Source organism: Zingiber officinale, chromosome 8B (assembly GCF_018446385.1).
Source record: "Zingiber officinale cultivar Zhangliang chromosome 8B, Zo_v1.1, whole genome shotgun sequence".
NCBI classification, from domain to species: Eukaryota; Viridiplantae; Streptophyta; class Magnoliopsida; order Zingiberales; family Zingiberaceae; genus Zingiber; species Zingiber officinale.
In genome coordinates this window covers 44455437-44527525 of record NC_056001.1, presented here as the reverse complement: position 1 = coordinate 44527525, position 72089 = coordinate 44455437, and the positions used below count along the sequence as shown (strand labels likewise).

The 72089-nt window shown below is 36.7% G+C and overlaps 3 protein-coding genes across 7 annotated transcripts; 2 read left to right on the top strand and 1 right to left on the bottom strand.

Moving 5' to 3' along the window:
• The first annotated feature begins 19482 nt into the window (after positions 1-19482).
• Positions 19483-23899, top strand: LOC122017123 (ORM1-like protein 2). Its single transcript, XM_042574633.1, has 3 exons — positions 19483-19909; positions 20642-20790; positions 23481-23899. Exons 1-3 carry the CDS (start codon positions 19724-19726, stop codon positions 23611-23613), a joined length of 468 nt encoding a protein of 155 aa, XP_042430567.1. The 5' UTR covers positions 19483-19723; the 3' UTR covers positions 23614-23899.
• A 2546-nt stretch (positions 23900-26445) lies between these two features.
• LOC122013365 (plant UBX domain-containing protein 8-like) lies at positions 26446-44549 on the top strand. 2 transcript variants are annotated; one of them, XM_042569624.1, is made up of 11 exons: positions 26446-26758; positions 29194-29255; positions 29365-29896; positions 29985-30059; positions 30137-30234; positions 33737-33983; positions 34073-34240; positions 34312-34476; positions 35318-35461; positions 35547-35603; positions 44156-44549. In XM_042569624.1, the coding sequence occupies exons 1-11, from the start codon at positions 26675-26677 to the stop codon at positions 44261-44263; spliced, it is 1740 nt and encodes a 579-aa protein (XP_042425558.1). In that variant the 5' UTR covers positions 26446-26674; the 3' UTR covers positions 44264-44549. The 2 variants fall into 2 exon arrangements, with proteins under 2 accessions (XP_042425558.1, XP_042425559.1); XM_042569625.1 differs by lacking the exon at positions 44156-44549 and adding an exon at positions 42160-42555 and having other exon boundaries at positions 26447-26758.
• A 3358-nt stretch (positions 44550-47907) lies between these two features.
• LOC122016501 (probable transcriptional regulator SLK2) lies at positions 47908-65897 on the bottom strand. Of its 4 annotated transcripts, none has more exons than XM_042573822.1 (11): positions 65706-65897; positions 65169-65307; positions 64344-65106; positions 64106-64237; positions 63140-63188; positions 60012-60226; positions 59833-59901; positions 51338-51438; positions 50527-50620; positions 50355-50424; positions 47908-49135 (listed from the first exon to the last, which is right to left on the bottom strand). In XM_042573822.1, the coding sequence occupies exons 3-11, from the start codon at positions 65064-65066 to the stop codon at positions 48195-48197; spliced, it is 2394 nt and encodes a 797-aa protein (XP_042429756.1). In that variant the 5' UTR covers positions 65067-65106; positions 65169-65307; positions 65706-65897; the 3' UTR covers positions 47908-48194. The 4 variants fall into 4 exon arrangements, with proteins under 4 accessions (XP_042429756.1, XP_042429755.1, XP_042429754.1 ...); XM_042573821.1 differs by having other exon boundaries at positions 64344-65089; XM_042573820.1 differs by having other exon boundaries at positions 64344-65360.
• Positions 65898-72089: the final 6192 nt, after the last annotated feature.

Sequence of the window (72089 nt, the reverse complement as noted above, 5' to 3'; positions counted from 1 at the left end):
ACAGAGCAGTTATCCGACCGGTCAAGCGCTGCACTTCCCTTGTATTTTTTGGAAGCGGCATGTCCTGTAGAGCTTTCACCTTGCTGGGATTTGATTCGATGCCCCGCTCGGTCACTATGTACCCCAAGAAACGCCCTCCTTTTGCTCCGAATAGACACTTCTGGGGATTTAGCTTGACTCCATATTTGCGCAGTGTTTGGAAGGTTTCCTCCATGTCTTTGGAGAGATCGGTCGCTCGGACGGATTTGATGAGAATGTCGTCCACATACACTTCCAGATTTCGCCCGATCTGCTCTCTGAATACTTTATTCATCAAGCGTTGATATGTGGCTCCCGCATTCTTCAATCCGAACGGCATCACATTATAGCAATAGGTGCCGTCGGCCGTGACGAAGCTGACTTTTTCTTGATCTTCACGGGCGAGCGGCACTTGATGATAGCCTTGGTAAGCGTCGAGCATACATATTAATTCGCAGCCGGCCGTAGAGTCCACTAGCTGATCTATCCGGGGCAGAGGATAAAAGTCCTTCGGGCAAGCTTTGTTGAGATCCCGGAAATCTATGCATACTCTCCATTTGTTGCCCGGCTTGGAGACTAATACTACGTTCGCCAGCCAGCTCGGGAACTGCACCTCGCGTATATGGCCGGCCTCCAGAAGCTTCTCAACTTCCGCCCGGATGATGGCATTCTGCTCGGTGCTGAAATCTCTTTTTCCCTGCTTCACTGGCCGAGCGTCCGGCCGGACGTGGAGCTCATGCTGCGCTACACTTGGTGAAATTCCGGGCAGCTCATGGGTCGACCAGACAAAGACATCATGGTTTCTTTGGAGGCATTTGATCACTTCCTCCTTCTGGTTGGCCTCCAGATCGGACGCAATAAAGGTAGTGGCCTCCGGTCGGATTGGATGAATCTGCACTTCCTCCTTTTCTTCATAAATTAAAGAGGGTGGCTTTTCAGTTATGGCGTTTACCTCGATCCGGGGTGCCTTCCGAGCGGAGTTGGCTTCTGCTCGGATCATCTCGACGTAGCATCGCCGAGCCGCGAGTTGATCTCCCCGTACTTCACCCACTTTATCCTCCACGGGGAACTTGATCTTCTGATAGAAGGTGGAAACGGCTGCTCTGAACTCGCTGAGCGCCGGTCGTCCCAAAATGACGTTGTAGGACGAAGGAGAATCGACCACCACAAAGTTTGCTGTCCTCGTCCTCCTGAGCGGCTCTTCTCCCAGCGAGATAGCTAGCCGGATCTGTCCGACCGGCTGAACTTCGTTACCCGTAAACCCGTATAGGGGGGTTGTCATGGGTAGCAACTCGGCTTGATCAATTTGTAGATGATCGAACGCCTTCTTGAATATGATGTTGACTGAGCTTCCTGTGTCAACAAATACGCTGTGAATAGTGTAATTGGCTATTACCGCTTTGATGAGGAGAGCGCCGTCGTGGGGTACTTCAACTCCTTCCAAGTCCGAAGGTCCGAAACTGATTTCGGGTCCGCTCGCTCGCTCTTGGCTGCAGCCGACTGCATGGATTTGGAGCTGTCGTACACTCGCCTTTCTTGCTCGGTTGGAGTCTCCTCCAGTCGGCCCGCCAGCAATAATGTTGATCTCGCCTCGGGAAGTATTACTTCTATTCTCTTCTTCCCGAGCGGATGGTCGAGACCTTTCTCGTGACATTCGGCGATTCTCCTGCCTTGGAGAACGATGCCGATCGGGAGTCTGTTGCTGTCGCCTATCGGTTCGCGTCTGATCGGCTTCATGTGCTCTCTGTCGCCTGTCGATTGAGGGAGACCATCGGCCGCCATTCCGGGGCACGGGATGAGCCACGAAGGGAAGACTTCAACAATCCCTGGTGTTGTGCATATCCGTCCGGTGGAAGGAGCAGAACATCGGGGTTCATTTCTTCTTTAGCTTGGGTCGGGCGGCAGCTACCTCTTGCACGTGGGACCTGACATGGGGGGATCGGATTGCTTCGACTCTCGGTCCTCTGGGCGGTTGATGAGCGGCGTGCTGTTTCCGCTCGATAGGAGGAGCCCGCTCGGTTGGAGTTTCTTTTTTCCTGGCCGCTTGCGCTTCTTCCACGTTGATGTATTCGTTGGCCCGGTGTAGCATGTGATCATAGTCTCGGGGCGGCTTTCGGATGAGCGATCGGAAGAAATCTCCATCCACTAGGCCTTGTGTGAAGGCATTCATCATGGTCTCCGAGGTGGCCGTTGGAATGTCCATGGCTACTTTGTTGAACCGCTGGATATAAGCTCGGAGCGATTCACGGGCTTCTTGTTTGATGGCGAACAGGCTCACGCTCGTTTTCTAGTAGCGCCGACTGCTTGCAAAATGATGGAGGAAGGTCGTTCGGAAGTCCTTGAAGCTTGTGATGGATCCGTCCGGCAGCCTCCGAAACCACCGTTGAGCCGATCCCGAGAGAGTGGTAAGAAAAACTCGGCATTTTACTCCATCTGTGTATTGATGGAGCGTAGCTGTGTTATCAAACTTACCCAGATGATCATCTGGGTCGGTTGTCCCATTGTACTCGCCGATCGTCGGAGGTACGTAGTGCTTGGGCATAGGGTCTTGTAGAATAGCCTCTGAAAATTGACGATTAATCCGCTCGGGCGATGAGTCCGTGCGGGGGTTTTTTCCTTTCCTGTCCTCCCGTCTAGGCATTTCATCCGAAGAAGATCCCCGATCTCTATGAGTTGCTACGGCTTCGGGGGTGCGGAATAGGGCTCGATGAAATGCAACGGTAGCCGGTTGTGCTTCCGCTCGACCACCAGACGTTGACGTTGCTTGCTGCTCCGGCCGCTCGGCTGCTGCTTTCTATTTTTGCTCCACAAGCTTGGCAGCCCTCAATTCGACCAAAGCGTCGAGTTCCTCCGTCGAAAGCGTCACCGTGTGTTGTCGTCCAGCCTCGTCCATTGTTTCCGTTCGGATGCAGGAGCGTTCCCACAGACGGCGCCAAATTGATCCTGTCCGAATGCTGAATCAACCGACGCTGGGCACGTGGCGCTCTCCGGGTCGCCGATGTAGATCTTCGACTGGTTGCACGAACCTCCGGCGAACCTGCACAGAAGTCGGGCCGGGAAGGGGTTCCCGGCGGCGACCCTCCGACGCTCAAGTCAGGCAAGCAGATGAAAAAAGTGGCTCTCGAGATGTTAGAATGCGTACCTCCGGCGAAGGATGAGGGCCTTTATATAGGGCAGCGGAGAAGCGAGTGCACACATATCGAGGTGTACACGCGTTCGTGGCCCATACCCCAGTAAGGGCTTGTCAGTGAGCTTACCTGACCCATACTGCTACAGTCCAAGCATGTCCTCGATGGGACAGCGGAACCCCACGTCGCGTGATTTGGAGTATGACCATATCACGAAGCATGCCAGCTGTCAGAAGATGTCCCTTGTCTTTTTCCCCGAACTCCTGCCGTGCGTCCGACCGGCCCACGTCCGCCTTCCGTCCGACCGGTCATGTATGATGGTACACTTAGGAAATTATCGGTAATGTGTTTTGTGGCGACTGTTAGCAGTATGCTTCATGTCTTCGGCCGAGCGTGCTGTCCGCTCGGCCCTACGATCTTGCCCAATGAGCGCCGGAACCCCGACTTCCATAGGGGTGCCTTTTGCCCTCGGCTAAACACCGGGCGGCCGCCCGGTCGGTCAGCCCCATTTCTCCGGTCGGCCCAGCTGGTCCGACCTTCTTTGATGGACCGCCCGGCTCTTTGACTTCCACGTGGCGTTGACCCCTTACAACGAGGGTCTCCTGTTCTTATCGCCGGATCAATATATATAATTAAAAAAATATATTAAACATCTATATAGTCTCATCCTAATATCAAAAAATAGTAAATTGATTTTGAAAAAAAAATTCTTTAATATATGTATATATATTATTTAATCGGATATTCGGATCGAGTATCGGATATTGATAGTCCCTCCATACCCTGCTCCATTCGGATCGGATATCGGATCCTCCATCGGATTTGGGTGCAATTGACATCCCTATGTTAAATGTCTACTATAGCATAGTATTTTAATATTATTAAAATGATTTTGATTAAATTAATAAATAATATTTAGATTTAAAAATGTTTTATGTATATTTTTATCAAGTTGAATAAAAAAAATTATTTTCACGCATGAAAAGTGTTCCACGTTACATCAATTAAAATTTGTTTTTAAATACGATTTCATTCATTTAGGGCCATCTTGATTCTCGCCCTTTCACCAAATTAGTTCACCGACCATTCATGGCAATGAAAAGAATAAATTTTAGCTCACCAACCATGAATCGCAATGAAAATAATAAATTAAGGCTACCAAAGTGACGAGATAATCAATCTATTGATATAATTAAGATTATATTATAATATTAATTTTTTTATCTATATTATAAAAGATAATAAAATTTTATAATATAGATTACAAGGCCAATAATCTAATTATATTTCAAGTTTTAATTAAAATTAAAATGTCAAATATAACTTTAGTTACAAATCGATCGTCGATGTCGCTGCTTCCATCACCACTAATAAGAGATGAGATTCTTTATCCCATTTTCTTTGTGTCTCCGTATCACATTCACTGAACGAACAGATCACATCAGATCATGTCAGATCTTAAGGATACATGATCTGATGTGGTCCGTCCGATAATGAATGAGACATGAGGATGCAAGAAAAGTGGGATAGAGAATCTCATGTCCTTTATAAGACAAGTAATTACTTATCATTCAACGAATTCCAAGAACAAAGTTACTTAATTTATCCGTGGGCTGGCCATGTGGAGCCATTGACGGCGAATTCCATTTCTACTGTAAACATACTTAGATTGTGTTTGATTAAAAGTAATGTAACTAAACTTGTAATGTAATAAAATTTGTAATATTATATTATTACATTTGGTAAAAGAGTTATATACTATGTAATCTTTGATTACAAAAGTAATTATTTTCATTTGTTTGATGTCCATTAGTTTTATATAAGAAATGTAATTTATATTATTATAAAATAATAAAATATCTTGCTATCTTTATTGGCGGAGATGAGATCCTTTGTCCCACTTTTCTCATATCCTTGTGTCTCATTCATTATCGGACGGACCACATCAGATTATGCATCCTTAACATCTGACATGATCTAATGTGATTCGATCAGTGAATGGAATAAGGAGATACGAAGAAAGTAGGACAGGGGATCCATCTCCTTAAGTAAATAAGTATATAAATTTAAACTTAATATCTTTATAAATAACTACAATTATTATAGGTCATTCTTACTTTTATTTTACAGGATTTAATCATCAATATCTATTGGGTAGAACACCTTCTTAATTGTTGTAAGAATTAAATCTTTTGTTGAATTAATGAATAACCTAAGAAAATTGGACGAACCGTTTACTATAAATACTTTCTGATTTGGCCCGATAATGACCGTTGAAAAATTTAGTTGAAACTGAATTTTCATTATTACTCCCGAATTAATATGCATAGATGGAATACATAGCAAGCCAACTAAAATTTTTAAAAAATAACATCTAATATCTTCAATAGTCGTTAAAACCGACAACACCCCATAACAGGACGGATGTGGGGCCCTTTATCGGGGGCTACAGATCCGCGGTCTACTCCTCTGTCTCTCTCGCAAGTCGCAACAAACTCTGCTGGGGCCTTGGTAGATCTAGCCACCCGCCCTCCTTCCAGAGGATAACAGATGATCGAGTCTGTTGTCGTCGTTGGCCGCCAAGTCGATCCTTCTAATCCGGGCCCTTTGGTTAATATAAACAACTAGCATTTTTGCATCCCTTGCATCTCATGCCCCTTGTGGCTCTTTTCGCATTCCGAAGAACAACCCACTCTACCTGCAAAGCTTCACTAAGGTCGACGACATCCTCAAGCTACAGCACATTATTCACTGATCCCTCGATGTCATCAATGAGAGAGGTCTCTTCCCTTTTAGACTTTGTCTTTTTTTTTTGTTATATTGGGACTTGATTCATAGTCAATTATATGGTGATGAAGAAGAGTCCCATCAAAGATAGATCAAATCAAGGAAGACTAACCGACGTGGAAGTTGAAGTCAAGCAAAGTGTCAAAGTCGACCGAGCGGAGCATATGTGTCCGAAAAGATGACATGCCCATTCGAGTAAAGGCAGTCCTTCGACAACGAAGAAAGCCGAGTGGAGTAAGATCGCCCTGAGCATCACGATTAAGCGGGCCGGGGGCGTCCCGGCCGATCGAACACCGATCGGCCTACAGCGAGACTCGCCCCCTTTAGAAGCTTCTAACCTGTTACATCAGAGATTTGCATGCTCGTTTAAGGAAATATATCAGAGACACTTTTTAACTTGTCTTTTTCTAAGGCGCTTGAAAAACATGCATATGCTTTGAGATGTGTGCGTTGACACTGCAATGACACTATAAAAGGGATTCTCATCTACAGGTGGAGGTATGTGCATACTTCGCTATTCTACACGTTCTTTGCTACAACATTTTTGTTATTCTCTACATCACCTAAAACTGACTTGAGCTTCGGAGGGTCAACGTCAGAAACCCCTTACCGGCTCGGTACTGACATTTTTGTGTTGTAGGACTACGTGGAGTCTTGGCCTCGTCAAACTTCTGGCCACATCCCCAGCTTGTCATCTTCTCCACTTTTGGACAGAATCATATTTAGCGTTATTTGTGGGAAGTTCACCTACATCTGAAACGAAAAGATCGAAGACGCCATATGACTTACTACAGTAATGCTAATGCAAGAAGCTTTGGAGATGTTGATATAAGCATGAGCTGTGAAGATGGTGGAGTAGTAGTGGATAATAGTCGACGGCTGAGCAAACAACCCAACGACGTCGGCAACAGGCTAGCAAGCGGATCTTAGAGCCCGAGTAGAAAACCCTGCCGCTCGCAAGCCAAGCAACAGGCTATTCGACGCCTTCCAAGAAGTACTAAACGTGCCAATCCCTTACCACCGTGCATCATTCCGCACGCCATCAGAAGAGCAGAGTCAAGTGGCGGCTATAAACTCTTGTGCAACAAGAAACAGTCGAGCGACAACTATAAATCCTTGTGCAACGAACAACAACCGAGCGACGACTATAAATCCTTGTGCAACGAACAACAACCGACTGACAGCTATAAACTTTGGTGCCATTAACCATGGTAGCCGAACGACGGCTCTAATCCTAGGGCACCCGGTCGAGAAGAAAGAGCCCCAGGACACACTAACTGTCCAATCAGTCGAACTTGTAGTTTCCTTCGACTAGACTTGAGAGGACGACTTGTGATACGGTGATGAAGAGGGGTCCCACCAAAGGTAGGTCAAAGAAAGGAAGACTAGCCAACGTGGAAGTCAAAGTCAAGCAAGCTGTTACAGTCGGCCGAGCGGACCATATGTGGTCGGTTGAGCAGCATGCCCGTCCGGGTAAGGGTAGCCCTCCGACAACGAATAAAGTTGAGCGGAGTAAGACCACCCTGAGCATCACGACCGTGCAAGGGCGTTCTGGTCGATCGAACGACAATCTGCCTACAGTGAGACCCACCCCCATATCTCCTCATACCCTTTTGGATGTTTGTACCACTAACAATAAAGCATGTTCAGCCGACAAATTGTACTTTAGAAGCTTCTAACCTATCACATCAGAGATTTACATGCTCATTTAATGAAAGATGTCAGGGACACTTTTTGACTTGTCTTTTCCTAGGACACTTAGGAAAATGTGCATACGCTTTGAGATAATGACATTATAAAAGAGAGTTCTCATCTACAGGCGGAGGTATGAGCAAACTTCGCTATTCTTTACGTTCTTTGCTACAGTATTTTTGCTATTCTCCACATCACCGGAAATTGACTTGAGCGTCGGAGGGCTAACACTGGAAACCCCTTCCTGGCTCGACACTGACACTTTTGTATTGCAGGACCACATGAAGTCTTCGTCTGGTCAAACTTTTAGCTACATCCCCAACTTACTATCTTCTCTGCTTTCGGACATAATCAGTCAGCATGCTTCCGGATTTGTTAAAGCATGCTGGGATAAATTTAGATGATCTACTTAAAAAAACAAAACTATATCTTAGGATTAAACAACATCTCTATACTCTAACGCATGTTGAAATAAATCCATATGGTCTTACTCTTAAATCTACATTTATACTCACGTTGGAAATTCATATCAAAGTTCAAGCAACATAGCCTTACCATGCGATTTAACTTGTGACTTTGGCACAAATGGTAGTGTACCCTTATGCCTCATCCATTATACCTTTATCAATTTTATTGTTGCCATCTAATATTTAATATTTAATATTTATACCCATGTTTGGTATCCATACTTGAATTCGAGGAACAAAGTCTTAATTGTGGGATTGAACTTGTGACTTGGCACCAATGATAGTTGGTCTTAGGCCTCAACTAATATATCCCTTTCAATCATCTTGTTTGAGAGATTGTAATGAATTGACATTCTTATATGACAAATATCAAGTTTATGAACTTATTTGTTCTTTAAGTTGTATGATACAATATGGTAATTAGGGCAATAATGGTCCTAAAATTTTTTATCATTAACCTAGGGAGATATGTGAAGATTTTAGTCTGTTGGATCGTAAGCGTTCGATACAGGGGGGGTGAATATCGATTAAAAAATCTCGAGTAAGCAGCGGAATAATAAATGCAGAGAGAATTGACACAAGTAATTTTTACTTGGTTCGGAGCCTGTGTCGACTTCTACTCCAAGGCACGTACGCAAGGGTGCTTTCGATGGGCAATTCACTAGCAATTCGAAATAAGTGTATACAACTTAAAGTACACGAAAAGCTAAGAAGAAAAACAATACTGACAAGAAAAAGAAGAATGAAAAGAGTAGAGTGTTTGTCAGACTATCTTCGCAGCATCGCAGGAGCACCAAAGAGCGAATCGTGAGTTGTGTTCTGACTCCAGCCTTGACCCTCCTTATATAGGAGGTTCGGGGCGCCCGGAACCTTCAGGGCACCCTAGTTGTGACGTAGCCGAGTCAATCAGTGAGCTCCACTTGGCGAGGCGACGTTGGGATAAAATTTCACCTCCGAGCGCTCGGATCCCTCCCAAGCGCCCAGACCTCTGGGAGCCCGGAACCATCCCGGGCGCTCGGACCCTCATTTTCCAGCAGATTCCTTCCTGCAAGAAAACGTTAGTACGGAGACAAATATAAGATATATATCCTGCAAAACAGAGTATTAGCACAGTTAAAATCAAACAGAATAGTAATTAGATTCTGTCTCCTCGAGACTGGAATCTAGTCAAGATCTCGACTTAGAGTTCTGAAATGGTTCTAAGTCGGATCGACGCCTAAGTTCCCTTCTCAGGAACGCGCCCTCACAGTCACTCCCCTCCAGTGAATTACCTTCACTTACCTGCCAGACGTCCGGTCAGCCCTTAGACCCGTCTGGGCTTCGTGCCAGCTATCCGGTCAGCCCGTCGACCTAGCTAGACTTAGTGTCAAACGTCCGGTCAACCCGTCGACCCGTTAGACTTCGTGCCAGCTATCCGGTCGGTCCGTCGACCTAGCTGGGCTTCGTGCTAGACATCAGGTCAGCCCGTCGACCTGTCTGGGCTTCTCCTGTACACTCGATCAGAGTGTTAGATAACAACAAGACCAACTTAACCTATTTTGTCATTCATCAAAATTTGAGTTAGACCGTTAGTGCCAACCACACCAAAAATATGTACTCATTTAGAAATTCCATAGTTAACTCATACAAGATTTAGATATTGTTCTAAGCAAAGACATTCGTCCTTGGCTAGAATGGTAGACTTTGTGCTAATTCACTAATTAAGAGAAGGAGCCCTATCGCATTATGTGAAGGGAGGAACAAGGGAGGAAAAATACAAGGCAGAGGGAGGAAGCAGCAACTATGAGAGAAAGGAGTGGCGGAGGGAGGAAGAAGAAGCGAAGAGAGGGAGTAGCATAGAAAGGAATGATGGAGAGAGGCAGTTGGAAGAAGACTAAGATGAAGGAAGCTTATCACTTTTCTCCTTGTGCCTCAATGAAGCAATTGGAATAAGAGAAGGTGGCAGCTACATGTTTTGAAAGGCAGTTAGAACTTAGAAATGACAAGGAATCTTCATGTCTTGACAAAGAAGAGGAAGATGCCACCAAGAGAAGATGTCAGTCCCCACGAGATGGGCAGATGGTTATAACATAGAGCGTTGCTACCAAAAGGTTTAGAGGTCAATTCTTGACAGTGAAATACTTTCTAGGGTCCTACCCTCCAGCATGGTCACTGTTCAAAGACAAAACCACCCATAATTTATTTCTCTACAAATGATTGTAGAACCAGTCGTGTGGGGTGTCCGGTCAACGTATGATCTTTCGCCACCAAAAGAAGAGGAAGATGCCATGGGGTAATCTACTTGTGTGGAAGTAGATGAGTAGAATATGCAGATGCATCTAGTGTCTCATATATGTTGCCTTGTCACCCGGCTAGTGAAAGGAACACTCTCTCTATGCTGATCAACTCAGACTAGTTTTTTAAATGAACTCATTTGACCTCCTTAGCAAGCAAGAACTATGATAGGATTATGTTTTTTTGCTGTCAAATCTATTTGGGGTAAATCTAGGTGACTGTTTGTTAACATTGCTTTAGCGGATCTTTTTCTAGTTTGGTTTTCCTATTTATGTCCATTTGGGTTACTCCCCCCCCTAAAAATTTAAAGATTTTTTTTAACACAATGATTTTTTTAAAATGATTTAATTATAAATTCTAAAAATTTCACAAAATATTCAGTTAAAACTTTTTTTTTCTCTCTCTACCAACCCTTTTTCCCTCTCATGATATTTTTTTTCTCTCTCTTCCATTGTCTGTAACTTTTTTTCCCTTTCTCCTCCCATGTCTTCCTCCTAATCCCCTCTCATTTTTTCTCTCTCGTGGTCTTCTTCCTCTCATAATCCCCTAATTATTCTTTCCCTAACCCTAATTTTATCCTCAAAATCCTCCGTCGCACATTGATATTGTTGTCATCCACGTTGCTATCGCCGCATGCCACTATCACCAGCACCATTGTCATTTGCTGCCAGCGCTCCCATTGTCACTTCGCTGACGCTCCACAACAAACACTTTTTGATTGAGAAAAAATTTTCGTGCTTTATCTCTTTTGATTACATATTTAAGTGTTGGAAACATATATAGTGTTAATTTTTTATATATTTATAGTTTTGTTTGCTAGTCAAGTATATATGTCAAATATCTACAGATATTGAGATCTTCCATGCACTTGATGTTTGATTTGTTATATAAAGATGATCAATTTCATTGATGATCCATCGCAAATTTGATCAAATAAATCATATCATTTATTGAAACTCATCATATAATTCACTATAAGAAAACCCGTAATTAGTGATGGAATTTAATTTTCGTCGATAATTGGCGACCAAAATAAATTATGGTTGATAATTTAGCTACAAAAAATAAATTTCGTTGTCATGTCCATCTCTATACTTATTTAACCAATTTAATTAGCTACGAAAACTTAATTTCGTCCCTATTTTAGCAATGGAATAAGTTTCCGTCGCTATTTTAGTGACTAAATTAAGTTTGCATCACTAATTGACTTTGTAATTAAGGTTTTCATTCTCGATTTTTTCTTCTCAGCATCTTAAATGTTAGATTATATAATTTTATTAGAATTATTTGTTTATAGCCTTTAGGGTAATTTAGTTTTTTACCTTTTTAATTTAGAGTTCAAGTTTTTCTTATAACTAACTATATAAGACTTTGTACTCTTTATTTCTAAATAGCTTTTTAGATTCATCAAATCACGATGTCTACTTTTTCCTTGGTATTAATTTCTACATAGTTTCAGAGCCTTCATCTCTATGTTTTTTGATAATTTGATTGAGGAATTGTTAATTCGATCTACAGTTTTGATTAGGTTTCTTTTGTTTTCACATCAACTTGGTTTTGTTTGTTGTTTGGTTATTCATGAGCACAATTCGTTCTATCAACATGAGTGGTCGCACAGATGATTTGCTTCAATCGATCAGTGTCCGACTGGATGGAAAAAATTATTCGTATTGGGCATATGTTATGAAAAAATTCTTGTGAAGAAAATCTATGTGGGGATATGTTTCAAGTGTGCGAGTTCAATCTATGGATGTCAATGCTAATGATTATGCAAAGTCATTAGATGTTTGTGAGACCAATAATGCTAAGATTATTACGTTGAGTAATAATTCTATTTCACAATCCATTTGTGCTCAGTGACTGCAAGTGATAAGTGAAGGCAAACAACTGAAGGAGAGATCCAGTGAGGACGCGTTCCCCGTTAAGGGAACTGTAGGCGTCGGTCCAGCTTAGGTCCATTTGGAAAATCTAAGCTAAGACCTTGACTAGATCCTGATTTCAGAGAGACAATATCTAATTACTACTCATATTTTATTATATTATGTTAACTCTATTTTGCAGGGTAAATATTTTTCTATTACCTGGACTAACCTTTTTCTACAGGGAAGAAGCTACTGAAGAAAAGGGGTCTGAGCGGCCGAAAGGAATCTAGGAGCTTGGACCAGGCTCACCCGTGCAGGGCCAAGGGCACCCAAGTGCCCGGACCCGAAAAATGATCTAATGTGGAGTGCGCTGGTTGGTCGTGCACGTGGTCCAGGCGCCCGGAGAGGTTTCAGACGTCCAAAATGGACCTATTTAAAAGGCCTTCGACCAGAAGCTTAAAAACAACAACTGCCATGACTTTCTCTTCTGCTCGATGCTCCAAAAAGGCTCCCGTGACGTTAAAAAGCTCCTTCGACAACCAGCGATCAAGATCCTTTTCTTTTGTTGTCAGTAACATTGTTTTATAGTTCTCTTACTTGAAATCTGTAACCATTTCAAACTATTAGTGAATTGTCTAACGAAAGCACTCGACGAGTGTGAGACTTAGAGTAGAAGTCGTTAAAGGCTCCGAACTAAGTAAAAATAACTTGTGTTAGCATTATTTTTTTTGCTTCCATTTTCCTCTGCGTAACTTAGGTTTAAATCAAATTTTCAACGATCGCTATTCACCCCTCCCTCTAGTGAATTTCTGATCCTACACAGTACACTTCCAATATTTTGTCTCATTTACTTGTATCAAAAGATACTATACAACAAACCTCGTGTTGAGAAACACCTGAACAAAATATGGTTGTAGAGAGAAAGCATAGACATCTTGTTGAGACAGCCCGTTCATTCTTATTGTCTACAGATGTTCCTAGTATTTTTTTAAGGATAAGCAGTTCTTATTGCTACTCATGTAATTAATAGGATTCCAACTTCTCACAATTCAGGTTTGTCTCCTTTTCAAAAAATTGTATGGTTGTGCTCCTGATTATTTCTCTTTACGTGTTTTTGGTTGTACCTGTTTTGTTCTCTGACCACATATCGTGCATGATAAGTTGTCCTCTACATCTGCTTTGTGTGTCTTCCTTGATTATGATGCTAGTCAAAAAGGATATCGTTGTTTTGATCCAGTTAGTAAAAAATTGTATGTCTCTTGTCATGTTACATTGCTTGAGCATATTTCTTTCTTCTCCATACCTCTTCTACCACATGACATGACTAATACAGATCTTATTCACATGGATCCCTTCAATACTGACACCGACGAAGCCTCCCCCACGGCTACTCTTCCATATGAATGCTTCATTGATTCTGGTATTCTCGAGACATCTCCTCCACCTCCTGCGACTGTTTCATCACCTTGAGAGATTACGGATAATCTTATTCGTCAGTCTACACATCCTCGTAAGTCTATTAAACTATCTGATTTTGTTTATTCTTGTTATTCTACTTCCTTTGCTTCTTTTGCTACCTCTATTCATCATCTTTCTAAGCCTTTGTCCTATAGAGAAGTTGTTGGCAGAATGTTATGGACGAGAAATTAATTGCTCTACACCATACTTATACTTGGGATTTGGCACCTTTGCCACTAGGCAAACACACCATTGGTTCTTGTTTGGTCCATAAGATCAAAATTAAATCTAATGGTTCTGTTGAACGATACAAAGCTTGTCTTATTGCTAAAGGTTACTCTCACGAGTATGACATGGATTATGAGAAAATTTTTACCTCTGTTGCTAAAATGACCACTGTTTGTATGTTAATTATCGTTGCCTTTGTTCATCAATGGAAAATATCTCAGATGGATATCAAGAATATTTTCTTGAATGGTGATCTTCAAGAAGAAGTATATAGTGCCTCCTCCGGGAGTTGTTCACTGATTTAGTGAAGTTTGTAGGCTCCGCAAAGCTCTCTATGCATGGACTCAAACAAGCACCACGTGCTTAGTTTGCGAAGTTCTCCACGGTGATTACCTCGCTTGGCTTTCACCCCAGTAATCATTATTTAGCTTTATTTGTCAAGTGTACTCGTGTAGGTCATATATTTTTGTCTTTATATGTGGATAATATGATAATTACTGGTGATGATTTTGATGGAATTGAGTCTTTGAAGTTTGAATTAGCTCGTTTCACTATGAAAGACTTGGGTTGACTATGCTATTTTTTGGAGATTGAGATCGCCTCTTCATCTAAAGGTTATCTCTTATCTTAGTCAAAGTACATAGCTGATCTATTTGAGCGTGCATGTCTCACTGACAACAGGGTTGTTGATATTCCCCTTGAGACTAATGCTTGGTACTCTCCATCAGATGGTTCTTCTTTGCCAGATCCTAACCTCTACCGTACAGTTGTGAGAAACTTGGTTTATCTCACTGTGACTCGTTCTGATATTGGGTATGTTGTATATGTGGTTAGTCAGTTTGTCACTACACTAATCACAGTTCATTAGGTTGTTATTCTTCACATTCTTCGGTATTTTCGGAGAATAGTTTCAAAGTCTCTTATTCCCTTCTACTTCCTCGTTAGAGTTCTATGCTTACTCTGATGCTGATTGGGCGGGCGACTTTACGGATTATAAGTCGACCACCGACTTCTGTATTTTTCTTGGAGATTCTCTTATTTCTTGGAAGAGTAAGAAGCAAGATGTTATTTTCAGATCCTTCACAGAAGTTGAGTATCGTGTCATGACTACCACCACTTGTGAGATTGTTTGGCTACGTTAGTTGCTTGTAGATATGAAAATTTTTCTTCAGAAACCTACTACTCTTCATTGTGATAATCGGAATGTCATTTAGATTGCGTGCAATATAGTTTTTCATGAGAGAACAAAGCTTATTGGGATAGATTGTCATTTCACTCGTCATCATCTACAGTTTGACACTATCACACTACTTTTTGTTTCTTCCTTACTGTAGATAGCTGATATGTTTACCAAGGTCCATTCTGCTTCGCGCTTCCAGTTTTTATCTAACAAACTCTCAATGCTTCTGGCTATAACATTGTAAGTTTGAGGGGGATGTTAGATTATATAATTTTATTAGAATTATTTATTTATAGTCTTTAAGACAAATTAGTCTTTTACCTTTTCAATTTAGAGTTTATGTTTTTCTTGTAATTAACTATATAAGGTTTTGTACTCTTTATTTCTATATAACTTTTTGGATTCATCAAATCAAGAAGGCTACTTTTTCCTTGGTGCCAATTTCTACACTAAAATCTTCCTCTCTGATCGACTTCCTCTCCGATCTCTGGCATGCTCCTCTCCTCTCCTCTCCGATCTCCAACACCGGCATGCATCCCGTTGGTATGCTCGATCTTCTCCTCTTCCCTCTCCTCTCTTAGCGATGGCTTGGCGGCAGCCTCGCTGTGAGGTATTGCCTTAGCCGTGGCCTTGCAGTGAAGTGGCGAGGTCAGGTGTGACCTCAACAGCGTGCCATGGTTAGCTTGAATTCACCCCCTGATTATAAATTCTGACTACGCCACTAGTTACTACTTAGTATTATTTTTTGTTTGGTAGTGAATGATCTAAGAGAACTGTGCTTACTCTCAATGAAAGTTTTCATGTTCTTTTTTACCCTACAGAGAGTCACAAAGTGTAACTAGTTTGCATTTCTTTGGTTCAATCTCGATAATGTGTCTGCACATCTATAGATGGCTCTTTGGCAGTTTTTTTTTATATTTGTTGTTGTTGTTTTTTGCAGATACGGGTACTTGACTAACACAAAGGTGAAGTTCCTTATGGTAACAACTGACTTGAATGTTAAAGATGCTGACATTAGGAGTGTAACATACAATATTCCTACCTGGACCTTTTTTGTGTTTTGTTCTTAGTTCTAGGTACAAAATAGCGAGTTGCATCAGTTTTGAAAATGAGAAAAAACCACAATGAGACTCAGAAAGCAAAATGATCCATGTTTTCTTGTGGATTACTACACAGGATGAAAACTTTGTCATATCTGCATTTTTGACAAGTGTCCTATCTTGAGATGAAATCTAGTGTACCTTTCCACCTCATTAAACCCAATTTAAGAGCCATTAGAAACTTTTCACTTAAGATGTAAATGAGGAATGGGATGCAAATGGGAAATGAGAATGTGAATGAAATGGAAAGATATTAGTAGACTTCTTCATTCCATTATTTTCTTTTGTTTGGTTGCATCAATAGCATTATAAAGCTAATGGAGAGAATTCGTTCTATATGCGGCTCATTCATCTGGATTTGATTATATTTCATCCTGTTCATATTGCCTCTCCGGCTCACCTAGTTATATTCACTCTTCTTATTCATCTGTATTTTAGATTAGAAATGATCATAATGTTATATTTAGTAGAGGGGAATGAAACAGTCCACTCCTGTTAAATTATTGAATGAAATGGATCATTCTTTGACTTGATCCTTTCACCTCAAATTGTCTGCCAAGTATTGGGATCGAATCGTGAATGAATTATTCTATTCACCATACCAATAAATATGGCTGTAGATCTAACAGATATAGGAGAATTTCGATGTGCCATTGGGGTTTTGGCTCAGTCGGTAAGTATATAAGCCATAGGATATTTAGAACTAAATTTTAAGTCATTTCTAGTTTTGAGACGCACACAAAGGCATGAATGAATAAAAACTAAAAAAAACTTGAATATATTATTGCAATATGTTGAGACAAATGTAGAATATGGGAATGACATTTGATTTAGAGCAATGATATGCTCAAGGAAAAAAATTAAATGAAAAGCTCAAGGATAGACACATAAATTCATGGTCCATCATTTTATTTTTTGTGGGTTCCATCATTTTATATGTCTATTCTTGAATTTTTCCTTAAATTTTTTTTCCTTGAACATATCATTTTTCTTTAATTTATGTCTCATTACTCTTCCAGTGGTTCAGTTCTTCCGATTTGCGGTGTCCTTTCAGTTCGTTAGGAGATTCCACGCTGCTTATGTTGACGCAGTTTCCAATCCCTTCCATATTCCTGGAAAGAAGATAACTTCATGCTTCAATTCTGTCATTAAATTCATATGCGACTTCTTCCCTTTCGGTCAAAATCCTTGACTAAGTGCCCTCCGGATATAACTGGTTATCGTGTTGCAGGTTTGTAGCTGGTTCACTTAGGGCATTCCGGAGCACTTGGTTAAGAATTTTATGCAAAATATGAAATTAGTCATTTTAACAATCCTCCCATGACTGTTTCATATTATTAGGAGGGAGAAAATCAAAAAATAATAATATTTATCTTTCATTTTATCTGTATTATTATTATTATTTTTTGATATTTTTTAAAAATAGATTGGTCTTTGTTCTGATTCGGCTATCGATATTTTTCACCTGTGTATAGGTGAACTTGTAATGCCAATGTCATGGATAATAATCTCTCTCTCTTTTTATTCTTTAAGATTATTTTATTTTTTATTTTATTTTAGTTTTAAATAGGTGAGATAAATAGGTGACACAATAGAACCAATTTGACTCTCTGCTGTTGTACGCTGTTAAGGGTTTTTTTAATATATATATCTAATTTTTTTAATCGTTTAATTTTGAAGAGGTTGAATTAGGTGTTAATATTTTTTTTTATCAATTATGAGGATAAATCGATGAGCAAATCACTCCACGATTAGTATTCTAGATAATTAATTTTACACTACTGATAACAAAAATTTAATTTGAATATAATAATTGTTATAAAGTTAAATTAATTTATTTTAATGTATTATAATGTTGTTATAGCTTGCTATTACATGATTTTAATACATTATGTTATAATTACTGATCTCGTCCTAAAACGGAGTAGATGTCTAGATTCTGATATTAATTATTTGAAGACTCTCATTTAGTAAAAAGTGGTTTTGAGTGGTCCTGTATATCAAAAGGAGCATCAGTGACGGAGTCAGGTAAGAAATCCTAATATATGTCCTCCGATGTTCAATTCAGTGATCGAGTCGAATAGATTAACAGTATCTATGAGTGTATAAAATTGTATACCATTGTATACTTCAACCTGTAGATGGATAGCCTCTTTTATAGTGTTACTGTTTATTTGTGCATGAATCATAAAATATTTTCAAAAAAAAAAAACAGATCATAATATGCTCTAACACTTTTTCCAAAATAGACCCGCAATCTCTGTGTTTGACAGAGAAAAAATTTCTAATGAACGACTTGCTACATAATATTCATTGTCCTCCGTTGCACAAGAGGACAAAAAAGGAATATAAGACCGTAGAATTGAGTGATTCATCATATGCTTACATGTTAAGTTGACCAAGTTTCTCCCGTGACTCGATCGACAATTACTTTTAAGGGCAAGTCCATCGGATTTATACAATGTTGTTGAGGATTCATCACTCACTGGACTTGTCTATTTAGCCGGTGAGTTTGATCAGACCAAGTGTTCTATTTGCCCGATCGGATCTTAGGCCCGTTCAATTAGACGACTCGATCGGAATAATTGATCATGACAACCTAAGTGATGAAGAGGATTCTACTCGATTCAAAACTCCAACCATTACTCGACTAACCAAAGGGTTAAATCGAATGAACGCTCAATTAAAATAATTATATGTATTAGCCCAGATACTAACTCTTTAACTTTAACTATCATGTCTGTGACCTTCTCCTCGATCTTAGTATCAATTACTGGGCCGGATCTTCTAGTCTATAATTTATGGATCAGGGGATGGTTCACTGCATGAGAACCATTGATTTGGATGGAGTCCACCTTTAAGTTGGTAGGGTCCATTCAAATCAAGGGTCTATAATAGTGGACCATCTCCTGATCTACAAATTACGGACAAAAAAATTTGTCGTCATCAATTACTACAACAAATATACATATTTTTAAGATAGAAGATATATTGAGTATTATTTTTATATTTTTTAAAAAAGACGTGTCGATGAAAATGATAATAAGGCGGACTTTTAATTTTTTTTCCAATGAAAAAATAACTTCAGCCAAGAATATTTTGTTTTGTTTTTTAAAATTATAAAGGTAGTCATATAATTTTATTAAATGAAATATATAAGTAAACTGTCGCGTGTAAAATGAAATGTTCTCATATTGGATTAAAAGTAAAAATGATTGAAAATTTCGGTGGAAAACTAAAACTAAATAAACTTGTGGGGGTGAAATAAAATTTGCACATGTTGGACAGCGAAAGAATTGGCTTCGTCCTTGCCTTGCCGTCTGATCTCTTCCGCAGACGCCGACGGAGAGCCAGCAACGGATTCCACGCCCTGCTCACGCCAAAAGCCAAACGCCTCACTTTTGAACCATCGATCCTTTCTCTATTCCTCCTCCTCCTCTTCCGCTCTGGTATAAATCCTCTCTCTCGCCTCCCCGGAAGCTCCACAGCGACCCACAGAGACGGAGGAGAAGGCGTAAGCGGTGACGCCATGGCGAGGCTCTACGTGCAGACGGTGCCTCCGCCGGATCTGAACAAGAACACCGAGTGGTTCATGTACCCCGGCGTCTGGACCACCTACATATTGATCCTCTTCTTCTCCTGGCTACTCGTCCTCTCCTTCTTCGGATGCTCCGCCGGCATGGCCTGGACAGTCGTCAATCTCTTCCACTTCGCGGTAGGTGACGTCGCTTTCCCTTCCTCGCCCCAAAATTTTGCTCTTTTGCCCCCTTTTTTTCTCATGATCTCGCTTGCTCCCAATGCTAACCAAAGTAGGGTTCTGATTGTTGAGTTTCGAGATGCCGGGTCGGGTTTTTTTTTAGTAGATTACAGAACGGAGAATATGGATCAAAGATGATAGCATTTTAGAAATGATTTCGGAGTTCAGTGTCTCAAATTATTATTATTTTTTTCTTCTCTGAAACTCTTCCCGCAGCACAAAATTCTGATTTGACGGAACTGGTTAGAGATGATTGATTCTATAGAGTGCGGTGGAGGAGTTGGATATTACAATTCGCATCCTCTTTTTGTGAGCGATTTAAGTAATATATTTTTGTTGTTCCGATTGCTTGATGCTTCGATTTGTCCTATGATAATTGTGCTCCAAGAGCTATGCCTTTCTTCTTTATGAAATGATCAGGTATTTTACTAGTTGCAATTCACAAGCACGCTATCCATGGTATAATTCAACACCTTCCATTTTCTTATCTTGATGGTATAATTTAACACCTTCCATTTTCTTATCTTGATTTGGAACAGGTTAATCATCTTAGAATTAACTGATCTTGTGTGTGTGTGCGTGCACACTTTGTTTGTTCACTCATAGATTTCCACATTTACTTGATTGTGGATAATCTAATATGTGGCCTTTGGTTTGTCTAAATGAAATTCTGACCAGATTGTTTTTCAGGTTACATATTACTTCTTCCACTGGAAAAAGGGTACTCCTTTCGCTGAAGATCAGGGCATATATAATAACTTGACTTGGTGGGAGCAGATAGATAATGGCAAGCAATTAACACGTAACAGGAAATTTTTGGCTGTGGTACCTGTTGTCCTGTAAGTATTGTGCTTCTAAATCCTTCCATATAAAAACCTTCCTTGGTTGTCGCTATTTATGTGCAATGCAGCATTAACTGCTAACACTCAGATTGTTATGTTTCTTGTTGCAATTCTTTCAAGTCAAAACTTTGAACCTGTATTTACTTTTGACATCCTGGTTCAGGAAACTCTTTGGCACTACTTAACCAACACACATCAGTAAGATTTTCAGATGATTGTTTAGCAATACTTTGCTATATAGGTGCATTTATTTATCTTCTTTTCTGTTTTTGTTTTAAGTTGAAATCACCTCTCTGCCTTCATCTTTCTAAGTGATCAAATATAGACCCTTCATTTTAGTAAGTGATCTAGAGAACTGGTAATTTTGGAATTGGAATTCGAGGCTAGTCTTGCAAATCAATCTTGGAACTAGCGCAATTTGTGGGGTTGGAAGCCTCTATCTAATTGGATTTTTGAAGCAGGGTAATGGTGGATGAAATTGAAAACTAGATTCACTTAATTCTATCGTGGGCGATTCCTCTATTTCGGAGTAGTTCAATACTAGATTCCTTGATGTCCTGTTTTAGCACTTTGTTTTGAAGAGAATTTCAGAAAGTTTGATCCATATCCCAAATCCTTTAAGAATTAATGCTTGTTTAGTATCTTTTGTATCTGAAATTGTTTGCTTAGATATCAATACTTGTTAGTTTTCTTCATCCATAAGTTGGTGCATGTCACATGATTGTTGGATCAAAAACCTAATGCCCAAGAATATACAAGTGAATTAATACATAAGAGTGGAGAGATCTATCATTGAAGCAAATTAAATTTATGAAGGATATAGTTTGGTAATTGTCATCGAGGATAACTATTATCAATATGTCCTCATAATAGAGTATACAGCAGTTTGACAAGTATGTTGGCATATTTTTGATATAGTATCAACTTGCCAAGTACTAATGCATGAGAATAGAAGTTGCCAGGAAAAAAATCTAATATTTCACTTTTCATCTAACCTCTCCGTGCCCATGTTGAATATTGATGCTAGACACTGACACACTGAATTGGACACCCAATGTTCCTTGTAATCACATCTAAAAACTCTAAAAACCTTTAGAAAGAACCTTATCAAACATTTGGATCCATGCTTGTGTTGGACACTTGTAACTAAGTCCAGTAACATAGCAGAAAATTGTGAGACCCCACTTATTCCCACCAAAGATAGGAGGAGATAAGGTAGGGTTGAAAATTGCAATTTTCAAATTTTTTTGTTTGATAATATAGGAAAAACAGGAGCATTTCATTATAACTATTAGATTCAATCTGATACTCTGGTAAATTTTGGGTCACAATAGGAAATGTTATATTGGAAACAAGGTTTAAGGTTAGGCACTGAGACACCAAGTGGGCATGCAATGTCTCTATTGATCACGGGGAATTTTAAAAATAATTGTAAAGGACACTTGAATTCACCCGTGACAGACACTTGGATCCACCCGTGTCAAATAGTTGGCTAGTAACATAGCTTAACCTGTGCTCGACATAAATCCTGATCCAGCTGCCTATTGCATAGGTTGAAAATGTAGCCTAGGTATTATTTGTTGTTAGCAGTGTGCCTTTTGATCCTCTTCATGTGATTCCAAGTTCTGAACAGATAGAAGCTTGAGGTAGGACATGATCGAAGAAGGTTATGGTGCATTTGGTTCGGGGTTATCCTTGATAATCTTAGTTATCCATCTAAGGTTATCAACGAAAACCTTGTTTGATTTAGGTAATCGATGATTCCCAAATAATGTTCTATGCTCGACACGTTAGCAAAAGGGGCATGCAATCCGGAATCAGAAAACCTCGGAAAACTGAGGTTTTTTTTTATTCCGGAGTTAACGAAATATTTTTACCCAAAATATCCTCGAATAAGAGAAAAATGTGATAAAAAAAAATATAAAATAAAAAAATAAAATAAAAAACTTTTAAAAAATAAAAAAAAATAGAAAAATAGAAAAAACATAAACAAATTTAAAAATAATAAAAAAGGAAAAAAAACATAAAAATAGAAAAATTTTAAAAAATTAAAAAAACATAAAAAATAATTTAAAACGTAAAAAAATTAAAATATATATGTAAAATAGAAAAAACATAAAAAATCAAAAACATAAAAAAAAAATAGACACAAAATAAAAAATAAAAAAATGTAAAAAAATTTAATTTTTTTTAAAAAAAAATGAAAAGAAATAAAAAATTAAAAAACGAAAAAAATATTAAAAAAAAAGTGAAAAATAAAAAATAAAAAAACTTAGAGTTTAAAAGATAATAATAATAATATATGGTTGGTTTTGTAACTAAGGGTAATATAGTAAAATATTAAAGTAGGTTATTCATTAAAACCTTCAAACAAATAAATTTTTTATTGCATTTCCTAAGTTGAACCAAACAACATTTGGTTATGTTTTATTCCCCATGACCTTGATTATGTGATTACCAAGTAATCACATAACTAAGATTATACATGATAACTTAAACCAAACACACCACACCCTGTTAAGCTATATTCATGGTTCTTGATCAATGACTTAATCCTGTAGAACTCCTCTAAATAACTTAAATAACCAAGACAGACTTAAATTACTTGATTGTTTAAACAATTGAGCATAACTATTCTCTGTCTCTTTCTTCTGTTTCCACTCATGTTTGCTCGTCGAATTTGGCAGGTATCTGATAGCCTCACACACAACTGACTACCAACACCCAATGTTGTTCCTGAATACACTTGCAGTGTCTGTTTTGGTGATTGCCAAGTTCCCAAACATGCACAAGGTCCGAATCTTCGGAATCAATGGTTAACTGTTGCCGGCCGCAGCACATCAAAGATGTCGGATCTTTTTCATCGACTGCGAAAGTAGTGCTGAAGTTGCAGCAATGGCCTTTCTTTTTCTCCTCTGATTTAGTTCTCTAAGCCCTCTTTGTATGAGTTAGTCGAATACAATCAGATCATACTTGTGTTTCCTTGGAGATAAATCTTGCTCTTGAGTTTAGTCAGGATTATGTATCTGTGTCTAGTTGTTTTTTCCCTGAAGAAATGGAAACGAAATCATTGAATAAAATGCCAAAAGCATGGAGCTTTGGTAAACTCTGGTTATGGGTGGATTATTTGCATTGCTATCTAATTTTACCATAATCATGATTTGAATCTTGTATTATTTGTATTCTAATAAATTATTAAAAATTATTACTATGTGACATAATATCTCCCATGTGTCTCTTAAGGTATAAGGCAAATATTGATGAATTGAAATAATATTATTTTTTAAAATTGTGATTGTATAAGATAATATTAAAATTAAATAATTTTAAATAGAATTATATAATTCAAATTTAAATATATAGTTATTATATTTTTATTTTTCATCTCGTTTCTTTGTCTACCTCTAATTTATCATAAACACCATACAATAACAAAAATATTAATATATTTTTTTCAAAATAGTATGCAATTGAGATTAATATTTTAACTAAAAATAGAAATATCAAAAGGGATGAAAATATTAAATGCAAAAAGAAAAATCTAAATGTGCAAATTTAAAATAAAATTTTAGGTGAAAATTAAAAATTTATAACTTAAGGGATCAAATTTAGATTTTTGAATAAATTTTTGATGCACTTAAAATTGGATGGACGATTGAAAAATAAAGATGAATCCGTCATCTTAACGGCTTCGGCTTTTTTAGGATGAGTACATATTTTATAGAAGGGAGGCAATTATGAGAGATATTTGTCTAGCATAATAACCTTTGGTGTAAGATAGATTAGACATCCCATAAAAATATTTTGCATAGAATTGACCCTCAAAATCTATTGCTCCAAGTCTCTAACCATTCAAATAAATATCAACTATGTCAATATGTGAGGCCAAAATTCTATAAAATTAAAGTTTTTCAATATAATATAGCACCATTATCGATTCTCATTGTAAAAAGGAGAAAATGTTAGTAAAATTTATTTAATTTTAAATTTATCTGTATGTTTGTAAAATTATGAGATTAATAATAGTTTTATTAAGAAACATGATAATTAAGATCAACATTCGGTTAATTCAATTAATTTGATATTAATTATATATATATATTTATTATTTTTTTAAATAATTTTGATGTTAATTAAAATAATTGATTTTTAATTTGATTCGCTAATTTAATTTTAATAAATTTTGATTCAATTTAGTTAGTAAATATTAAATTAATTTTTAATTAATTCAATTAATTTATATACTGAATTAATATAATTGCTTATCTTTAATCTAAACTATAAGGGCGTGTTTAATTGGGAGTTATCCTTGATAACCTTGGGGCATGCAACCAGGAATCGGAAACCTCAGAAAACTAAGGATGTGCTTGGTTTGTGCATTTTCTATTTTCTTTTTATGGAAAACACGCATTTTTTAGAAAATAAAAAATAACTTTTAAATATTTTTTATTTTTTCAGAAAATACTATTTAGTTTTTTAGAAAAACATATATAGAAAATGCAAATCAAATATCATTTTCAAAAACGTCCATTTTTTTGAAAATGAAAAATGTACAAACTAAACGCAGGTTTTTCTTGATTCCGGGGTTATCGAATTTTTTTTTATCCAAAATACCCTTAGATAAAAGAAAAATATGAAAAAAGTAAAATGTAAAGAAAAAATGGAAAATATAAAAATAAAAAAACATAAAATTTTTTTTTTAAAAAAATCATTAAAAAATAATAAAAAATAAAAAATGGTAAAAAACATTAAAATTTTTTAAAAAATATAAAAAAAAAAAAACATTAAAAATAAAAAAATAGAAAAAAATACAAAAAATACAAAAAAACATTAAAAAATAAAAAAATATAAAAAAATATAAAAAATACAAAAAAAACATTAAAAAATAAAGGAAATACAAAAAAGCATAAAAAAATAAAAAAAGGAAAAACGTAAAAAAATAATAAAAAGTAAAAAATGTTAAACAACATTAAAAAAAAATTAAAAATAGAAAAATGTAAAAAATCCTAAAAAAAAAAAAATAAAAAATAAAAAAACTTAAAAAAATATATTAAAAAATAAAAATTTAAAAACATAAAAAAACAAAATAAAAAAAATATATAAAAATGTGAAATATATTAAAATAGGATAGAATTTAAATAATAATAATAATAATATTATTATTATTATGTATAGTTGGTTTTGTAAATAAGGGTAATCTAGTAAAATACTAAATTAGGTTGTTCATTAAAACCTTCAAATAAACATGTTTTTGTTGTAGTACGAACCAAATAACATTTGGTTATGTTTTATTCCCCATAACCTTAGTTATGTGATTACCTGTTAATCACATAATCAAGATTATACATGATAACTTGAACGCATCCTAATGATTTTAGTCCACTTTTCTTATACAAAAGATATAAATATAAATTATGGGTAATTTTATAATTTCGAAATAGGTCTGCTCTAAATTTATTAAAAACTATTTTATAATTAAAAACTATTTTTTTATTATTTTAAATTTATAATTACAAAATATTTTTAAGGTGTTTTAAAATGATTTTATTTATTGCCTAACTAATTCAATTTGACCATATGGTATTTGATATCACTTAAATCCTAATGAAAATGGGTTACAACATTCGTCAAAACTGCTGTTTGGTATTACCAGTGCCCCACCCACGAGTTTTCACCACGCTATCCTTCTCGCTCTCTCCCCATTCTCAAGTAACCAAGCGTCTATAACTCTCTCGCCGCCGCATCTGCTTCTTCTCCAAGACATCTTCGTTCCGTCTTCCCACCGCTTTGATCGCGTCCTCATCCCTCAACGTCAGATTTCTTCGACCTCATTCTCGACTCTGATCAGCGCGGGATAAAATCCTAGACGGGCGCGTGAGAGATGGCGAGGCCCTCGCGCGAAGCGATCGATACCTTCATCAGCATAACCGGCGCCACCGAGGCCATCGCGTTGCAGAAGCTCGAGGTACGATCTTTTCACGCGACGACTAGGCGATCATCGATTTCTCTTCTCGCTTGGTTTCGGCGCTAGGTCTGTTTTTCCCCTTCTGCAGTTTGCGATACTATTTACGAACTCGATTTTTTTTTTTTCACTAAGCGCATCTACACATTGATTAGGGGGTTAGGAAATGCGTGTCTTTTTGAGTTCCGGCTAAGCCAGGATTGTGGGAGTGCCTTTTTATTCGTGCAGGGGTGATAAATTTGGTTGTACTTTGTTCGTTGTAAGGTGGATTCTGGATTTTCCTTTCTAGTTCATATGAAGGTTTTAAGGTTAATTTTATCTTGGTGGATTAGGAATTCTCAATTAATATTCTATCTATGTTAAAACTTTTCACCATTCCGATAGTGTTTTTTATTCCTTCATTTCTAGAAGTATTTGAGTGTTATCTTACACCTTTTAGAAATTTTGGAGCTATTGACATGAACTTCCACGGCGACATTTAGTGACGATCTATGTCAAGCTTAATGAGAAATTTGGAATAACTCACTGCTTTTCTCAATTTTATTAATAAAAGTATTTTGTGTAATGTGGTTGATAGTGATTTGTTATTTCTATTCTTGGACACAGTTAGGTTCATCGAATAAGGTTTTATATCCATGTTTCCTCTCAGTTACGTTTAAGCTTTATTGAATTCTTGCCTTGCCCCTAAACAGGTCATAAGACAAGCTGCAGTATTGTAAAAGACAATAAGATGACTTTAGAATTTATGATTATGTAGCCTATTGTATGACTAGTTAGATTGCAAAGTTGATTCAGTTAGTCCTTGACTCGAAAGCAAGGGTCTCCACCAGGATTTTTTCATTATTTCTGTTCTTGAACATAGATGGGTTTGTTAAGCAAGGTTTTATTTCACTTAGTTTAAAGCTTTATTGAATTCTTGCTTTACCCCTAATCAGGTTATAAGTCAAAATGCAATTTCTGTACAGTTAATATGACTTTAGGATTTGACTTCACAGCAAGGGGTTGGACCAAATTTTTTGTCCCAGGATGTGATTCCCTTTGATGTACCTTCTGGATGAAAATTGTTTCCAAATCTAATGCCTTCAGTCTAGTAATTATTATAATCTAAAGGTTCTTATTTCATTAAATTGTCTCATAATTCTCTCTTTCATTTTGTCTAAATTTCCAATCAATTTTATGATGTCAGATGAAATTTGATGTCCATGGTTGGAGTTTTGGATTTTGACTGGTATTTTTTTTAATACTAAATCTAGGTTAACTTATGTTGCTACTGAATACCACACTGAGGCTTGTTTAGGGTTTCTCTTTGATTTTATTTGTGGATGTTTCCCACTCTGCCAAGTATTCATCCTTTATGCTTGCCAATGTCTGTCAAAAGCTGAATCAGCGACTTCATGATTGACATAAATCTACCATCTCTTAGGCCTCAAATAATTGGATTTTCTACCAATAGATATTACCATCTCTCTCCAAATATTGTCTTTGGAGATGAAAAAGGTATATATCCTTATGATGTTGGTCTCAATGAATTTCTCTAAATTCTAGTTGAGTTTGGAGTGGAAAAGCAGCAAGCACACAGGATTACACTAGATAGTAAATTTTACAGTGTACTGACTACTGTAAATTGTCACCATTTTTTTTTTCTATTGGAGTTTACCCTTATAATTAGATCTCTCAAATTTGGGGATGAGAATACCACCAGGAAAGTATCATTATTTTTGGGAGATGACTTATGTTAAGGAACTAGTGTAGACTTCAAAGTCTCAACTAAACAGTTTCCTTTTTGATTTGTATAGGGATGCATTCTATTTTCAAGCCTCTTTGTGAAATGATTTCCATGTTTGTTGGTAATACTATTATTGGGGTAGTACCATGTGGTAAAGTAGTTATGTGGCTTAGTTTGTGTGCTTGTTCAAATTTACATTAAAGGGCATTTCAATCGTGTTCTTAGTAATAGTTATACCCTTTATTTTGCCAATTTCATACAGTTACAAAGGTTCAATCAATTTGAGGAACCTGATTGCAGTTGTATTTATTCTATAGAAAACACACATCAGCTCTTCATTATTCGAAGAAATCATGTGCATGCAAGATTGAAAAGTCAAACATCTGTCATTATCATGTTTTGATTCAAATCGAAGGTGCTGATAACTTATATTACATTTACTTCTAAAATGTGTTTAGGTAGTAGAATTCTAGTTTAAACCTGGCCTTTGATATAGCTTTGTTGATGTGTGTGATAAATTGTGTTCTATAGTATTGTAATGCAAGTGTATTTATGCATACTGATTTCTACTGTATATCTTTTGTATGATTGTGAATTCCTGAGGGCATGATGCTTACTGAGGCTTTGAACTTTTATCTTATTCCAATTGCTTAGATGAAATGATCTTTCCTTAATCAGTATGCTAATAACATCTATTTCAAATGGCATTCAGGAACATGATGGGGATCTGAACAGTGCTATTAACGCGCATTTTGGTGAAATAGACAGAGTTGTGTATGTATTACTACGTTTTACCATTTACTCAATACATAGTATTTGTGACTTTAAAAATGCTAGTGTTTATCATTAAATTATTTGCGGCTGATCACCCTCCAATATACAGCACAAATCAAGTGGTCTCTCGTAATGAAGATTTTGTGAACATAGATGATCCTCGTGAGAGTGAGCATCCAAGGTCCTCTCTTCCGTTGTTTCCATCTCGAGATATGAACCGATTCTCTCTTCTTGATCCAACCTTTGGCCACTTTCCTAGCCTTTTTGATGGAAGAGGTGTTTCTGGTTTCCCTACACATGGTCCGCTGGTTTCACATCCAAGGGAAGTGAGGGAATTGCCCATTGAGTTCAAGGATGATGCTAGAGAAGCTGGAGCTTCTGGTGTGGGACCTACGAATAAAGACGTGACTAGAAATGAAACTGCACATTGTCAGGAGACTCGTGGCATTGTTATTATTAATGATGAAGATCTGGACATGGACCATGCTGATCATGGTACTAATGCTTCAGGGCGTACCTCTTTTGACAATCATATTGGACCAACCATTTCTCCAGTGGTTGATATGGACTATAACAATGATATAGAAGAAGAAATGATCAGAGCTGCTATTGAAGCCTCCAAGCGAGAAGCTGAACGACATGTATATGAATAGTTTGATAATATATTAAAATTTAGTTGAAGTTTTATCCTATTTCTCGTTGGTTATTTTATGTATGATGGTGTTGTAGGGCTTGCAAGGTCACCCTAAGTCACCTGCACAAGATGATACTGATCTTGCACGAGCAGTTTCATTGTCTTTGGAGGTATCTAATTTGCTTTCCTACGTTAGTTTAGAGTCATTGTCTGGTCTTTATACTATGTTGATTTTGCTTAAATACAGACAGTAGAGGAAGAAAGAGCATTTTGTGAACAGGATGGGGAGAATCCATCTTTTATGGAAATAGACAATGCTGGATCTGCTGAAGCATTTGATACAAGGTGTATATCTCTTCATTTTTGTCTTCTCATGGGCTTCTCTCATTTTTTCTGTAGTTATTTTCTGATTCACAATAGAAAACAAACATCTTGAGAAAGTGTGAATCAAATGGTATCTTGTTTTTAATAATACATGAAAGATCTTGCCTATAATGTCTTTCAAGTTAAAGACTTGAGTCATGAAAGATATTGCCTATAATTTCTTTCAAGTTAAAGACTTGAGTTATTCAAAGCTTTTTGAAATGAGCTGATGCGCCAGAAGGATACAATGAACGTTCATTTGATGTGGGAAAAACAAGTTCATTTGCAACTCCTCAAAAAAGAGGTCTAATTCATTGGATTGTTGGGAAAAGATATTCATTGCCGTCGCCTTTTCTTTTGTACTGTAGACATTGGAGAGAATGACAAATAACTAGATTTGTTATAGTTCCTGAAATATTTCAAGCACTTAATTAGACTCATGATATATGGGGTGATACTTAGCACGTAGCTAAATATCCTGAAGCAATGCCATCCTTTGTTTTTTTTTTTTGCTTGCAACAATATATTCTTCTTCCTTAATGATTGACAAAACAGAGGAACCCAAAGAATAGACCAAACTAGTTGGTCTTCACTTCAATGGTATTTTCTTTGTTGATGTGGCTGTCTAGGATTTTCTTTCAAAGATTTGTGTGTGTGTGTGTATGTTTTTATGAGATTTAAAATTGGACATTATACACAAAGATTTTCTATTTCCATAAAATTTTTCAAAATGTTAGTAATCAAATATTTTCGTTCTTACGCCAACAAGAAGTTTTGGCTTGTTTTCTAATGATTATGACTTGTTATGTTGATTTGCCAACATAGGCATGATGGTGGTATAGGAATGTAAAGAATGGTGTCTTGAGATTGAGCAGAAGTTGCTACTGTTGGTGTTTCTTATTAGCTTCTCTCTGCATGTAATTTCTGCATTAACTTGTTTGGCATCTCATGGTTGTTAAGCCTTGAATATTTACTTGGATGTATCTTGAACTTCTATATATGTTTATAGATCAGTTTATAACTGAAAAATGGTCAGCTTGAGCCCTTCCTTGAGTTTAAGATCTGTTAGGTTGAAATGACAGATAAATTAGGATGGATGGATGAATTGATGAATGGTGAGAACATCCAGATTGTTTTATCTTTCCATCTGTTTGTTTGGACAGATGGATGGATAAAATGATCCATTCATTCATCCATTTTTTCACTTGTCCCATTGGAAAGATAAACCGAAAGATAAATAATTAACTTTAATAAAATTATAATACCATTTTTATTTATATGTCTTATCCTCTCTTCTCTCTCATGCCATCTAACTAAATTCCGTACAATAATTTATAATCAACAATTCTTAAAAAAAAATTTGTTTATGATTCTTTTTATGAATTTGTTTTTAGATTTTATTGACCATTACTATGAATCAAACTTCAAGTAGGAATCAATTTGACAAAAAAATAAATTTCTAAATACAACAAGTAGGATTTAATAATGAATTGATGAAAATGAAAAAATCAGTGATATGCTTTATTAAATATAGATGGTGATGTGATATCATGATAATAAGCTTTAAAAAATCAATAATATAAAAATTTACTACAATTACTAGAATTTTTTATTTATTAAACAATCTATTAAATTTCTTAATACAACAACAACCAAGTCTTATCTCACTAGGTGATATGGATCCTTTTACGCCATTGGGTTCTATCCCTTATTATATCATCACCTATACTTAAATAATTTTTATCTTGTTTTATTGTTGCTAATCAAGTCTTTTTGGTCTTCCTTGTTTGATGTGTGTATTTGTCATAATTTCATATCGCCTAACCAAAGCATTTATTGACCATCTAAGTACATGTCTATACTATCTTAAATGTCCCTCGGAGTTTTCCCTCAATAGATGTAACTCTGACTTTCTTTCTAATGCTTTTGTTTCATATTCTATCCATCCTCGTATGTTCACACATTCACTTTAATATCTTCATCTCTGCAACTTTCATCTTATGCTTATATGCTCAAATCATTGCTTAACATTCAGCATCATATAACATAACAGGTCTAACAACCGTTTTCTAGAACTTCCCTTTAAGTTTTAGAGGTACTTTACGATCCAATGAAACATCCGACGTTCTTCTCCATTTTAACCATCTTACTTATATTCTATATAAGACATCTCTCTCAATCCTTCTATCGTTTTACATAAATGATCTTAAATACTTAAAACTCTCGGTATCAAACAACTCGTCATCTCTTATCACAATTATCTCATTATGTCTAATATTACTAAATTTCTTAATAGAACTTTGTAATTCATCTAAAAGGGGGCAGCCTGGTGCATGCACCTACCAATGTTGGGTCTTCGCGCGCATGCGTGCACATTTATATATATATTAAAAATGTAAATGCTAGTCGAATGGTGACAAATGTTGATGTTGTGATTGTGTATTCCATGTTAGTGCATAGGTGGCGGTATGAGGAAACTCTTCGCAATTTTGTGGTGTTGGAGAGTGATGAATCCACGAGTAGACAGTACATTAGTCAACACGTGGTTAATATGTTCACAAACATTATAGGGTTAACTTTATAATTTTTATTAATTGTTCTCATTCATTCTTTCCTTAGTTTGCCCAATTTTTAGAAGGCTAAAAATGATGGATTAACTAGAACCTGTTTCCTTTGATTTATTCGTCTTGAAAGATCCATCCTTTCAACTAAACAACCGAATAGATGAATATATGCATCCACTCGTCCATCCATCCTTTGACTTATTTATTCAAATCAATAGACCCTTAAGGATTGGTTTGAGTTTTTGTCAGCGGATGAAGATTGTATGACCAATTGAAATTTACGTGGAGAACATATATTTTCTCTTTTGATCGCATACATGAAGTCAATGTTACCTCAGTTTTCTCTTATATATTTTGATGAATTATTCGGATATTCTTGGATCAACCTGGTTTCTAATTCACGAATATCTTGTATCGGAGTGGCATATGATCAACAACTTAAGTGTGGTAAGTTTTGAGCTTTTAGCTTGAATTAACCAGTGCATTACCATCATTGGCATGAATGGGATTTTCACATAGAGTCGTTCTGGTAATTTTCACACCAAGATTATTATTTCAATTTAATAATTTGAGTGAAGTTGATTAAGTTGCATGTATATATTCATTGATATGTGATAATGTTTGACTTCGTATCTTAGACCAATAATCATGCCATTGCTAAGACAGGTTCACATTTCTGGATCTCTCTTAATGTTGCATTAGCCAGGCAATCTGTTTTAGGTTAGTGAATATAAATATTATTTTAGTGCATCTGCTCAATATCCTGGCCAATAGAATATACACCAATCGGAGCATCATGAATTCATGATGCTTTAGCAGCTTGGATATTTCTTCCTTTTTTCTGTAGAAAACTTTTGATTTATTATATGAACTGCTTAAATAACGGACTCCTTTACTATATGGTTTTTTGGTTTCTGGAGGCATGGGTCTGGTTCAGCTGAAAGTGGAACTTCAAGTCAATTGAAATTAGAAAGAAAAAGTACATTAGTCTTGGAAGAAGCTGAGGATGTGGAGGAGCAACCTTTAGTGAGACACCGTTCCAGACAAATTGCCCCTGTTATTGCAGAACGTACAGACTCTGGAAGTCCAAGCCATAGTGCTTTGGATCCTCCATGGCTTGATGTAGATCGCCCTCAGCTTAACGGCCATGCTTTTGAGAGAGATGAGGTACATATTATGAAGGATTCTATTTATTTTGTTGTATGACCCTTGTCATTTAGACAATTCTCCATTTTTCTTTTCATTTTTGAATTTAGTGGGGTGGAATTTCTTCTCAAGAGCATGATGAAGCTCTCATGCTGGAGGCTGCAATGTTTGGGGGTATTCCTGATGAAAGAAGGTTTCAGTTTGGATACCCGACTCGTCAAATGCCTCGTCCTCCTTCCCCTACACTTATGGCACAACGCTTGTTAAGAGAGCAACAGGTTTGATATGTCCTTTATTTATTCGTTCATTGCTGATGCAGTGAAATAATTTAAGGTTCTCATGGTTACAGGATGATGAGTATCTTGCATCACTTCAAGCAGATAGAGAAAAAGAATTGAAAGCTCAGCAGGAGGCTGAGCTCCGTAGTTTAGAAGAGGCTAATGCCAGGGAAGCTGCTCTTCAAAAGAAGAGACATGAAGAGGCAGAAACTCATAGGAAGCAAATTGAAGAAGAGGCAAGACGTGCTCTAATGTCTCCACTAATACATAACTTGCATATTGTGAATTTATTTTTAATCTGAATTGATTACATTTATTAAATGCAAATGTGTAGTCTCAGTATGCTGAATGTATCTTTGAATATATTTGATAATACTGACATTAATTGAGGACAAATTAGCTTGTTAATGTCCAATATCAATATGCAAATTTTGTCAGCATCTTCTTTTCTTATATTTATGTGCCTTAAGATATACTTGGATGTAGAATATTTTGCATATGGAGTTAGAAGTTTGGTTAGTTATTATTGATTATGTCGCTATGCTTTAATATAACAGGAATTTAAACTGCCACTATATATAAGATGGAGGAGGGAATTTCATTAATTTACTTGGTGAATGGAATAAATTTGTTGACTCTTCCACTCTTATTTGTACTTTCTTGGTTACAATTCAACTGAAGACCATTAGCTATATGATCTTTGTTTGTGACATTTCTAGGACATATTTCTTGAATATAGTGTATGATAAGGAACACAACTATTTTAATTAGTTGATAAACATAGTATGTCGGTGTATCTGCAAACATATTCTGCAGAAGTTAAAGTAGTTGATAGATCAATTATTTTCTGGTGATCTTTTGTTTTCTGATTTCTTCTGGTCATTATTTTGGCCTTGAAATTTTTTTTGCCAGTCTCGAATTCATTCTCCTGTTTATTGGATTGAAGGTAACTTTCTGTAGATTAATGAGTATTCTGTTGACTTTTATTGTGAAGTCCAATCATTGTGATCACAAATACATTTTAGGGTAATGCTCTAATGCCATTTGGTTTTGGTTTTAACATTTTTGTTACCCCAGGAACTTGAGAGGAAGCTTGCTGCTAAAGAATCATCTTTGCCACAAGAGCCTTCTTCAGATGACACAAATGCCGTGACACTTCTTGTGCGTATGCCTGATGGCAGTCGGCGAGGGCGCCGTTTTTTTAAATCTGACAAGCTTCAGGTAGATATCTCTATATCAGTTATTTGCAAAATATGGTGAAATTTCTGTGGGTTACATATTTAATTCCACCCCCGGAAATTTGCAGTTCCTTTATGATTACATTGATATTGGGAAGGTGGTCAAGCCTGGCTCCTACAGATTGGTAATACTCATTTCTCATACTTTGACTTTTATGTTAGGACATTGCATATAGTATTGGATTTTTAGTTATGAGTAGATTTGTTTATTCAGAAATTTTGATCATTTTTTTACATTCTGCATTTCTCCTGCTTTAGGTAGATAATAATTCTGAATCTGACATGAACTGCCTAGAGATCATGTTGGTTCTTGGATTCCATGATACTTATGTTGTTATATCACTGATGTTGTGTGGTGTTTTGGTTGACATTGATGTGTATTTTATCTTTTATATTTTATATTTTATATTCATAATTTATTTTTTTTTGAGGTATTTTATTCGATGATACACTAGTGACAAGACTGTCTGCTTGTGAGATTTTTTTACTTGATGTTCTTTACATTTGAATCATTTGTATGTTCTAAGATCTTCACATTAGGAGGGTATATGCCTAATCATGATTTTATTGTTGATCATTCTTTCTCTAATTTAACAATCTATTGTCAAGAATGGCAGAGTAATAACCACTACCAAACATCTGGAGGCACCTGTGAATGATTAATGAACATTTGTATGAGTGATGGGTAGTTGTATTGCGACCTTCAAGTAGTTCTTCTTTCCTGTTTCTTATGGTTTTCTATTTTATTTATTCCTTTTTTTTTTCATTCTTTAAATTTTCTTTCTTTATTGTTCTCCCTTTTCTATCATTCTACCTGATTGCAAGCTTTTTGATATAAACCATTTAGCTGCTGCCTTAGTTTCAAGTGTTGATTGGTATTGCTCTGGAACCTTTGAAACATATCATGATGATCAACTTATCGTTTGAGTAAATATCATAGTGTTGCTCATGTTGACACAATTTTAATGGTACTGACTGAGATAGGACCTTGTCTCAGTTGAGTTACGAAGATTCTCTACCATGTCTCGTTCTTTGATTTTGTCACTGAAAAGAAGGAAAGGGAGGGGGAATAGGAAGAGGTGAAACACCAAGATCTCTTTTGTAACTCATTCTTCAATTATATCTATTTATAACTGGGAGTAGATGGAACACTAGAAAAAATGGAATTGAAGAGGAGATGCACCAATTAGAAGCATTGGCAATGGCAAAGAAGAGTAGACTAGAGCTGGAGAAACAATGTACCTATTCCTACTCATTTTCTATATTTCTATTTCTACTCCATCTCCTAGGTTAACAACTTTAACTCCTTGTAGTTAACCTAAATATATTCATAAATACATGAAAATTCAATTCCAATGTTAAAAATTGTAGGAGCAATATTTAATATAGGCCTTCAAAATTATTGGTGGGATTATTAATCTTAATAGAATACTAGCTATGGATTACCCTTATTGTTGGATTAGGAAGGAATAATTATTAGTTAAAATAATTATTATATTCTTGTAACTGATACTCTTAAATTTGAAGTCGATGCACAATTTAATTGTTATAGTGTCTCAATTGGATTTGCCAACTAGGTATCTATCTCTTCGAGCCGACTAATTCTGAGTGACCGACCTAGTCCATGGAAGTTTCTCACCAGTTAAATTGGGAAGCTCTCATGGACTAGCATTCTTAGACCCGTGGTTATCCGTTGAAGGGCTTAACCATTGCACCATTACTCTGGAGGCCTCATAGACCTTTTAAGTGTACCGAGTGTTGACATAGTACAAACATCATGTTTGATCAAAGATTGAAACTTTGACATAAATGGTATTTTAAACCTTAGTTACTACAATGATGATTGCTATTTAAAGTTGACGTATACATTCTAATAGTTTTATTTTAATAAAAATTAAGATATCTGATGTTGGACATTTTAAAATAGTTTTATAAAAAGGGCAGCTCGGTGCATTTTTGCAAGAGGTTGTTTCCAGGATTCAAACCCGTGACCTTTTAGTTACATGGCAACAACTTTACCGTTGCGCCAAGGCTCTCCTTCATTTTAAAATAGTTTTATAAATTATTTATTAATATAACTTGAGCTATGTGTGCTACTTGTGAAACCTAGATGAGCTGTGAACCAAAAACCCCTTCTACGAGCAATCTTTGTAAGCTCAAAGGAGATAACTTTTCTTGATTTGACTCTTTCTCTCACTTTCAATTTTTGTTCCTTCCTCTTTAGACAAGTTTGGCTTAACAAATTTAGTATTTTATGCTCGTATCTACGTTCTGTCATATGCATTATTGAAAGGAGGGACTAGGGAGGACGAGCTAGGTGTAAGGATGCTTTGAAGATAAAAGTTTACTTATGAAATCCATATTTCATAATTAATATTTGCTAAATATTTTACATTTAAAAGATGTTTTAGTTATTTTAATATTTCTTAATTTTATTTCATTATTTTAATAAAGATAATGACATCATCTTCTTTGTCACATTTAAGCTTGATAAAACATAACATAATATTTTTTTTTGATAAAATCATGACAATATTTTATTATTATTTTACTTGATTATAGTTGAAAGTTCTTATCTTTTTATATTCTATCTTTATATTTTAGAATTTTTGAATAATAAATATTGGCCTTAGGTAAATAATTTTATCTTTTCTTATATTTACTATATTTATATTCTATATTAAAATACTTACGCCCTTATTCTTTATGTTTTAATACTTGTTCTATGTATATTTACATGTTTAACATAGAGATGACAATTCGACCAGGTTTGGGTTGTGTCCAACGACATGGCCTGATACGAGCTTGGCCTGGACCATTAGTTTGGTCAGCCAAGTTCATTGGTCGGGTTGGGTGGAGGTGGCTTAGTATGGCCATACCAAGCACAGTACAGACACGAACTATTCTCAACACAACATAGACATAGGCTAGCCATGACACGAGGGTTGAGCTTGGCTGGAATATTTTAAAAATATGAAAATAATAAAACTGAAAAATTGAAAATAAGATAAGTAAAATTATTTTAAAATTGTAATATATTGATTTTTTATATTTTTAAAATTTTCTTTTTCTTTTTTGGTAAATTTCTTTAATTTTTTCCTTATTTATTTATTATTTTATTTTAAAAAGCATGACTATGGCTCAAGCATACTAGACTATGGGTTGATCTCTGAAGACGTGTTTAGCTGCCAATGTCCTCTATAGGTACATGACAATATCTAGCCACAAGAAACATTAGTAGCTTGGCTTAGTTGCAAACGAGTTGGTAGCTTGCAAGTTGTTTGTAGATTGTTTGGAGCAATGAGGAAAATTATTAGAAATTTTCTTATCCTAGATAATCCCCTCTATTTGTATTTTATTTTTTAATTGTAGCTTTAATTGCACCCAGCGTAGATGGCCCCCTCACTTTTTATTTAGTCATTGTATTTAATTTGGTTATGACAATTTACTTATTTTTTCTATTTCAATACATTATGTTTCCTTTTAGAAGCATATAATAACACATTGAAATATTTACTTATGGGAGAACTTGCCCAATTTAAAGAATTCAATCCTAAAACAAGTGACCTTTCTCATTTTCTCTTAGCGCTTCCTCCTAATTATCATGACATGGAGCTGTCTCTCAACGCTTAATTACATGGGGTCTCAAGATCACTAATTGCATTAACTGCAAATGATAACTCTTATACTTCTATGAAATTTAATTTTCCTGCTAGTCTTTTGTAAAGCTAGAGTGAATGAAATTGATTTGTTGTCCATACTCCATAGTACTAGTCTCTTCATGCATATAAAACACATTTTTGTTGAGAGGTAAATGTATCCCATGAGCAGGCAAACTTTTATTGGAGGGGTACCATTTTTAAACTATGCCTTTTAAGCAAGCAATCTTTTCTCTAGATTGCTTCTATCATATAATTGTTCTTTAGTCTATACGCTAGGTTAGTCTCTCCCTTGAGTAACAAACTCTAGAAATTTTTCATATAGCTCTTAGTGAGATTATTATCAACGAAAATGTTTTGGGCTAAAGTCAAAAGGGTGTCCCACCCCTTGAAAAATAACATAACTGTCGAGTACTAATCTCATTATTATCCTACCTATATCTCCGGTCTAAATTGAATGCGTTGTAGCAGTTACGAAATCGTAGCAGCTACGAAATCATAATTGCTACAACATGAAATTTTTTTTAAAGACATTGTTTAGAGCCTTTAAAAAGATTTTAAATGATGTTTTTTTTTTCCTGAAACCGGGTCGTTATGGGTTCCATCCACTAATTAGTTGTAAATCTCTGAATGATGTTCGATTTGATATGTTATGCGTCACGTGGTTCAACTCAAGTCAAAAGTTGCGGTCTTTCAAAATTTAGGATTTAGCATTCACATTATAGTAGCTACAAAATCGTAGCTGCTACAATTGCATGATAACTCAGTTGTAGTAGCTACAAAATCATAGCTGCTATACAATTTTAGCATCTATGAAACTGTAACTACTACAACGTGAATGTTAAACTTTAAACTTTGAGAGGTTATATGTTTTGACTCTAGTTGAACGATGAGACGCACAATATATCAAATTGAAACTCGTTGATCTACAATTAGTTATGGGGTGGAACTCGTAACGGCCCAATTTTAGCTCAAAAAAACGCCATTTAAGTCTTTTTCAGAGGCTCCGAACAATTTTAATTTTAATTTTTTTTTTCATGCAGTAGTTATGAAACCATAGCTATTAGAACTGTGTAGCAGCTACAAAATTGTAGTTGCAATGTGCTTAATTTAGGTGGGAGACAAGGATAATAATGAGAATAGTACTAAAGGGCAGTTGTGTCATTTTATAGAGAGATGGAGCATCCTTTTGATAAAAAATCAACATAGGGCGCACCCTTTGACTATTTGATAAAAAAGGGGGCACTCTTCTGACGTTTGCCCAAATGTTTTCTTTGTCAAATTGTTTCCTTTTGTCACCAATCAACTTCTGAGTTAGTCCTAAACTAACATCAGAAAACATTTAAAATGAAGACTTGTTTTGCAGCCATGCAAATTAAATCTAAAAGGGCCTTGGAGATAGTTTGAGGAATTAAAAAAAGGTACAAGAGGATAAATAGTTAGAAATTGGGTGTGAAGTAGAACATTGCTGAGAACTTTGATAAAGAACATTGGAAAAATTTAAATCAAAGACAAGATTTGGGATAATGGTAGATAGTAGGGCTCGAGTCTTGAGCTAGTGTTGGAGGATGCTTCCAAGGATTCCAGTTTTGATCCATGCTGCTTGATACAGGTGGTTTTTCCCGTTGTTTTGGCACTGGATCGGCATCTGAATCTATCAGCACCTTTGTACCACCTCTGCCAGCTGTACCACATGAGATTCTTGTGGTCGGTCACTGCTTTTCTCGCATACTTGCAGCTGACAGAGAAATAGTTTGATTCCTTCTATTGATCACGCGAAAAAGGTACTGGGGAGGGAAATTGAAATCTTATAAAAGAACAGGAACTTGAAATCATACCAAAATAGTAGTGGTGAGAAGTAACAGCCAGGAGCAATGATGAGCAGCAGTGAGATGAGGCAAGCGGCAGCGACTTCTTCAAAGTAACAATAAGAATGTATTGGGGAGGGCATCAGAGGCGATTGGCAGTAGTCGCTTGCCATTGCTGGCGGCGCTGACAATCAGGAATTGGGGAGGCGATCAGGAGGAAAGGATAAGAAAACAAATTAAATAATATATCAGTTTAATTAAATTTGGTATATATAAAAAAAAACTAGTGTGTCTATATATATATATATATATATATATATATATATATATCTTAAAGAGTTTATGACTGTTATTTATAACAATGTTACATTTTTTAAAACAATATTATAGTAATATAACTGTTATATTAAATTATATAACTTATATTACACAGTTATATTATTAATTAGTTAATTATTTTTATAAACTGTAATCAACTAATTAATTTTTATGACAATCCATTATTAAACTGTTTATATATAATTTACTTTTTACAATATTTAAAAATTATATAATTATTTGAAATTAATTAAATTATTATCATATATAATCACCTAAATTTACTAATCACAGTATTAATTAACATGGAATTCATTATTTAATTTTATGTGCATACATGTGCACGGATGCACGTTTGTGTATCATATCAAGGCATTTTGAGGAGAACTAGCTAGCATAGACATAGGTTTGAATTATAGATTTATAAAATTTTAGTTCAATTCAAAACTTGTTTGAGATTTGGATCGCATTCGAATCATAAAATTGGCAGATTCAAAGGTCTGTTTTGCAATTTCAACTACTATGGTTGCAGTGTCGTTGCCCACAGAGATTGCACCTGGAGGAAATTGAGTTGTGGTGTCATTCTGGAGGTTGATTGCTTTGGAGATCAAGCAGATAGATTGGTATAATAATAGTGTCCATACCAGCTTCGGAGTGAAATCATCTTAGAAGTATTGGGGCGACTTATGAAAGTTATACTAGATAGTCTTCACTAGTATAAATCCAAATAGATCGGATAATGACATTTAGGACTTTACAAGTAGATAAGTAGTGATGCCTGTTGTTTGTCATTATTCATTACACATCTAAACCATGATATTTTATGTGGATTTTTCATTTATTTGCTTAGCACCAGCTTCAAACTTTTGATTCGATTTGCTCCTATAAATTGACAGGTAAGGCCATACCCCCGTCGCGCCTTCATGGAGGGAGAGAGTGGACTTTCTTTAAGCGAACTGGGTCTGACCAGCAAGCAAGAAGCATTGTTTCTAGAGCTGATCTAAAGAGTGCTCGGAGTATAACTTCAACAGTCGGCTACAAAGAGATCTTATTAAAATATAGCCGCTCCTTGTTAATACTTTACACCCGTTTCCTTTGTCGCAAATGTTCTTTCCCAATAATCCCTTGTTTATGTTTGCCCGATACAGCTTGTGTGAATGTTCTTTCTGAATGATTTCTCTGCTTTCTGCTTTTAAATTAAAATCAAATTGTGTATATAGCACAAACAACACAGAACCCTGTTATGAAGAAGAAAGGAACAATAACAAGAACTAATATGTTCATTGCTTGTATGATAATGTGTGGTGTATTAGCTAAGTTCCATGCATGCCTATGCTTCATTTTGTTGGGTAGCAATTTTTTAGTATACAATTGATAAGCAATTTAATTTCCATACGAATAGAACAGCAATTATTGAGATCTACAATATCAATAGCACCCACAATGGCCACGTTTGTTCAAATGGTTCATTGTTTGGTTTCGTTGGATTACTAGGTTGAAGTTATTACTTCTAAAAGAACGGTGTCATGTTGTCCCAAGAGTGTAAAATATCGAAAAAGGATGAACAATTATAATGGATTTTTTTTTCAGAATTTTTAGAATTTTTTGAAAGTCGTATGGTATAGGTTACGTGAAAATTTGTTAGACTATTCTATTTAAATAAGGAAATGTTTGATTTTTATATTTACTCTTTTCTTTTTCTTTTGTTTTTCTCTCTTTTCCTGCGTTTCTACCCATGCCCTAAGCCCGATGCCAACCCTTCGCCGTGTTCCCCTTCTCCTCTTAGCCTTCCCGAACCGACACCGTCTCGTGTCGTTTCCCCTTCCCCGAGTAGAAAACCCATCGGCCAAGGGAATACACAAAGCCTCGCCTCTTCCTCTTCGCCTATGCCCGATTTCGCTCCTCTGCCCTAGAGCTCGAGCCACCGTCGGTCGAGACTTCCCTCTGGCCTAGTGCCGGCAGCCGGTCCACTCCCACCTCCGGCCCCCACAAGAGCAAGCCAAGCAGTGCCATGCCTTCTTCTCGCGTCTCTGCTCGACACTGCCGAAGCCGTCATCGTCGTGCCCTAGTTTCCAATCGCCGCCGCACCTCAGCACATCGCTATCTCTGCTTGTGCTTGTACCGTCCCCAGCAGTCTACCTGTGACATCGCCTTATCCTCTGACCCAGCACCACCACAGAGGCTTTCGGATATCAATGGTTGAGGGGAAGCGATTGGCACCGTTGCAGGTAAGACATAATTGGGTATTTGGATATAATTGTGATGTTTGTGCTGAACTGAGGGGTTGATCACTGTGGTACCTGTCACTAATTTCCCGCAACAGCTTAGCCAAATCGCGGCAGTGAGTTCTTCAAGTTTGGATCAGCGGCTAAGGCATTGGTTTCAGGTGAGTTTGGAGTTTGTTTCATGATTAGCCTAACCCTATATGATGGTGGAATGGTTGGTATTACTTGAACCCAATGTAGGGGTGTTTGTTGGGTGTGTTGATCATTGAGTAGTAAATTACGGATGATGATGATAAGAGAAAATGGATTGCCCACAGAGATTGCACCTGGAGGAAATTGAGTTTGTGGTGTCATTCTGGAAGTTGATTGCTTTGGAGATCAAGCAGATAGATTGGTATAATAATGGTCTCGATACCAGCTTCGGAGTGAAATCATCTTAGAAGTATTGGGGCGACTTATGAAAGTTATACTAGATAGTCTTCACTAGTATAAATCCAAATAGATAGGATAATTACATTTAGGACTTTACAAATAGATAAGTAGTGATGCCTGTTGTTTGTCATTATTCATTACACATCTAAACCATGATATTTTATGTGGATTTTTCATTTATTTGCTTAGCACCAGCTTCAAACTTTTGATTCGATTGGCTCCTATAAATTGACAGGTAAGGCCATACCCCCGTCGCGCCTTCACGGAGGGAGAGAGTGGGCTTTCTTTAAGCGAACTGGGTCTGACCAGCAAGCAAGAAGCATTGTTTCTAGAGCTGATCTAAAGAGTGCTCGGACTATAACTTCAACAGTCGGCTACAAAGAGATCTTATTAAAATATAGCCGCTCCTTGTTAATACTTTACACCCCTTCCTTTGTCGCAAATGTTCTTTCCCAATAATCCCTTGTTTATGTTTGCCCGATACAGCTTGTGTGAATGTTCTTCTGAATGATTTCTCTGCTTTCTGCTTTTAAATTAAAATCAAATTGTGTATATAGCACAAACAACACAGAACCTTGTTATGAAGAAGAAAAGAACAATAACAAGAACTAATATGTTCATTGCTTGTATGATAATGTGGTGTATTAGCTAAGTTCCATGCGTGCCTATGCTTCATTTTGTTAGGTAGCAATTTTTTAGTATACAATTGATAAGCAATTTAATTTCCATACGAATAGAACAGCAATTATTGAGATCTACAATATCAATAGCACCCACAATGGCCACGTTTGTTCAAATGGTTCACTGTTTGGTTTGGTTGGATTTCTAGGTTGAAGTTATTACTTCTAAAAGAATGGTGCCATGTTGTCCCAAGAGGTGTAAAATATTGAAAAAGACGAATAATCATAACGAAATTTTTTAGAATTTTTAGAAAATTTTTAAGAATTTTTCGGAAGTTAAATAGTATAAGTTACGAGAATAAATATTGGACCACGTGACAATCTGTTTAGACGATCCCATTTAAATGAGGAAATATTTGTTTTTTATATTTTCTCTTGTGCTATCTCTGCTTGTGCTTGTACCGTCCCTAGCAGATCTACCTGTGACGTTGCCTTATCCTCTGACCCAGCACCACCACAGAGGCTTTCGGATATCAACGGCTGAGGGGAAGCGATTGGCACCATTGCAGGTAAGGCATAATAGGGTATTTGGATACAATTGTGATGTTTGTGCTGAATTGAGGGGCTGATCACTGTGGTACCTGTCACTAATTTCCCGCAGCAGCTTATCTAAATCGCGGCAGTGAGTTCTTCAAGTTTGGATTAGTGGCTAAGGCATTGATTTCGGGTGAGTTTGGAGTTTGTTTCATGATTAGCCTAACCCTATATGATGGTGGAATGGTTGGTATTACTTGAACCCAATGTAGGGGTGATTGTTGGGTGTGTTGATCATTGAGTAGTAAATTACGGATGATGGTGATAAGAGAAAATGGATTAGTTTGTTTGCTGGTTCATGTATGTTAAATAATTGAAGTATGCTAATATAGAAGGGATAACTAATTGAATTATAGGGAATTGCAATGAAAGGTGTATTGGATAAATAAATGGAATTAAAATATAGAAGCCAAATTGGATTAGGATTTTGTTTAGTTATTTTTTTTATAATAAAACTTAACTATATTGTACGATATATTACAAGACTTTGATTTGCGACGCGCTGCCTTACATGAGATTACTTTTGGCATGCATTATTTTGAAGCGGGTACCTTGACTTATCTTTTTTGATATGTCATGTTGATATGCGTAGTAGGTTATAGCCTTTAGTAATAATTATGTTTATCTTTGCTTTGGTATGTCACACTATATGATACCTGTTGCATGCTTTTATCTGTTCTGCATTTAGGTTTTTATACCATCTTGTTTTTTGCCATGACTATTTATGCTCATAGAGATAGTGACATACCATGCCTTACGATACACCAGACTAGTCATTTACCATATCTGACATATGTACCTAGATCTGATTATTTCATGCTTAGTGTCATGTACCATCTTGCATGATTGCATGCTGAGCGATTGGTAGCTCCATTATTGTTGAGCACATCGCCAGTTACATGGATCTGCATACACAACCACTCATGGGTTAATGGTATATCAGTCAGGGTGTGTGACAGTTTTGCTTTGTTAGGCTCCGTTGGTCCACTCATGGGTAGTGTGATGCAGTGTGGTAGTCGGCAATGATCCCTCCTTTGGACTGTCTCAGGGAGATGAGAGCATTGAACTCCCCCACTTATGATTTGGGGTAGGAGGATAGGTGTACTCCGACAACATCCTGTCCACTCGGTCACTTATCAAGAGCAGTGACGGCAGAGTGCACAGTTGTCATAGCCCTACCCACTCGGTCTCACTACCGTGTGTGAGATGACTGACTGACGTCAGGGTGACCATGTCATTGGTATCATATGCATGATTGCATTATTGCTTGTGTTAGCTACACTTTATTGCTGCATATTGGATGAATGCATATGGTTGACATGCATATAGGGACATGTTATTTTCGGTCTCCTAGTGAGTACAGCTTCTCCCTTTACTTCCAGTCTTGCATTGTTCATTATTTCAGGAGACTGTACACATATTTATTACTATTAGTTATTACTTGTTATGCATGCCAACTTGGTATCCGCTGAGGATTTGACTCACTCCGTTGATATTATCATTTCAGGTTGAGGCCGTTAGGAGATTCCAGTCGCTAGTCCCCACTTTGCGTCGCGTCAGTTTTCTACTCTTTAGTCTTTTGGTTCCTTGTTACATTTCATATATATGTGATGTGTATGTTTGTACTCGAGGAGTTTTATCGAGTTTTCGGTCTACTACACTTCTTTTTCCGCTGTGTTGGTTTCTCTATCGTGGTGTTAAGGTTTCCGTCATTGTAGTGGAGTAGGTGGTTTTCAAATATAAACTATGTGGTTGTGTCAGTCAGAGGTTGAAATATATATAAACTGCGTGGTTGTTTAGTTATATTTATTACTATTGTTCTGGCTGTATTGGCCGAAGTATATGTGGCCCTGAGGGTATTGTAAAATAAATTCAGATTTATCATCTGTACAAAAGAGATGCTATCGAAATTTTTTCTGACAGAGACTATCTGAGACATGACAAGAGATGCTATTAGGAGGAAAGCCATCGGTTATAGAACTGAAGCTAAACCTGGACCTATGTTTTTTTCTTTCATTGCTAGTGTGTGTGTGAAGGATGTTTTGATATAACGGTAAAATTATTATTTACTCGAGTTGTGAAAATGACAAAATACAAGGTAAAATTGAGTGTTTTTTTTTTGTTTGTTTGTTGAAATCATGTTATTAGTGGCCACTGGCCATTGAGTATTTAACTAATATTATTTAATCATAAGATATACTTTTTATTTTAATTATCACGCTCTATCCTATTTGCCATCAAAAATATCCTTTAATAGTAAGTTCTATAAAAAAAATGATATAATATAAAGTAAAATTATCACACATAAAATATTTTTATTCCAACTTAACCTAAATTATTTAATTTAGTCAAAATAATTCTAATTTAGCCAAATTAGAATAATGTAGAACAGTTGTAATTAATTAATTAATAGCAATTTGACTAAACTTACTATATATAATAATTTTTAGCAAAGTTACTACAACAATATGGGTACAATTTCAACATAGAGCTTTATTTTAACCATAATTTGAAAAACGCCCTTCTAATTTTTCCCTAAAAATAAATTTAATCGTTCAACATCTAGGACCATGCCTAGAAACAAGGACGACACACGTGACCTCCAATTATTTTTTTTTTAAAAATTAAATCTTTTTTAATATTTGTAATATTTAAAAATATATAAATAAAATCTACCTCTTTTTAATCCCGCATCTCTAATAATAAGCAATCGAACTACAATCCAACATTTCTAGATTTTGACGGTGCACCTGACGGAAGTGAAACCATGAAGGAGAGAAATTCTGAAGTTGGTAGTTAATTATTAGGCAGGTTAAAAACAGACGATACGAAAACCTCAAACAAGAAAAATATCAATACTATCAGCAATCTGCCAAAAAAAAACAAGTTTTAAGAACAAACCTCAACATCTCCTGTTAAAGAGCCTCAACCAGAGACATTTGCATACGATATCGAACAACATCTCCGTTACCCTTAAGCTCCTATCAGCATGCAGAAAACATTATGAACTTTGCACATCAGTAATTTTCTACGTGTTTTCCCAATGACAGAAGCCAAACATCACCAAGAATCCCCATCAAACATCCCACCGTCTATAAATTCTTGAGCAATCTGATCTACTTCTGCGAAATCCAAGTTCTCTAGCAACTCGAGCCTCGAATTAAGACTGTTTCCGCTGATGGACGGGATGCTAGCCGTGGCAGCAGATTTGAAGCTGTCATTCCTGCATGGAACTGCAACTGTACCATCTTTATGAAGGGCTGTGGCATGGTTTTGCATCTCAAGTGCATTTCTGAAAGATCCAGTGTCTATCCTGGTGGGCATGCTCATAGTGTCACACCCATTGGCATCTCCAGCTGCCAGGTTAGTGTTCGCACGAGGAACCGTAGATTGTCGTGGTGTTTCCTTACTGTTATTCATCATCTCTTGTAGCATTTGATGAATAACATGTTGCTGCATTTGCTGATTCACCAGAGGACCATTTAAATTGTTTTGTAGTGGCAGGCAGCCATCCAATGGAGGCTGTTGTTGATGCTGGCCAGGCAAGTTATTGTTAGACGCATCTGTCGGATGTGATGAGCCAGATCCTGGAAATTGCATAGGGTGTGCATTTCTGGACTTACTTAAAGAAGTAGTAGCCTCTTGCTGAAGCAGAGCTTTACTTGAAGAGCTGGAAGCCTCTTGCTGAAGTAGAGATTTGCTTAAGGAACTAGAAGCCTCTTGCTGAAGCACATTCTGCTTCATATTCATAGTATTTCTCAGCACATTCTGATAGTTGTTTAATGCATGAACACCCTGATGATCGCTGTTAGCGATCTGGCTAGTTGATAGATTGTCGTTCATGTAGCTGTTTAAACCCGGAGGAATTTTAACATCCTTATCCAGACTACCTGGATCACCAGACAGACTATGATTCGAGAGTTGTCCTCCTTCCAACCTTACTTTCTTGATCTCAACTGCTGCCTGCCTGGGGTAGTTCTTTAAGCTTTCTGTAAAAAAATCTATGCAAACATCAAAATGAAGATCTTTCCTTGGAATATTATATCTATCTTTAAAGCACCTTCCTTATTTAGTTTCAAAGATTATAGGGCACATATAAAGACACACCCCTTTTTTATCCGAAGTATCAAAGGAGTACCTCATTTTTCAAAATCATCATTCAAAAAAAGGGTCCCTACTTTTATACCTCATCATTTATAATAAATTTGATATAAAATTTGAGTTTAAAAGATTTAAAATATTTACAATAAATGTCTTAAATTATTTTGGTTCATTTGAATATGTCTTAAATTATTTTGGTTCATTTGAATATGCCTTAAATTATGTGTCTAAACCAAAAGTAGTTTTATGGTTGTATATGGTATTGGTCATCACGAGTTTGAGTCGCGGAAAAAGTTTTTTGCAATGTAGGGTAAAGTTGCATGCAATAGACCCAATGTGGTCCGATCCTTCCCCGAGACCCCATATTGGTGGAAACTTCGTACACCCGATTGCTCCTTTGTATAGCATTGGCAATTATAAAAATGACCATACACAACCATAAAGTCTTTAAGCCAAATAAATTATTTTATGGTCATATATTGCCAATTGTCATATATGACCATAAGTTATTTTGGTTCATTTGATAAAAATTTTATTTGGTTCATTTGAATATGTATAGGACTTAGAACCTTAAATTATCACATTTGGTAGTTTTGAATCTAGAGTCCTAACTTAAACAAATTATCTCTTCAAGTAATACACTCTCTACCTATTGTAGTTAATATTGAATATTGGATTAATAATATCGATATGCTTTACATTGTCCAATCAACATATTTTTTTTTTCTATGTGAAAGTATGTTGATTAATATATTTATAGTCTATGTTGGTTTAAATTTTAAGTACCTTTGAGTGCAGACCATATATTGGTAATGCAATAGATTAACTCCTACATACAAAAAGGGCAGCCCGGTGCATGAAGCTCCCGCCATGCGGGGTCTCGGGGAAGGATCCATTGTACGCAGCCTGTTTCCAGGATTCAAACCCGTGACCTTTTGGTCATATGACAACAACTTTACCATTGCACCAAGGCTCCCCTTCAATTCATACACTTCTTAAAATATTAGGTTAAGTTGAATTTTTAAAATAACACCAACCCTAGTGTATGTCTCGGGGGCATAAAAATTGACGACAAGGAAATCATTTACCCTTTTATATACAGTACAACAAGAAATTTACCTATTGCTCCAATCTTCTGCTCCAGACTATAATCAATCAAATCTTTCATGCTGCTCACAACCTCAGCTATCTGGAAAAGAAAATGGAATATCAGCAACTTTATGGATAAAAAAACATAAGATAGAAGGCACCCTTCAATTCACGAGGCACATAAACAATGCTTATTAGTTACCTGCAAACATCTGAAATATCTTTTGGAGAATCCCAAGTCATTCACAGCTTGTAAATCTAAAGTTTTTACTAACTGACGACCTGTTGCTGCAAGCCTACCAAATGTGTTACATAGTCAAGCAATATATGAGTTAAAAGAACACCGAACTCTACAATAAAATCATCATGAGAACAAAGACTGATAAGACTGACAATGAAGCTAGCAAAGGGTATCCATAACTAACATGTAAAATCCATCGGAATAATTACAGGAAAATGATATTTTGACAATTCAAATGTAGTCTCTGTTGAAATGGATTTTTTAAAAGCCATAAGAAAAAATATGGCAACATGAAGTTCATCAGCTCATTAATATAAAATTATGACAATCAAGATACCAGAAAATGATGGCATTTCATTATAGGCACAGATAAAAAACTAAAATAGCTAACAACAGGAATGCATTGCATTAACTTGTCTAGTATTTGTGAATATTGTTGATTGATTTCTAAATATATCAATCAATCTTTGGTTAGCCATCTCTTTGAATAGTTTGCATGAAGTATCTGCATTTAGATAATTAAAAAGAATATTGCAAGGTTGAACCAAGGATTAGAGTTTCAGCTGATAATGTTCTCACAGATATCTAGATAGTATGTATTGCACCACCAGCTATCCCATAACAAAACGGAATCATCTTTGGTGGGATTGGTTATTGGTAAATGGAGTTAGTTTCAATTGTGTTATTTTTTTAATAGATACATGGAAAGTTAAGCTCCCAATATTAGAATTTCTTTTGAAATGCTGTAGATTAAATGACAAGGTTCACTCACATGTTGCAGCTGGCTTGCAAGTCTTGATGTGAAACAACAGAGGAATTATTTCCAGCTATCGTTGCTTGATATTTTTGAGCAACTTGCAATAATTGGTTAACCTGAAAATTCCATACGTAATATTTTAATAAGCAAAAACAAATACAGACTATATGTGATCCCACGAATATGCTTCTCATGGGGAAACACACTATTGAGTTGCAAATAATCACTAGATAGTAGTAGAGATAACATTATGGGTTACCTATGAAATATAAAGTTTATCTAAATGTTTGACCTTAATCAGCCTTCTGAAGGATTGCATAGGGGAGGACTCGGCCACAATGAAGAAAGATAACCAATGTTATGATCAGTGGTGGACACAGCAAAGTAGGACAAGAAATAATTAACAGAAATTTTAATATATGTTGTAACATCATTTAAAAACAGATGTTGGATATCAGGTGAGGTAATCAAGCAGTAACAAAATGTCATCTCCCTTTATTCTCTCTCTCTCTCTTTGGTGGTGATTTGTTGCCCTATTGCCACTTGCTATTTTGCCTCCTGTGCCATCACGAAGAGACACAATTGCACCTCTTCCTACAAATTCCGACCAAAGACCATGATTTCCCTTCCCTCTAATACTAATTGAGGCACCATGGCCTCACCATTGTTGCTGAATCAGAGCAGGAGCCCCACCACATGCGGGCGCAATCCTGCACCAAGGCTTGTAACAAAATGATATCATAAACATGATGATACCGTAAGGATTGAACATGACTTCCACCTACTATAAAGCAAATAAAGAAAGATCAGACCAAGGACACAGGGGAACAAGCCAAAAATCATGAAGTGAAGAACAAGCAAAGACTAGGGAAGATGGTAAGGACTGTAAACCTAATTACAGCACCCACCAAGTAGATGGAGGCCCTTCACACTGCAGCCCAGATGACTGACAACAATAGTTGGGTAACTAGGTTAACTGATACAATGTCCTGTGCTCCACAAGTCTTGGGAGGATTGATAAGAAACCTGAGCAAAGAACACCTAGATCCTAGGGATTCTGCCCCATATTGGCCACTCAAATGGGAGGTGCCCAGAATCAGGCTCCTGGATTTTATTTCCTGAAGTATGATAGAACAGAAGATCCGTTACCTTTGATATCAAGGTGGCACCACTTTTTTAAACATCAATTGATCTAGGATGAAGAAGAATCGACAGTGTCTCCCACTACCTATAAGGAAATGCACAGGTATATTTTTTTGAAAAATAAAAATGATTTTTTTTTTTTTTTTGCAATAATACGAGGTGAATTCAAAGAGATTTGCTGCAACCAATTTAGACCACCAATAGGGATTGAAAATTAGGTGAATTAACCACGCTTCAAGAGATATGCTATGTCAAAAAATGATTGAGCTGAAGCCTAATGACAAGCCAAGAGGTAGTTATATCTCTTTCACCTCGGTGTTGGTACCTCACCTACAGGTAAAGACACACCAATCCTGAGACGCCACCAATGCAATACACCTTGTATGCCCCTATGAACAAAAATCATGAAGACCTAAAGAATCACAACAATGATAGTAAACCAATAAGCAATGCCTACAGCCAACCATCTGAAACTTAACAAATGTTGAGATGGTCAAACATCATGCTAAGGATCTTTGTTTCGATGGTGATAAACCATTCTCGGACAACCATAAGCATAATTACAAGTGACTATTTATGCTAGATGAAGTTGCAAAGACAACCAAAGGAATCTCCTAAATATTCACTGATGGACTCAAATTCCAGTATTACAAATATCAACCATCATCATCTCGCACCTTGTTTCTATCTTTATCATTAGTTATCAACTCACAAAGTAGAAGAAATTTCATCAGTAAAGGCTGAGCAACCAACTAAAACTGAACTTAAAGCAAGAAGACCATATCCCCTTGATTGTCATTGTTAGTGGTGTTGGCACAATCATAACTCAAGTGGAAAGAGCAAGATCTTTTGATGTGTGGTAGAGGGTTTAAGTTAGTGCATGGGCATCGAATTTGCAAGGATTTGGCAGGTTGCACATAGAATATTGATGAAGGATGGCAGGGGTCTGATGGACCAAAAGTCTTGGTCGGCATTGGAAGTCTAGAAGCATGATTTTTGAGCAAACGGATGAATTCCTATAGGTGCAGTCTTTAGACGTGTGCAAGTCCTGAGAGCGTGACTGCATCTTCGGATAGGAAGTGTTGAAGACATGGAGTCTTGGGCAAGTTAATGAAGTCAAGACAGTGAAGTATGAGAGTATGTGACTTGGGTCTCTAGGTCCATATATTTTGGGAAAGTGTAAATGTGGCTTGTAGAGTCTTTAACCTAAGAACAAGGGTTCCTACTTGTAGTCAATTGACAAATCTCGATCCCAGAGGCTTATGGAGGCATAGGTGAGTATTGTCAAGATCCTCAAGCAGATTAAGTCGATTGCTGAGTCAATTGGAATTTATTCAATTACTAAGTTGATTGAAATACCATTCTTGCAAACAGAATTCTCTGTCAAGGCTGAATCAAATCAAAATGGGCACTTAATTAACTAAACAGACTTTGAGCATATTGGAGCTTTGTTGAGTCTGCTGAACTGCCTATAAAATTCTGCCAATGATTCTTTTATTTGAATTTAAGTCGACTGAAGTTGAAATTTTCAATCGACTGGACAAGCTCAAAAATAAGTCGTTGAATAACCATGTAAGACCTCTCTATGTAAGCATCAGGCGTATTTCTTCTTAGTAACTTTGCATAAATAACATACCTAAGTTTCAAGTTTGTTTGATCGAGATACGACCAATTATTGTCAAAAGGCATCTTCTACATGATCAATAATATCTTCTGTAGGAGGTTTCTTTGCCTCATCCAAAGAGACTTTTCATAACAGGATTGCAGATTTGATCAACCTAATGAATTGTTAGGTCATGGAGTAGGCCTGGTGATTTGAATCGCGTAGAGGTCTCGAGTTAGCATTTTTGTATCCGGCTCTTATGATCTGACTAATTTTAGAGGTGACTGGCCTGGCCTTACGAAAATTTCCCACCGTCTATCAAGGTAAATTGGAAAGTGCAGATGGGTCCTGGCGGATGACCCAGCGTCACAAGTTTTAAACTCCCTACATATAATGTGCCCTGGGTGAGTTTTGAACCCATGTTGCCTATGAAACCCGTCACACATCTTACCATCGCACCATAGCCCCGGGGATGGTCTCAAGTTAGCATTGCTTTCTATTCTTTATGTTTGCTTATTTCTATTTTGTAGTATTTATTCTAATACAAACAAACACACAATGACAAGATGTTCTCTTGCATAAGAGTGCAAGAGAAAGCAAATTTTGCATTTGCAGGTCAAGAAGCTATTAACACCCCCTCTTACTTGTTAGTCAACATCCATCGATCATCTACAAATGAGGGGTGACTCGAAGGTTTAAGGATCGTTTCAAAAATATATCTAATGCTGAGTATTGAAGGTATAATGATTACCTGTTATTCCACTAAAACAATTGATGCTATAGTAGGACTTTGATAGCTAAGCATGTTGGGTCTTCGTCTTGCATTTTAACACCATGAACATGCAATTTATAAAACAAGGGACAAACTACGAGGGAGCCAACAATGACCACAATTAATATCTATATGGGATGGACAAATATTGGTGCATCCAATGACAATGGAGAAAGCAAATCTGCTCTAAGAGTTTAGATTTCACAGACCAAAAATTCATGAAGGGAGATCTTAAAGTGCCAAACACAAGAAGCTAGGCCCTATGATTGAGGACAAACACAATTTCAACGAGGCAAGAAATGTTATAAATGTAATCATGCCTTCTGAAGGATTGCGTGACTCGACCACAATGAAGAAAGAGAACGAGTCTTATGATCATTTGATGGACATGAGACATCCAAGTGGCTTCTAATTGGTACACCACAAGGCCAACACATGCAACAAACCAACCACTCTGGAAGTTCAAACACATAATAAAAGTGGCTTCTGAAGGAGACATCAATCCTCCCCGACTATTGTTGAACAGGAGCAGAAGCACCATTGCCCAGGGAGTATGAGTGTAAGCTATATATACAACAACAACAACAATCAAGCCTTTTCCCACTAGGTGGGGTCGACTGTATGAATCATTTTATGTCATTGAGCTCTATCTCCTACTATATCATAATCTATATTTAAATAAATTTTATCTTCCTTTATTGTTTCTAACCAAGTATTTTTTGATATTTTCCTCATTTGATATGCATGTTTATCATAGTTTCACATCGCCTAACTGGAGCATTTATTGGTCGTCTAGTACATGTCTGAACCATCTTAAACGTGTCTCTCGGAGTTTTTCCTGAATAGATATAACTCCGACTCTCTCTAATGCTCTCATTTCTTATTTTATCCATCCTCGTATATCCACACATCCATCTTAATATTTTCATCCATCTTAATATTTTCATCCATCTTAATATTTTCATCCTACAACTCTCATCTTCTGCTCATGTGCTCGAGTCATAGCCCAACATTCAGCTCCATATAACATAGCAGGTCTAACTGCAATTTTATAAAACTTACCTTTCAGTTTAAGAGCTACTTTACGATCACATAAAACACTCAACACTCTCCATTTCAACTATCCTGCTTGTATTCTATGTAAGACATCTCTCTCAATCCCTCCATCATTTAAAAAAAATGATCCTAAATATTTAAATCTATCGGTTCATGGCAACTCGTCCTCTCTTATCTTAACAATTGTCTCATTACTTCTAATATTGCTAAACTTAAATCCCATATATTCTGTCTTTAAATTACTAAGCTAAAAACCTTTCCTTTCTAGTATTTCCCGCTAAGATTCTAGTTTAGCATTTACTCCTTCACGTGTTTCATCTACCAAAAATAATATAATCTGCAAACAACATGCACCACGGTATTGTGTCTTGAATGTGCGCAGTGAGTTCGCCCATCTTCTTCGTGGGCAGCCGATGCACGAAGCTCCCGCCATGCGGGGTCCCGGAGAATGATCCATTGTACGCAGCCTTACCTTGCTTTTTGCAAGAGGCTATTTCCAGGATTCAAACCCGTGACCTTTTAGTCACATGGCAACAACTTTACCGTTGCGCCAAGGCTCCCCTTCTTTAATGTAAAAAGATAGAAACTTAGAGATGATCCTTGATGTAACCCTATCTTTATTGGAAATGCTTCAGTTACTCCGCCTGAAGTATTTACTCTGGTCATTACATCCTCGTACATATCCTTAATTAGTTCAATATATGTTACGCTAACACCTCTCTTTTCCAGAATTCTCCAAATAATTTCTCTTGGAACTCTATCATAAGCTTTTTCTAAGTCAATAAATACCATGTGTAGATCTTGTTTTTGCTCTCCATATTTTTCAATTAATTGTCTAAGAAAATGTATAGCTTCTATTGTCGACCTTCCAGGCATGAACCCAAATTGATTTTCAGTCACTGTAGTCTCCTTCCTTAATCTTTTTTTCTATTACTTTTTCCCAAAGTTTCATAGTATGACTAATTAGTTTAATACCCCTATAGTTTGCCCAATTTTGAATGTCTCCCTTGTTCTTATATAAGGGAACTAGAGTACTTATCCTCCATTCATCAGACATTTTTTTCGTTTTCAATATCATGTTAAATCATTTTGTAAGTCATTCAATACCTTGTTTCCCTAAGCACTTCCATACCTCTATCGGAATATCATCTAGTCCAACGCTTTTTCATTGTGCATCTCATTTAAAGTTTGTTTTACTTCTAAAGTTTGAATTCTACGATAAAAATTAAAATTTCTATGCTCATTTGACCTACTTAAATTACCTAAGTTAAGTTGGTCACCTAAACTTTCATTAAAAAGTTGATGAAAATACCTCTTCCACTTCTCTTTTATTTCTCCATCGTTTACTAATACCCTATTACATTCATCTTTCTCTTTTATTTCTCCATCATTTACTAATACCCTATTACATTTGACCTACTTAAATTACCTAAGTTAAGTTGGTCACCTAAACTTTCATTAAAAAGTTGATGAAAATACCTCTTCCACTTCTATTTTATTTCTCCATCATTTACTAATACCCTATTACATTCATCTTTAATACATTTTATTTGGCTAAAATCTCTTGTTTTCCTTTCTCTCATTTTAACTATTCTATAAATGTCTCTTTCCCCTTCTTTTGTATCTAATTTTTTATATAATCGTTCAAAAGTTTCATTCTTTACTTTACTCACTACTTTCTTAGCGTCTTTCTTGGTTATTGTATATTTTTTTTAAGTTTTCCTCGTTCTTACAAATATATAATTCCTTATAAGCTATTTGTTTTTCCTTCACTTTTTCTTGTACTTTCTCATTCCACCACCAAAATTCCTTACTTAGTGGTGCATGTCCCTTTGACTCACCGAGTACACTCTTAGCTACTATTTTCAACTTTGATATCATCTTATTCCATGTTATATCAGAGTCATCGTATATTTCACCTAATACTTGTACTTCTACCTTCTCCTTAAATATATTTTGCTTCCCATCCTTTAATTTCCACCACTTAATTTTAGGAATCATATATATTTTCTTTCTATTGATACTATGTTTGCGGTGTATATCCAACACTACTAATCTATGTTGGGTAGTTAAACTTTCCCTAGGGATGACTTTACAATCTTTACAAATCTATCTATCCTTCTTTCTAAATATAAGAAAGTAAATTTGCGATTTACTATTCCCACTTTTGAATGTGACTAAGAGTTCTTATCTTTTCTTAAAAAACGTATTAGCTAATATAAGGTCATATACTATCGCAAAATCTAATATAGTTTTCCCTTCCTCATTTCGCGTTCCAAATCCATAACTCTACCATCTCATATTCCTTATTTTTCACTCTAACATATCCATTTAGATCACCTCCTATTAAAAACATTTAATTTGGTGGAATATTTTGTAATATTTCATCTAAGTCGTTCCAAAACTTTGATTTGGTAGCTTTATCTAATCCTACTTGTGGTGCATATACACTAATTATGTTCATAGTTTCTTTCGCCATTATTATCTTAAGGACTATAATTCTATCCCCTTTTCTAACCGCTCCTACAACTTCATCCTTTAACAAACTATCTACAATAATATCCACTCCATTTCTTGCTTTACTCTTTCCAGTGTACCATAACTTAAAACCTGAGCTCTATCATCTTTGTCTTCTCGCCTACCCATTTTGTCTCTTGTACACACAAAATACTAATTCTTCTCCTAATCATTATATCTACTACCTCCATTGATTTATCAATGAGAGTTCCTATGTTCCATGTTTCAAATCTTAGATTATTAGTTTTCCTATCATATTTGTTCTTATCCAACCTATGATGTGAGAACTCTTGACTATTTAACACTACACCCAAGTTCTCATGGAGATGTAGCGGTCGTTGTTGAGACGTTACAGTCGGACCCTGTAATGCGAACTCTTGCATATTTAGCACTACATCCGAGTTCTGGAGATGTAGCGATCCTTGCCGAGACGTTACAGTTGGACCCTGCAACGAAGTTCCTTCCGGGGAACAACCTAGCATTAGCACAATAGTTTAATGGATTCATTCATTGAATATTCGTCATAGTTTTAACACTGGCTTGGGACCGGCCATGACCGGTCATTATGGGCTATATATATATATATCATATGGAACACAACTGAAATTTATAACATGACCCAAGCTACAAAATTCCTTGATGTACAAGAAAAAAAAGTGCATAGATTCTAAATGAACATTTCTTTTTCAAATTAGATCCCAAAAATGTGTGGTAGTTGCACTCATACTCCAGATATTTTTTTATTTCTTTATTAATTTTTCAACCTATAGGTAATCAAATTGATAATATGATGTTAAGCTAAGATTTGATGAAGAAGATTTCATTTTAAAGATATGTGCACAATGAGGTGATTTTTCCCAGATGAATATAAAATCAAATATTTGGGCTAAATTCAACACTTTGTTTTGTCTAGCTCATCTCTACTTAATTCTACCATGTCCACGCCAGCCACAATTCCACATCCTTCAATGAAAAGAATCTTATTAATGTCCAAAACGTGAAATCTATATCATCATTTTTAAAGTTCTACATTTTGTTCACCAACTTCTTAACATACACAGCTGCTTGCATAGCCTCCCCAACAAGGCATGTATCCTAACTAATTGGATTTGACAACATGGAGAAATCCAACCTTGAGCTCACGACGCAATATCAGTATTATCACCTAAATCAATCACAATTGATTATGTTAATTAGAGTGTCTAAAACCCCATCTACCCTTCGCCTTTTGCTGTAACAAACCAATTTGCTAACTATGAATCCGCCTCATTCTATTCATTTCATCATCTATTAAACTTTACCTAATCATTCGCAGTTATTTTATCTTTTGAGCAAATATTGTTTTTTTTTTCTTACTTTTAGGAATTTCATTCTATACTTAGCAATAAAATAAAAAAATAGTTAAAACAAAGAAAATACCTGAGGTGCTAGCAATCTACGTGAAAGAAACTCTTCATGTCGTCGACTACAAAATTCCCATAATAATATCTGTAGCAGTGTAATAAGTATCATATAAATTAAAAAAGGATGGAGAAAATGACAGCTGAAAGACATGCAATCAATTCAAGGAAGAGATTTGAACCCATCTAGTTTAAAACCTTCAGTTCCGGTGTAAATAATATGCGAAGTTGTCCTTCATGAATAATATGTACATGTTCATAAACAGTCTCTTCAACAGCTTTTTCAAACTTCAGTACCATAATTCCAGAAGGTAATCGATATTCATGAGGCATATCAAGAAACAAATTCTCATCAATAACTCCACCATCAAATTTAATTTGCAAAAGTCGAGGAAGTACTTCAAAAGTAGCCTCTGGAAAACAACGCAAATTTGTAATTGTAAAGAGACTTCAATGAATCCGGACTGTAATGATTGTAGTAAAAAAATTTACATAATATTAGTACCAACATATACTGATAATAATAGTCACAGAACATCTAATTAGAAAAACTGATTCTAGTTTTTAGAGTCACGATTCAAGTCAAATTTCTGGTACCAACAAATACGAGCTTCAGGAGTTCCAGTAAATTCATCTACGTGGTTATTTGACAGGGGAATTTCAAAATTCTGGCGTCTAAGATCTGGAATATTTTGTGGAAGCGACATCAATTTTCTGTAATATAGAGAATGCTATACTCATCTGTCATCTGTCGTTACCAGAACGACACAGACATTGATGTTACTTCTCTATGCTATACTCCATGCTATCCTTCTAAGGTTGACAGAATGTGTTAGTAGCAAGATTGCAGAAATATATGGAAATAAATGACAGATACTATGAAAAGGTGAATCTCTTGGGAATGACACTAGCCATATCTTTTTAGCAATATAGACTTGTGTTGGGATTCGATCAAAATCCCACATTAGAAAGATTTGGTAAAGATCCTGGATTTAAAATGATGTTGGATATCTCCATAAGCGACATCCTTCCCTCCCTTTGAGGGGAGAATTGTTGGGATTCAATCAAAGTTCCACATTGAAAAGATTTGGTAAAGATAATTAATTTAAAAGGATGTAAGATATCTTCATTGGCATGACGCCTTTTGGGGAGAGCCCAAGAGCAAAGCTGCCATGGTCTAAATTTTTGTTGATCCATATATATATATATATAGATCAACAAAAAATCTCCAAACCCTTTTTGTTGCTTTGTTTATATTTTTTCGTTTTGCGGGATGCCTTAAATTCATTACTTGTATCCTATTCTTTGTAATAGATATACAAACGAAGAGAATACAAGGGAAGGATGGCAAACCGGAACTCTTTTGTTTAGATTGATAGGAAGTTGTGGACAAACAAAAAGAGAGAAGATTATAGGGAAATAATTGATTGAGCAAATAGAACTTCTTTTATTAACTTAAACTTATAACTTAGAGAAATTATTCAAACAAATTTAGGCCCGGAATAAGTTAGAGTGAACAAATGCTCGCGAGGAGGCTCGGACCATAAGAGTAATTGTGGTTCTTCGTTTAAGGAAAAGATTGTTGAGGTTCAATCAAAGTCCCACATTGGAAAGATTTGATAAAGATCATGAGTTTAAAAGGATGTAAGATATCTCCATTGGCATGAGGCATTATGGAGAAAGCCCAAAAGCAAAGTCATAAGGGCCTAGGCCCAAATTGGACAATATCATGCCTTTTGGGTACAACAGCTTGAGAGACCTCATGCACTCACATTTGGTGAAAAAGGGTTTACAACCCAAGATTTTGGCAACAACTTCCAAGGCTCTAACCAACTAGGCTAAGTGGCACCCTTCCAATAGCAATAGGTGTTGACACCAACTTGGTATTTATCCATGGGTTTGGCATCATACCATTTTACATACCATTGGCTTGTTGCTAAATGTGGTATTTATCCATGCATTTGGAAGCACACATTTTGCATGCTTGTGTCAATTAGCAACAGACGAATAGTACGTATGAAGCTTGTGCTGAAGTTTTAGGCCTTTTACTACTATTGATGCAAATTAAATTCTAGATAATTAGTTGGTCTTCTCAATGAATGTCTTAGAACATATAGATTTTTACCCATTTGAAATTTTCCATCTTTTCTTCAATTCAATCAAATTTGCATATTCAGATTGGAGAACTAAAGAAACTGAAAAAAGAAACACCTTTAAAAGAAAGTCCTCAAATAGTTCAATAATGCATTACCATTACAGGCTTCCGAACATCATTGTATCCTAGATTCATCTGGAATTCTGTGTGCTAAATTGTGGGTCAAGAACCCTTTTTACTGTCAAATTTAGATCCCTGTAATATCTTGTAAAACTTCGGGGACTTCAGATTTTGCCTTCAATTGTCAGAAAAATTGAGGTTCCAATTACAAATTTTACTCATTTGTTAGTTCATAGTTCATAAAGGCATTCAAGTTCAAACTCATATTGAATAGAATCCATAGGTGCTATTTCTATGGAAGCAGGTTGTGTGAGGTTCCAATAACAATAACTGTAATATCAATCAGAAATTCGATTTGAATTACGGGAAGTTTCACTTCACCCTGAAGTTTATTTCTTTTAGAAAATACCCACCCACCCCCAATTTTCAAATTCTTAATGGAATGATGACATGGCAAACATGTTACATCATTTCATTGTAGTTGAAATCCACCATCATGATCTGTCAAGCAAAAAATGTTAGTGATTGAGGCTAAAAATGACATGAGATTAATTTAGCTGGCCTAGTTGGTCATCAATATTGTGGTTCACCATACGAGTCAGAAAATTATAGACACAATAAAAATTCTTAGGCTTCTCTTAGAATTAGTGAAAGAAAATGGCAACAGGAATCAAGCCTGTTTCAGTGTAGTAAAAGGTTTAAACTATTCTATGAAGGTCCCCATATCACTGAGATCCTATGGGTAATGCCACAACATATAGACACTATCAGCACACCAATATTAGCTCTATATTCCTTGCTTGTTTGCTTATCCAGAAAAGAAACAGGAAACTGCAGCAGTTGACTCAAATGTCTGTTAATCTTAAACAACTAAATAACTCATCTTGTGATATTACTGAGGAAGTGATATGCACAGCTGAACATCGCATATCATGACAAATGTTGCATAGAAAGGAAATACAGGCAAGACAAAGCATCTTGCTAATGCATATGTATATTTAAGGATCATATGGATAGTGTATTATTTATCATAGACTGTTTTATCTAGAACCAATCAGACTTCTGCATTAAGTTAATGAATAAAGAAAACTATAAAGATATAACTACTAACCAAATCCCTTTCCAGATTTAGAACCACAGATGTCACATTGCCATGCATCCTGCATCAACCAAAGAGTGTGCACACACTAAATAATAAAAATAATAGGAAAATAACTATGTTACCATAATCTAAGCAAAAATATTTAATATTTCCTTGTAAAAATTGGATGATTTTTTAAGCTATTTTTTAGCCACATTCAGAGATAGAAGACCATGCCAATGACCAAGCGTGAGCAAAATCAAGTAATTCTAAATGTATGAACATGTTGAGAACCACAGCAGTAAAATACAAATATGATGGCAATACATCAGAACAAAACCTAGTTGAGCCCAAGTTAGATTCTTCCTATTTTAGTCAGAGACAAACCTAGATTTATTTAATGGATACATGAATCTTGAGGATACAAGACTCGGAAGGGAGCACGATCTTTAAAATATTAAGATGTATATGACCACTACATGATAATATTTGAAATAATCAAATATTTATCTAACATAAGAAGCTTAAAATATCAACATGTAAAATGTATTACAATCTATTTTCTACCATACTTAACTAGTCAAATAAACAAAAACCAAAATACCTAATTTAGTTCCACCTTCTAATTTCATAACCAAATAGTAATTATAAGTTTGTGAAGGGGAGCCTTGACACAAAGGTAAAGTTGCTTCCGTGTGACCTTATGGTTACGGGTTCAAGTCACGGAAATAGCGTCTAGCAGTGTTGGGTAAGATTGCATACAACAGACCCAATGTGGTTTGACCCTTCCTCGGGAGCCCGCATTGGTGGAAGCTTCATGCATCAAGCTGCCCTTTTATAGTAATCATAAGTTTATAACTAGCATTAATTCTTTCTATATAATAGAAGAGTTTCATTTGAAGCCCAATTAGAAAAATGAAATAATTATTCTCCTAATTCATTATGCAGAAAAAGTAACCAAAAACAAACAGCAATTTAATATACAAAACCGCTTACAATAGCCAACTGTGCGAAAATACCAAGAGCATGATTGCCCATATTTTCATACAAGGACAAACACCATCTTTTCTTGGCTTGTAGTGCAAAATACTCGGATACAAACTTCCTCCAGTATAAAATTGTGTTGTCCTATAAGAAACAGATACGACTTGAACATTGCAGGATGCACAATAATGATATGAGGTCAATCTTAAGAAGGTACTAGATCTTGATGAAAATCAAAAAATAAACTCACATGTGGCCGATGTCGTTTGTGATACAAGTATTGCATAAGCTTACGGTAGCATATTCCATTATCAATTGTCTGTTTAACAGGAATAGATAATTGAAGAGCCTGGGGCTGCAGATGTTGTTGCTGCAGGTTTCCCATAGGGCCTCTTTGCATATGAGAGAAGGATTGGATTATCTGCTGTTGCTGCCGTTGCCGTTGCTGCTGCTGCAATAATCTCTGCTGTTGCAAAATGGCCTGCAGTTGCATGTTCTGCTGACCTTGTGCTTGAATGGGCTCGTGTCCCTGTAAAAGCTGTTGAATCAACTGCCGCTGCAAAGCATCCTCATGCCTTCCATCAACTCGAGGCTTCTTTTGGGCATTCATCAAACTTCCAAGGTCCTGTTGCGTTAGCTGAGATGTTGCTCCTGACAACCCTTGCTTTTGTATCTGTGCTAGGGAAGGGTTTTGCTGCACAGTTGAGCAACCATCAATCACTGAACCTGAGAAGTTGGAGGAGAAGGAAATGGGAGAGGTAGGAAGCCGTGTGTATCCTTCGTTACTAAAGCTGGGGCATCGTTGCAACTGACCGCCACAGAGAGCTGAGTTGGCATCCGTCACAAGGGAATTCGCACCGATGTTCGGACCCGAAGAGTTCGCAGCGCTGTTAGGTATATGGTTCATGTCGCCTGAGGTAAGTCCGAGACTGGAACACCCATTCCCCGACATGGGGATCAAAGTGTCTGACATCTGACCACCATCACTCAAGAAAACTACCAAAGAAGGAAGCCTACTTGGCCTCAGTAAATCCGCGAAGAAGTTGACACTATATAGCAAAGAGAATCCTCGTACCTACAGTGAGCCAGCCATCTTACAAACAACCTTAGAAGGAGAACTTTTGAAACCTAATCGTCACTGATTCAACAAAACTTGCGCCTTGTGCCATTCAGTTTCATCCTCAGCTCCATAAAAATGATTCGAGAGAGATTAACTGCAAATGTAGATAAGCCGCTTTGAGGATCGCATAAAATATCTACCTTGTCACTGTCAAGAGAGATCGAAGATCGACCATTAAAAACTGCAATCGTACCCTCGGAGAGCATATAAAGCTACTATAAAGAGATCGCGAGGACGAGAACATAAATCCTAATTTCTCCGAGATTTAGTAAAAATGATAGGGCAAAGTCACAACTGATCTCGAAATCACCGAGTCACACAACGCTTCACAACAATTCGAATCCGATGAACTGCAAGATGCCTATTTTAATCAAGTCGCAAAAAATTGACACGCTCACGAACGCTCAAGTAACAGGTCGAAAATATCGAGGAAGAGAAAGCGAAAAAACGATAGCTTGAACGGAAAAAGCAAATGAATCAACAAGCACTTACCCTTCGAATTCGCGACGGCATCGACCAACGAGAGAAAGGGCCGCGCGCATCAACAGATGCAACGAGCTTGCTCCTTTTTCGCTGCTGCCTCCTCTCGGCCCCCTTTCTCGCGGCGCTGCGCCGCCGGCGAGCGGGTCCTCTTATGGGTCGCGGGAACCCGCGGGGGGAGGTGATTGATGACCGGCTGCAACCGCTTCGGCGGCCCCCGTTTACTGGCTTTGACCGGTTCGCTCGACCATTTCGCTAGACTCATCACAGCCGTCCATTCCAGCCCAACTCCTAATCCGACAGCCTCACTTTCATGTAGGTTTCCAAATCTGGAATTGCCACCGGAAAATCATCTGATCAAAAAACACGGCCCACCCATTGTTAAGCACCCACCTTTCTACCTCAATCGAGAGTCAAGATGGGCCCCTCTGTTGTTGATCCATCGGTGGACAAAGCAGGTGTAGTTTTGGAGGACCACATCGTTCAGCGGTGCACGAGCCTCGACGTTTCTTAAAGAACGGTTTCGAGGTTCGAAATGTTATCTCAGAGACCGATGATTCCATCTACCTATTTGGTACCTGTATGATGACTGGAGGAGGAGTGGAGCCCACACAAGCGTTGCTTACTGTTGTTAATCTAGCTATAAAAGAGAGAATAAGTTAATATTCCTCGTTTGACATCCTGAGACTAAGGTTGTTCCGATGCACACCGGCCTTCCTAATTAAATGCTCATACTTGTTTTCGTCCGTTACTCTATTTTTGTATACTTAGTAAAAAATATAATAATAAACCAAGAATGAACAAAAATTCGATTAAATATATTAAATCGATAAAACCTATTGAATTAATTTTGTTTGGATACTTTGATATTTCAGATTTTTTTTTAAAAAAAATAATTTTTTCAATTAATTTTAATTTTAAAATTTTTTATTCAATTGAATGAATAAAAAAATTAAATCGATAAATCGCCCATAATTACATTATTATTTAAAAAATAAATTTTAATTAAATCTCTCATTATTTAAAAGAAAATATAATTAATTCAGTTTTTAATCGAATTAACTGATATTTTATCGATTCATTTGTATTGAAAAATTTGGTCAGCTCAATTAGTTTGAAAAAATATGATTAATTCAGTTTGATTCAATTTTAATCGAATATTCACTCGTATTCATGAGATTTATAATCTTTGGCATTTTGTAGAAATTTTTTCTCCAAATAGGGGTCGTAATTAAAAGATGTTGGACACTTGGAATGTCCGCCGAGTGTGCTTCCCGATTTACCCTGATGGGCGGTGGGAAACTGTAAATACCCTGTGACAATTTTGATTTGATCAATAAAGTCAAGTTAGGTCATTTTGTTATTTTGATGTTTTGTGTCTAAGTGTGTAGGAACTTAGGAGCACAGGAAGTCGAACGAAAGACGCTGCTAGCGGAAAGGACAACACGGGAGAGAGCTGATGAGCTCGGGGCGTCCAAGGAACGAGGCGTTGCAGAAAAGTATGCTGGCGGACGAGAAGGAGGCGTGTGGCATTTCCGAAGGACGAAAAGCTGGAGCGGAAGATTGCTCGAAGGCCGGAAAATGATTTCGGTTGAGCTCTATTCAAGATAGCTGAAATCACCCAAGCATGCGGAGCCGGAGCAGAAGACTCGGACCCAAGCGAACGGAACCGGAGCAGAAGATCCGGACCAAAAAGTCAATATCCTGTTGACTTTTGGGTCCGGGCACTCTGACCCAAAAGTTTATCAGAACGCGACTTGGCGTGATCCGTTGCGACAGAGATAAAATTTTATCCCTTTCCAGGCACCTGGAATTCTTCCAGGCACCCCGATCAAGACTATAAATACAACTCTGATCCCAATAACTTAGAACAATCACTTGTAATCAACTTTAATCAACTTCTTTGTCTGTTCTACTACTGTGTGAACTGTCAATGTTGTAAGAGGCTTCTCCGCCCAAAGGAGACTTGAGTGAACTTCATTTGTCTAGGATTAACAATCATCTGATTGCAAACATAGTTAATTCTTTTGTGCTTCTGCCTTTTTAATTTATGCATTTTCGTTTTGTTATTATACAAGTATTTTCTTAATTTAGTTTGATACATCGAGAAGGGTTTTTTTTTTTTTTTATTTCAGGGCTATTCACCCCCTCTAGTCGGTCGCCAAGGGACTATCAATTGATATCAAAGTGAGGATGCTTCAGAAGGACTTGTTGAGCTGATAAGCACGTGAGGGGGGGGGGGGAGGTTAATCACGTGGTTTTCAGAAACTCTTCTTATCTTTTTTAAAATTTAAAGTATATGAACGCAGCAGAAAAGAAATAAACAACACTAAAAAAACAGGAGTGGTTTACTTGGTTTGGAGTCTTCGACGACTCCTACTCTAAGACTCAGGTCCCGCGGATCTATCGATGGGCAATTCACTATAAGCTTCTTTCAGTACCTCCGGAAGAGGGAATCGAGTACAAGAATATGGACAGTGTAACAGCCTACACTTCCCTTTTAAAGTAATAGAATTAAAAATTGCAACACTAATAACAGGTTACCAATAAATTAGAGAGTTCGATGTATTGTTGTTGGTCTGTTGGAGATGATCAGATGTCCCGAAAGTGTAGCTTGAAGGCAGACAAACTTTCCAGAGTAGCAGCAGGAAGCAGAAATAGTCGGAAGCCCAATTGAATGCGTAGTAGTTCGTATATCTGTTCTATTTTGAAGCTTTCTCAAGACTCACTTATATAAGGCATAGAAGGCGCCTTCCATAGGCGTGGAAGGTGCCTCCAACTTGTGAAGCTTGATCCCAAACATCCCGATACTCATCCGTGGCGAAGTCAAAAATTTATCTTGCGGAAGGCGCCTTTTATGAATAGTATGAAAGCGCCTTTACAGCTTGAAGGCGCCTTCGGACACTGTTCATCCGAAGGCAATTTTACTCCTTTTTTCTGCAAAACAACGTTAATCCAAATAACCTACAACATAAGTATTAGGATAATAATAATTAATAATAAAGAGTAGTGATTAGTTTCTGTCCTCCTAGGACCAAGAACTAGTCAAAGTCTCAGTTTAAGGATCCCAAATGGATCTAAACTAGACTGACACCTAATGCCCCCTCAACCGGGACGCACCCTCACTTAGTCACTCTCCTCCAGTGACTTACCTTAACTTACCAATTTGCTAGATATTCGGTCAGCCTATCGACCTATCTGGAATTCATGTCAGCTATCCGGTCAGCCCGTCGACCTATCTGGACTTCATACCAGCTATCAGGTCGGCCCGTTGAATTAGCTGGATTTCAGACCAGATATCTGGTTGGCTTGTCGACCTATCTGGACTTCATACTACACACTTAATCAAGTAGTTAGATCACAATAGAACATCACTTAACTTACTTGTCATTCATCAAAACTTGAGTTAGATCATTAGTACAAATTGCAGCAACAATCTCTCCCTTTTTTATGTAATGTCAACCTGGGTTAAGTTAGGAAAAAATATGCAAAATAAGTATAAAAAAAATATGAGTAAATTAGCTTTTATTGTGGGATTTAAGTTGTTCTGATTTTTTTTTTATTTGCTAACTTAATCCCTAACCCTCCCCCCTTTGATATTCATCAAAAAGACATGAGTTAATAAGTAAGAAAGTGAAACAAAAACTTGTTTAAAAAAAATAGGCAACAAAAACAAGGTTCAGAGTTATGGGGGATGTAATTAACTAAAAAAAATAAAGGTTTGCAAAACACTTGTAATTCTTTGGAAACTAACTGTAAAGTTTATATAGTTATTAAGAAACTTTAAAGAAATAAGTTTTGCAAAAAACAAATTCAGGGATGAACTTTTTTCACGATTGGAACTTTTAAAAGAATAATTTTTGCAAAAATATTTTTTTTAAAAAAAAATCCAAGGAAAACTTCTTCAAATTTGTTTAAAAGCAGTTTACAAAAAGTAGTCAGTTTTTAAAATAATTAGAATTCTGTAAAACATTGGATATTTCTGTTGGTGTGGTTAGCACTAACGATTTAACCCGGGTTTTGATGAATGACAAATAGGTTAAGTTAGTTTTGTTGTTGTCTGACACTTTGATCAAGTGTACAGGAGAAGTCCAGACAGGTCGACGGGTTGACCGGATGTCTGGCACGAAGTCCAGCTAGGTCGACGGCCTGACCGGATAGCTGGCGAGAAGTCCAAACGGGTCGACGGGCTGACCGGACGCTTGGCGAGAAGTCCAAGAAGGTCGACGGGCTGACCGGACGCTTGGCGAGAAGTCCAGACGGGTCGACGTGCTGACCGGACGTCTGGCAGGTAAGTGAGGTAAGTCACTGGAGGGGAGTGACTGCGAGGACGCGTTCCCGGGAAGGGAACATTAGGCGTCAATCCGGCTTAGATCCATTTCGGATCTCTAAGTCGAGATCGTGACTAGATTCCGGTCTCGGAAAGACGGAATCTAAGTCATACTATTTGTGCTAATTCTTACTATGATAAAATGTGCTAACAATCTGTGTTGCAAGATATATATTGCCTCGGACTAACTTTGTTTTGCAGGAAAAAGGAGTTTTCTGGAACAAGGTGGTCCGGGCGCCCGGAGGGGATCCGGGCGCCCGGAAGTCAAATTATATTCAAACCAAGCCGTCACCACGTGGAGCATCTCGGTTTGAGCAGCGACGTCACATTCCAGGCGCCCGGAACAACATATAAAAGAAGCCCCAGGCAGGAGCTTCAGATAATCAATCAATCAATCTGAGAACTCTTCTACTGCTGGTCTTGCTGCTCGACGTTCAGTGCGACGCCAATAAAGCTCCGACAAAGTGCTCCTTCGGTTTCTTAATTTCCTTGTCGGTATTGCTTTATTTTCACCAGCAGTTCTTGTGTTCATTTTTGTAACTATATTCGAATTGTTAGTAATTTCCCAACGAAAGTGGTCAAGGATCACGGGTCTTCGAGTAGGAGTCGTCACAGGCTCCGAACGAAGTAAAAAATATTTGTGTCTATTTTACTTTTCCGCTGCGTTTATACTCTAAGTTTTCGAATCGATATTCACCCCCCCTCTATCGAATCTAACGGTCCTACAAGTGGTATCAGAGCAGGTACCGCTCTGATTTGGTGCAACCACCAATCAGACTAGGGGTGAAATTCTTTCTTTTTTCGGTCTTCAGTTTTACACTCAAACTCCAAACTGGTTTATCATTTTTTTTATTATTTTTTTTAGAGCTAAATTGGTGCAACACCAATCTAGATTTTTCTACTATTTTTCTCTTCCCGCACTACTAATCCAAGACCAAGTCTTGGGATATTTTTTTCGGTTATTTACCTGTGCACAGAATGTCCCAACAAGAAGGATTCAGCACAGTGCGACCTCCACTCTTCAACGGGGACGAATTTCCGTACTGGAAGAAGCGCATGGAGGTCTACCTCAAAACAGACTTCGACCAGTGGATGAGCATTACGAGACCCTACAAAATTCCAGTGGACAACTCCGGGAATCTAGTGGATCCTGAAGACTAGACAGCAGATCTGAAGAAAAAAGCATCAACAGAAAATAAAGCGATCAACACTCTACAGTGCGGATTGACAAGAGAAGAACTGAACAGAGTCGGTCCACACAAAAACGCTAAAGAGTTATGGGACAAGTTGATCGAACTGCACGAAGGAACGAGCGACGCCAAGGTAACAAAACGAGACCTGCTTTTAAATAAAATTTTTAATATAAAAATGCAGGAAGGTGAAACGACGAATCAACTCCACGCAAGAGTCAAGGACATCCTCAACGGGCTTCATGCGATAGGCCACCAGATGGAAAATAGAGACTTAATAAGGTACGCATTAAATGCTTTTCCACGTAATAGTTTGTGGGCATCAATTGTAGATGCTTACAAAATTTCAAAAAATCTTTCTGAATTAAAATTAGACGAGCTTTTCTGTGAATTAGAATTACATGAACAAACTAATGCTGGAGCCGAAAAAGGTATAGCTTTATTTGCAGGTTCCTACAAAGAAAAGAAGAGCAAGCCTGAGGATGAAGAAGATCGCGACCAAGACTCCGAAGATGAAGAACACCTGGTGAACCTAGTAAGAAAAATGTTCACCAGAAGAAAAAGGAGCTTCAGCACAAAGGACCTTCAGAAAATCAGTTCTCCCTCATATCAAAAGAACGTGACTTGCTTCGGCTGCAACAAAAAGGGACATTACAAGAATGAATGCCCAAAACTGAAGTTCGATAAATTGAAGCCAACCAAAAAGAAGGCCCTCAAAGCAACGTGGGACGACTCCTCGGACGAATCAGAGGAAGAAGAACAGAAACATCAGAGCCACCTCGCACTGATGGCCCGCGAAGCTGAAACAGAAGACGAGTCGGAAGATGAAGACGGGTCTGAACCCGAAACAAGCCACGAGTCCGTACTCGTTTCCGA

Coding starts and splice junctions, on each gene's coding strand:
- LOC122016501 (XM_042573820.1), bottom strand. CDS start 65,066: ATGTCAGACACTTTGATCCCCATGTCGGGGAATGGGTGTTCCAGTCTC. Junction 51,439..59,832: donor GTAGATTGCTAGCACCTCAG/GTATTTTCTTTG, acceptor TGGAATTTTCAG/GTTAACCAATTATTGCAAGT. Junction 49,136..50,354: donor GCAGAAGATTGGAGCAATAG/GTAAATTTCTTG, acceptor ATGTTTGCATAG/ATTTTTTTACAGAAAGCTTA.
- LOC122013365 (XM_042569624.1), top strand. CDS start 26,675: ATGGCGAGGCCCTCGCGCGAAGCGATCGATACCTTCATCAGCATAACC. Junction 29,897..29,984: donor AGCGAGAAGCTGAACGACAT/GTATATGAATAG, acceptor ATGGTGTTGTAG/GGCTTGCAAGGTCACCCTAA. Junction 35,604..44,155: donor AGCCTGGCTCCTACAGATTG/GTAATACTCATT, acceptor ATAAATTGACAG/GTAAGGCCATACCCCCGTCG.
- LOC122017123 (XM_042574633.1), top strand. CDS start 19,724: ATGGCGAGGCTCTACGTGCAGACGGTGCCTCCGCCGGATCTGAACAAG. Junction 19,910..20,641: donor TCAATCTCTTCCACTTCGCG/GTAGGTGACGTC, acceptor ATTGTTTTTCAG/GTTACATATTACTTCTTCCA. Junction 20,791..23,480: donor GCTGTGGTACCTGTTGTCCT/GTAAGTATTGTG, acceptor CGAATTTGGCAG/GTATCTGATAGCCTCACACA.